At 48.5% G+C, this 69,791-nt stretch overlaps 4 protein-coding genes across 7 annotated transcripts in view; all 4 read right to left on the bottom strand.

Moving 5' to 3' along the window:
• Window positions 1-154, bottom strand: part of LOC109443758 (keratin, type II cytoskeletal 71) — a 9,440-nt gene extending 9,286 nt beyond the window's left edge. Inside the window, exon 1 of the mRNA XM_019724503.2 lies at window positions 1-154. This exon is cut by the window's left edge and continues 290 nt beyond it. Within this exon, the coding sequence (XP_019580062.1) occupies window positions 1-154 (154 nt within the window).
• Window positions 155-11,568: 11,414 nt separating this feature from the next.
• On the bottom strand, window positions 11,569-22,743 carry LOC109443666 (keratin, type II cytoskeletal 74). 3 transcript variants are annotated; one of them, XM_074319135.1, is made up of 10 exons: window positions 22,558-22,743; window positions 22,273-22,515; window positions 21,464-21,678; window positions 20,941-21,001; window positions 20,369-20,464; window positions 15,778-15,942; window positions 14,451-14,576; window positions 12,740-12,960; window positions 12,299-12,333; window positions 11,569-11,771 (listed from the first exon to the last, which is right to left on the bottom strand). In XM_074319135.1, exons 1-10 carry the CDS (start codon window positions 22,741-22,743, stop codon window positions 11,569-11,571), a joined length of 1,551 nt encoding a protein of 516 aa, XP_074175236.1. The 3 variants fall into 3 exon arrangements, with proteins under 3 accessions (XP_074175236.1, XP_074175233.1, XP_074175238.1); XM_074319132.1 differs by having other exon boundaries at window positions 22,273-22,743; XM_074319137.1 differs by lacking the exon at window positions 14,451-14,576.
• A 14,556-nt stretch (window positions 22,744-37,299) lies between these two features.
• On the bottom strand, window positions 37,300-50,008 carry KRT72 (keratin 72). Of its 2 annotated transcripts, XM_019724505.2 has the most exons (9): window positions 49,550-50,008; window positions 47,667-47,881; window positions 43,041-43,101; window positions 42,562-42,657; window positions 41,674-41,838; window positions 40,950-41,075; window positions 39,185-39,405; window positions 38,495-38,529; window positions 37,300-37,719 (listed from the first exon to the last, which is right to left on the bottom strand). In XM_019724505.2, the coding sequence occupies exons 1-9, from the start codon at window positions 50,006-50,008 to the stop codon at window positions 37,526-37,528; spliced, it is 1,572 nt and encodes a 523-aa protein (XP_019580064.2). In that variant the 3' UTR covers window positions 37,300-37,525. The 2 variants fall into 2 exon arrangements, with proteins under 2 accessions (XP_019580064.2, XP_074175225.1); XM_074319124.1 differs by lacking the exon at window positions 40,950-41,075.
• A 6,305-nt stretch (window positions 50,009-56,313) lies between these two features.
• On the bottom strand, window positions 56,314-66,594 carry LOC109443757 (keratin, type II cytoskeletal 73). Its single transcript, XM_019724502.2, has 9 exons — window positions 66,148-66,594; window positions 64,425-64,639; window positions 63,553-63,613; window positions 62,806-62,901; window positions 61,894-62,058; window positions 58,719-58,844; window positions 58,343-58,563; window positions 57,339-57,373; window positions 56,314-56,564 (listed from the first exon to the last, which is right to left on the bottom strand). The coding sequence occupies exons 1-9, from the start codon at window positions 66,592-66,594 to the stop codon at window positions 56,314-56,316; spliced, it is 1,617 nt and encodes a 538-aa protein (XP_019580061.2).
• Window positions 66,595-69,791: the final 3,197 nt, after the last annotated feature.

Genomic DNA, 69,791 nt, shown 5'->3' with positions numbered 1-69,791 from the left:
CCCCCAGGCTGTAGAGGCTCCGACTGCCGAAGCCCCCGCTGAGCCCTTTGCCTCCTGCCCGGAAGGAGGACGTGCTGCCCCCTGAGAGCACGGCGGAGCAGCCGCTGAAGCCCCCTTTGGGAGCTCCTGACTTGCAAGTAAATTGGCGGCTCATGCTGCTGGTGGAAGTGGAGCTCAAATGCAGGAGGGACAAAGGCAAAATCCCACAGAGGTTCCACAGGTTGCTGTGAGGACTGACAGGTGCCCTTCCTTATATGTGCTTGGCACTGGGGCTCGTGGATGGGCCATCAAGAGCTTAATTCGTGGGTTTGGCTTGCCTGGGAGCAAGAAGTCATTTTCTCTATGCTGAGCTAGAGATCAAGCCCTCCCCACCTCTGAAACAACATGAAACCTTCAAAGTGCTGGGCTTGCAAGCTTTGCTCATGTAATTTGGGTCTTATCTAATTAACCTGCTGTTATAAGGTAATTTGCCCCAGGCGCAGCCTCTCCAGGGGGATGTCACTGGCCCTTCACCTCCCTGTCCTGATTCATCTTCTCTGGCTTGTGGGCCTGCCCTTGGGAGTCAGGAGGCCAGAAGAGGATGGACGGCTGTGGACAGAGCAGCCCACTGGATAGAGCATCTGAGGGCTCCAACCAGACCTGTGTCCTCCTCTTTTCAGGAAACGGGCAGATCATTCATCCCTCCCCAGACCTCTTGGAGGCACACCTCACTGATGGCCTCTTCTCCTAACCCACAGAGGACAGCAGCTCTCTCTGCTGGACTATTAGGAATGGAGTGACCCTCTCCCCAGCATGGGACATGAGCAGCCCAGGCCAGAGCCAACCATGGACACAGGGGTCTGTGTGCTTCTGCAGGCTCCCCAGGGAAAGGAATCTCCACGCTTCACCTCTCTCAAGCTCCTACAATAAGGCAGGCTAGAGGATGAGCAAGGGACCATTGATGTCCAATCCTTCAAGCACTGGACAGAAAAAGAAAAAGAGGAAGATGGAGTTGGGGAGCATGGCTGAGAAGTTCAGGGAGTCCACTGGGAGGAGGGAGGAGACAACAGAGAGAGAGGCTCACCCAGGGCCTGGAGGTTTCAAGGAAAGACTCCTGGGGTGGGGGGTCTATTTCATCATTTCTGTTTTTCCTCTAATGTGTATCTGCTAAGAAGACTAAGGGCAACTTGAGGAAATGAGCCATCTGTTTAGAGTTCAAATAAAGAAGCACTGTCAAGCTGAGACTGAACTGTTGCATCTCTCCAGACCCAGGGGAGCCAAGAACGCGGGCTGGCTGGGGCCTCCCCAGGAGTGCCGGCCTCCCCACAAGGGTGGCTCCTGAACACAGTGCCATCCTGCTCCAAACCATCCTGTGGTTCCTGTGACCTGCTGCTCCAGATTCTACCTGCTGTCCCTCCATCCTGGATCCCTGGCTCTGGTGATGCATTCTGGTCCTCCCCCAAGACTATCACTGCTGCTGTGTCCACTGTTCCTCCCATGGCTGACACGGTCCCTGGAGAGTGCCCACCCATGGGCCATTGCCTGGGTGTGGCCGCAGGAAGGAGGAGAATTAGGAGCCAGGCTGGAGGGGGCTCATTCCCACTTAGTTTAGGGAGTGGATCTGGAATCTATTCCCTCTCCGTCCCCAACATCCCTCCCTACCCTTCTCCCTGCCATTTTGTCTTCATGGTTCTTATTGAAACCACCAGAATTTCTCTCTCCCTTCCTCTCTCCATGCATCCTCTCCATCTTTCATCCATCATTCCCTCTGTCTCTGGCCACCTCTTGTTCTATGGCTGCTCACCCTGCCCTCTTCTTGGGAGTCTCCCTGAGTCAGCATAGCCCAGCTCTGCGCTTACCTCGTCTCCCTCAGCTCTTATACATCCTTAGTGTGAGCTAGAAGGACAGTGACTGTGGGCAGCTGCCACGACGTTCCTCTGAAGGCTGTGTCACGTGTCATCTGGGTTTCACTTTGTAAGGAGAATAGAAAGTTCTCCAGATCAGAGACCACTGTATACTCCTCCCTCCCTCCCTCACGTTCTCCCTTCAGTAAACCTCTGTGCACCTACTGTGCAGCAGGCATTGTGCCCAGTGCTGGGGACACAGGAGCTTGTGGTATAATGCTAAAGGCCTTTCACAGCTCTTTGAACCCAGTCCCCACACGGTGATCCCCCTCTGCGGCTTTGCTGGCTGTATGTTTCTCTGACATGTGTGACAGCCCAGCCTTTAATGTCCCGCAGCTGCTGCCCTGCCCTTACCCCAGCCAAGGACATCTCACACACGTTACATCTTCAAATACCTCCAAAATTTTGCCAAACTATTTCTATCCAACCTGGAATAACTTCTCTCCCTATCTCTTCTGATCCAAATCCTTTTGCTCTTTCAACATCCTTCCTAAAACCCTGGATTTAGCTCCATCTCCTCTCCTCCGTGCCCTGGACTTTTCTGTCTGTTGACACCTGTGTGTAGGCTGCTGTGTTCCCTAGAGCCTGGGACCTGGGTGAGCGTTCCATGCCCCCCAGCTGATTGTTCCCTCTGTGCCTTTGCAAAGGGCCCGGGACAGCATCTGGACATCCCTTCCCAGGTGTGGGAACACCCGTGGTGGTTGGAGCAGCAAGCAAATGGCAGGGAAGGTGCATCTTCAGGGAGCTGCTGGGCCAGCACCCACCTACAATGGCACCAGGTAGGAGCCCAGGCTCCCGCAGCTGCCCCTGGGGTCTAAATTCTAGTCCACCATTCCACTCCAGCAGTGTCACTCTGTTTCACCTCTCTAAGCCTCAGCTCCCCGACTATACATGGGATAAGAAACTCCTCGTGGGGTACTTGTGGCAACTACATGTGTTAACCCATGTAAAGCATTTGGTAAGTGCCTGGTACATAGTCAGTGTTCGATGAATGTTAACAATTACTAGAAGAAGAGAGTAGAGTAGAATTTAGGAATCGCTCTGTCCTCTCCTCTTCTCCTCTCTCTTCTTCCTCTCCTCTGGGGGAGAATGTCTGGATCAGGACATTCCCATAAAGTGCCATCTGCTCATGGAGACAAGGAGGGGGTAGCATTCCCAGAGGTCCCAGGCTCAAGGAATCTCTCCCCTCAACCCATCTCTGATCATAGAAAATTCACCATTAGAAATAATAATAATAAAGCCCCTGTCTAACAAGTGCTTGCCAAGTATAAAACTCAGGAGGAAGCATTTTTCACACATCAAGTTCTTGGTTTGATCCATTCACCAAATATTTACAGAGCATTTGCCAAGGGCTGAGGGGGTCAACACAAAGTATTCTGCCCTCAAAGAACTTAGTTTCTGGATCCCTCCAAATGCAGGCGTCCTGGGAAAAAGCATCTCATCAAGCTATTAGCAAGTCATTAACACCTTAGCATGAATTAGTTAATCAGATACTGGCCATTAGGTATGAAACACCCAATGTTGTTGATGAGGATGATGATAGAACAGGAAGGAGGAGAGTTCTGGCCACCCACAGGAAGGGTGGGCCCAGGTGGGGCTCCTGGGTGCTTGCTTGTGGATTTTTTTTTTTTTCTTTTTTTTTTTTTTTTTTTTTGCTGGAGGGAAAAAGGGAGGTATTGAAGGAAACCAGGGCAGGGCCACAGTTCACCAGGGTTGCAAAGGCCCTTCGCCAGCCTTAATTGAGATTTGGGGAGACATGGGTCAAAAGGAGGAAGAGCCCCCTCCTTGGGGAGGCCTGTCATGCTTGCGGGGGGAGGCACAATGTGATCTACTGTATTCCAGCTTCATTTTCCCTTCATGCCCTTTGGTGGGATCTCCCAGCTTTCTAAGTGGGAATTAAATTCTGAGTGATGCTTGGCCAGCCGCGGACGTCTCTGAGCCACAATTTTACTCTTCTTTGAAAAGTGGAAGGAATTGTGTCAGATCAGAGAATCAAACCCCCAATCTACTGGGATCATGAAGCTCAGACATTGAAGGAAAATTTAAATTGTGTATTAAATAAATTACACTTGTGTGTCTCTTGGTTTTATAACCAAATGTTTTATGTGGTTCACACAAATATGTAGCTTTCTTTGTATGTGTTGTTCAATGTCTGTGATGAAGATCAGTTTGACATGTTTGCAGGGATCCCTTGGCCCCAGTTGGGACCCACTGGCTCCCTCCTCAGTGTTCTGAGGTCATGAAAGTGAAGAGTGACCGTGGGTGAAGGCACCCTAGGTCCCAAGCTGTGCATGGGATAGGGCGAGTGGTCGGGGGCCACTGAGGGCTCTTGAGCCAGGCAGAGCCTGAGCCATACATGTTCCAGGAAGCAGAATCCAGCTGCTGTGGAGGTAGGCATAGTGGAGGTAGGGAGAGGCTGGAGGCACTGAAAGAGGGGCAGGTAGTTCTCTAAGCAAATAATTGTCTCCAAAATTAGAGAATGAGCTGGGCTGTTTGAATGACATCAGCGCAGGCCCTGCCAACCCTCCTGAACAGATGGACCCAGGGAATGAGCACGTCGTCTGTGAACTCCTACAAGTCCCCCTCCTTGCACCCCCACATACTCCTGTCGTTTCAGGCAGGAAAGATGCTCAGCCCCAAGCCAGCTGGATGGAGCACAGTCCCTGGGGCACTTGGCCACAATCAAAGCCACTCATCTGGGGGCAGGACAGTTGTTCAACAGGTTTGCAGCTGGCAAGGGCAAAGGTGAGTTCACCCCAGAGGAGCTGGGATATAAAGGACAGAGGTGGACTGCCTTGCCAGGCCCTCTGCTTCGCACTATGGCTGCCAGAGAGATGCTTTTCGGGGCAGCGCTGCCTCTCCTCCCTCCTCACTCAGCTTCGTGGCTGGAAGCACCTCCTCTAAGCTTTGCTGGCCATCTCTTACCTTCAGCCCTACCCCAAACCTCTGGCAAAGTGTGTGCGCTTGGCGCTCTGAGGACGCAGGTCCTGGTCCTGCCGTGTAACCACGGGCTGATCACCCAACTTCCTAAACCTCTGTTTCCACATCTCTAAAAAGGAAGATGCGAATACCTGCTCCACCTACTCTCCAAGGTGGATTGCAGGAACCTTGTAAATAATAATAATAAAGATAATATTAACAAGAATAACAGTAATAATAGCTAACACACTGTGTGAGCTCTGCCAGGCTCTGAGCACGTCACATATATTAACTCATTTAATTTTCACAGCAGCCCTATGTGGCAGGTACTATTATTATCCCCATTTTACAGATGAAGATACTGAGGCACAGGAAGTTAAGTAACTTATTCAAGGTCACAGAGCTAGTGAGTAGCTGAGCCAGGATTTCCAGCAGGGTTCAACCCAGGCGGCTTTGCTGCAACCTGCGCTCTTAGCCGCTTCACTGTCTTGGCTTTCTCATGCACTAATGTCCAGCACAGGGCCCTGCCCTATTCCAGGGGCACATGCCCCACTCCAGCCTCCCACAAGCTCCGAGTTCTATTTCCTGCTGCCCCTCTTACACCTACAACACAGTGTGGAAAACTGAGCTCCAACTTCCTATCATAATGGGCTCCGCCACACGGGGACCCACAGCCCCATTCTCCCAGGTGCTCGCCTCCTTCGAGAAGTCACCTGCCTTCTCTTGCCATGGCTCCTCTGTCCCTATCACCCCTGCCATGGCCCAGGCTGCACCCCAGCCTCTCTCCCTTCAGAATTTTGGCAGGAGCCCCTTGGGCAGTCCTCCCCTGCTCCGCCCATCTGACCCCTTCCCCCCATCCTGCAAGTCCACTTCGGACTTCTCCCAGATTCTTTTCTCCCTGTCGCAGACCTTTCAGCCAGCAAGATCTAACCCCTTGCTCCTCTTCTCAGCCTTCTCTGCTCTTCTGAAGACAATTAACATAATTTCAGGACTTGGGTGAAGATGGGGTGGGGGTGCTTGTGAGACAATTACATGTTTCCCACACAAATCATGCTTTTCCTTGATGTCACGCTCTGGGCTGCTCTCCAGCCTCCTGCCCACTAAGGCAGGCTTGTCCTGTTCTTTAAGACAAACCAAGACACACCTCCTATAAGAAGCTTCCCCTCACCCTCCCTGATTTCTCCAGATTTCCGCACTCTCCCTGTCAGGGCCCACTACACCTTTCTGCACATAACTGTATTACTCCGGTGCTTTGTGCATCCCTCCAGCCTGCGATGAGCTAACAGGCCCCTCCAAGGCCGGGCAATACTCTCCGCTCCTGTGGCCCTAGGCTCCAGGCCTTGTGGCATGAATTGTGAGTGCTGCTTGGCAGCCGACAGACGTGTCCGAGGACACATGTGGGTGCACATCTGTATGAGCGTAGATATGAACCTGGATATGAGCAAAATGGGTGTTCAGTCAGTGGGAGGTGGCATGACTGTCCCAGTTGTCTGTGGCTGATGTCTACTGTGAAGGGTTAGTGCCTGATTATACCATTTGTTAAATAGTTTCAGTATCTTTCATAGACATGAGCTTGTGAGCCAATGAGCATGTGTCAGTGGGTGTGTACATAGGTTTCTGATGACCACCCACCTGACAATGGGCCCCATCTTGAATTAGCTTTTGCTTGCTGCCCTTGATATTTCCATTCATCTCCACTAGTGGAACACAAGTGAGAGGCGATCGTCTCATTTTCACTATATTCTTTTTCAATAATAGCCATAGGGGGATGTGGTGACTCATAGCTGGCGACCAAGTAAGGGAATCAAATTCATTAATTCATTCAACATCCCTGAGACCATGAAAGCAGGAGAGATTCCGACTAGATGGGCCTGAAAGAACTTTCCTTCCCAGGGGAAGGAGGATGGACGAGGTGACTTCTCAAGGTCACAGAGCAACCATTTCAATAAGACTTTCTCTACCAGTGAACATGTTTGAATCAGTTAAAGGCTTGCACTACATCGAGTTTGGAATCTATGGAGAACATTTGTAAAGATCAGGAAATGGGAAGGCAGGAGGCAGAGGGAAAGGCACAGAGAGGAGCGGCAGGGAAGATAAGGGTCCAGGAGACAGGGCACAGACATCATGATTGCTGTCTTTTGCTATCAGTGATTCATTCTCCAATTACTGAGCAACCTCTGTGTGCCAGACATTTGCCACATATCCCAAGTCCCCCAGGGTGGCCCTTGATTAATTAAATGGAGGGTAAGTTATCTCTGTCCTCCTACTGGCCCCAACTGCTTTCCCTGTCTTTAATCCAGGTTGCTATTTGCCATATGCTGGGAAAAACTGGGGGCAAAGTCTGGGAACACAATTTCTCTGGCCTCTTCTCTGCTACACCCCCCACCACCAAAAATATTTATTTTTCATTTGGGTGGTATTCACATAACATAAAATGAACCATTTTAAAGTGAACGATTCAGTAGTATTTAGTATATTCACAATGTTTTACAACCATCACCTCTATCTAGTTCCAAACATTTCCATCACCCCAAAAGGAAACACAGTACCCACTAGCAGGCACTTTTTATTCCTTCTATCATGAGCCCTACAACCACAAAATCTCTCTGGATTTATGTACTCTGGACATTTCAGATGAATGGAATAATACAGTATATGGTCTTTTGTGTCTGGTTTCTTCCACTTAGCATAATGTTTTCAAGGTTTATCCACACCGTAGCATGTACTTTATTCCTTTTCATGGATGAATAACATTTCATTGTAAAGTATATACCACAATTTTTTTTATCCATTTATTCGTTGATGGACATTTGGAATGTGTCTTCGTCCTTTCAGGATGCTATAACAAATACCACAGGCTGGGTAGCTTATAAAAAACAGAAATTTATTCCTCACAGCTCTAGAGGTTGGGAAGTTCAGGGTCAAAGCACCAGCACGGTCACATTCTGTAGAAGACCCTCTTCCTGGTTCACTGCCAGTGGCTTCTCGCTATGTCCTCACATGATGGAAAGTGCGCGGGAGCACTGTGGGGTCTCTCTTACTAGAACAGTAATTCCAATTCACAAGGTCTCCACCCTCATAACCTAAGCATCTCCCAAAGGGCCCACCTCCTAATGTCATCATCTTTGGGGATTAGGATTTCAACATGTGAATTTTGGGGAGACATAAACATTCAGACCATATTAGGCTGCTTCTACCTTTGGCTACTGTGAAAAGTGCTGCTATGAGCATACTTGTGCACGTACTTATTTAGCACCTATTTTCAATTCTTTTGGATAGATACACGTAGGCGTGGAATTGCTCAGTCATACGGCAATCTAATGTTTAATTTTATGAGGAACTGCCCAAGTGTTTTCCACAATGGCTGAACCATTTTACATTCCCACCAGCAATGTATGAAGGGTCCAATTTCTCCATATCCTGACCCACACTTTTTATTTGCCATTATTTTCTATTATAGTCATTGTAGTGGGTGTGAAATTGTACCTCATTGTTGTTTGGATTTGTATTTCCCTGATGACTAACCATGTTGAGTATCTTTTCATGTGCTTTTTGGCCATTTGCATATTTTCCTTGAAGAAAGGTCCATTAAAGTCCTTTGCTCATTTTTTAATTGGGTTGTTTGACTTGTGTTGTGTGGTAAGCGTTCTTTATGTATTTTGGATACTAGACCCTTGTCAGATATGTAATATACAAATATTTTCTCATTCTGAAGTTGTCTTTTCATGTTCTTAATAATGTCCTTTGATGTACAGGAGTTTTTAATTTTGACGAAGTCCAGTTTATCTATTTTCACTTTTGTTGCTTGTGCTTTTGGTGTCATATCTAAGAATCCTTTGCCAAATTCAAGGTCATGAAGCTTTATCCCTATATTTTATTCTGTGTTTATATTTAGGTTGTTGGTCCATTTTGAGTTAATTTTTGTATATGGTGTTAGGTAAGGGTCCAACTTCATTTTTTTGCATGTGGATATCCAGTTGTCCCAGCACCATTTGTTGAGGAGACTGTTCCTTTCTCTATTAAATGGTCTTGGCACCTTTGTAAAATGGCTATAGATGTATGGGTTTTACCCCGAAAAATCTTGTAAACATATTTGTGCTGGGTAGAAAGGTCCTAGAAGCCTCATCCTTCGGTATCTCTGTTAGATTCTCCCTTAAGTGGCTACTAATTGCTAAGCCCAGCAAAGAATAAGGCCAGTCCTTGCCCTTGGGGACCCAAGGTCTGGTGGCGATGGGCTCAGTCACACAGAAAGATCATCTCAGTCACAAGTGGAACTGTCACCGTGGAAAGGAGCTATGAGCACTGCAGATCCTAGATGACAGGTACTTAGCCCAGCCTGGGGGTTCAGGAAGGTTTCCAGGAGGAGTGGGTACCTGAGCAGAATCTCTAAAGAGCAATAAAAGTTGTCCCCTCTGCCCTCCTCAATACCCCAGCACACGAAACGTTCTCTCTGTCCCCCAAGATCACATCCACCTAGGCTCTGGGTCCTTCGCCGGGCTTCCAGGGCTGGGTGCAGCCCTCAGCCTCACAGGCCAGTAGTCAGAGGTTTGCCTACACCCTCACCCTGGAGGAGGTGATGCCACAGATAGTTCACAGATTCCTCTAAAGGCTATTTCAGGATGATGATCCCATCCACTCCCTCACCCCATCTCCTCTTACTCTGTCCCTTGGAATTTGGTCTTTTGAGAAAGGCAGAGCATCAGTGCTGGAAAGGGCCTTAGGGGGTATTTGGTCCTGGGATTCATGACCGAAGGAGTCCATGAATGAGCTCCAGGGGTGGGGACTTCTGAGCATGCAGGTGGAATTTTCTACACTTCCAAGGGGAACAGGCCCACAGCCTGCATCAGATCTCAGAGGGGTTCATGGCCCTCAAGGTTAAGAGCCATTGGTGTGATCTAAGTGTAACAGGTGACCCAGAGCATTACTTCCAGTCTCCACAGAGATGGCAGCAATGACATCAGAGGGAAGCACTGGGGTAGAAAGCCTCCCAGACTCCTGAGCTCTTGTACTTCCCAAGCCTTATTGTACCCTGACACACAGAAGAGGACCTCCTTAATACATGAAAGGACAGTGACATCGATGGAGGCGCCCCCTTAGGACCAGAGGCCCCGCCCTCACAAGGCCCGGTCCCTGTTGATCGAAGGGCTAGAGATGCAAGAGCTCTGTGGACACCTGTAACACAAGACGGATCAGATATCTAACTATCGGGCTGAATTCTGCTGACCAAAGCCAAGAGATTTGGAAACTCATCCAGCCCTACTACTGACCAGAAAATCTGAGTCCCTTCCACACACACACACACACACACACACACACACACACGCACACCAAAAAAGCACACAAAACCTGCACCTAATTCTACTGGAATGATTTGATTTAAATTTCTTTCTAGTAATCTATGCGCCCATCTTTCTGGTTATTTGATTCAACTTTCCTGCTCCTCCAGGAAGCCTTCTTTGCTTAGCCCCTCCATTTTGGTCACTTCTCAACATTGCTGCACTAGGCTGCCATTCCCTGATTTGTATGAGTGCTTTTCATGTGTGTCTGTCTCTCCCCTCAGCCTGAGATCACCCCCAGAGCAGCGTGCTCTGGTCAGCCTCCAGCCTCCCGAAAGGCTTGTGCCCATGTGTGAGGTGGGAAGATCATCATTAGGGATGGGCGATTTGGAGAGATTGGCACACTGGCAGGAGTGTACTGACATTACTCAGGGACAGTTTATTGAGTATACAGCAAAAATTCAGAGTCCTTGACTGAAGCAAAGGAGGGACTGGGTGTTAAGTATTCTTGGGAATATTTACATCAAGAACCACGACTTCTGGGCTGGGAGGTGCCACCAGAAAGAGATCAAGCTCCCCTTACTGAACACACCTGATAGTAACAGGAATTGAGAGTCAGAAACGACTGCAGAACACAGCTCAGAGAGAAGCCAAATCACACATGCCCACAGTCTTTGACAAAAAGGCAATGTAATGATGCTGCCCTCATCCAAAGAACCATGAATTGGCATTGCCTTTGTTAAAGAGGCAGTAACATGCCATGAAAGGAACACAGACCCTGGGGTCAGCCAGGTCTAGGCTCATCTCCTGACCCTGAAACTTAGTGGGTGACGGGAACAAGTTCTGCAGCCTCTCAGAGGATGGGACTTCTTGTCTGTCCCAAGGATGTTGATTGCATCTACCTTACAGGATGGGTAAGAATTAGAGACAATGCTTGTCGGGAGACTGGCACATAGTAGGTGCTTGACATACACTAGTAGCTATTACTGCTAATCAAGGTGGCAGTAGTGACATAAATGGCAGAAGATTCCCAGTTCTCTTTCATGTGGCTTTGTGAATATGGATATGGCAGGTTGTCTGAGAGCATACACATTTTCTCCTAAATAATGGAGTCATTCTGCAAAAACCTTTCCCTCTCCCCTCCCGTCTCTCCCTCCATTCTCTCTCCCTCTCCCCCCTCCCTTATTTCCCCCCCTCCCCTCTCCTCTCTCTCTAAGGATGATGATAACTTCCCAAGGCCAAGAAGATAATTATAGCTTGTGCCCCCTGCCAATTGAAGGCAACAGGGAGAAATGAGAGTCCACAAGGGACCTGAGGAAACAGGGAGGTGATGGCTCTGATCAGAACTTGACAGTAAGATAGGCCACGGTGCAAATGGCTGAGGGCACTCGACTGGGGGTGGAGATTTGGGGTGTGGCAGACATGTTCAGGCAGGGTGGCGGCAAGGCCATCTCTTCTCCCAGATGCTGAGGTGAGTGGGGCCCTGTGGCTTATCTGGTGGCTTTTCTGGCTGGGGCACTGACTGGAGCACTCTTGCCTTGAGAGTCCTTGGGGCCTCCCACTCGTGTCCCTTTGCTTGTGGTCTGCCCACTCTGGGTGCTGCTGGAACAGCCTGCCACACCACTGGCACCAAGAGCGACACTCGCAGAGGAGCCGGGCTGGTAGCTGCTTGCACTGCTGCTGATGATGACGGCTGAGGAGGAAGGGCCAGAGCAGGGAAGGAGGGCAGCTGGGTCAGTCAGCAAGGGAGATGGCCCCCTAGTTCCCACAGCAACCCTCAGTATTAAGAAATACCACACACACAAAAAGTCTAAAAAAGAAAAACAAAGAAATACCACAAGATGAATGGAGACCCTATTGTGCACCCAGCTTTAGGTGAGATGAGGACCACACAGAATGGACAGGCTCCTGACCCTCCTGGAGATTCTAGGACCATTTGGCTCCCAGGGCCATATTCTCAACTCTTTCTCTTGATGATGATGCCCCAGGGGAGAGCCAGAAATGACATGGGGTGGGCATGACGTCAGTCACTGTTTCCATGGGACAACAGAGGACTAGGACTAGGTTTCCTTTAAAGCCAGAGAACCTTCACCAGGCAGTAACAGCTTCCAGATGGGGGGAGCTGATGAGTGAAGATGGCATCGCCTTATCCTCAGGTATGTACTCAGCTTTCCCACCCAGCCAGAATTCCTACCTGACCCATCTCTCAGAGATACTCACAGATGCTCACAGAGGATGGATTTTCCCCAGACATCCTGAAAGATGGAAAGTTAGAGAAGAGAGAAGACCTCAGGGAAGTGTCCAGATTCAGCAAAGCCTTGATGGGCTCCTGCTTTTATATGTATAGTCTTTTAATTGATCCTTATAACAACTCACGAGATGGAATTTATAATCCCATTTTACAGGTAAGAAAATAGAGGCACAGAGACATTAAATGATTTACCAGGACCATACAGCTATTATGTGGCAAACCAGTAATTAATCCCAGGTCTGTCTGACCCCACTGGCTCTTTTCACAGTACCACACAACTACCTGAGCTTCGTGGCTCACATCTGCCCTCCTCTTGCAGGAAGCTCCCAAAAGGCCCCTCATCCCATCAGGGAGCTACCCATAGCCCCTTTCCCCTTGGCACTGTGGCATTCCCACGCCCAGCCCCTCACCTGTACTCCTCGCCCTCCAGCAGCTTGCGGTAGGTGGCGATCTCCACGTCCAGGGCCAGCTTCAGGCTCATGAGCTCCTGGTACTCGCGCAGCATCCGGGCCAGCTCCTCCTTGGCCTGGTGCAGGGCGGCCTCCAGCTCGTCCAGCTTGGCCCGGGCGTCCTTCAGGGCGTTGTCCCCCCGCTGCTCGGCATCGGCAATGGCCGTCTCCAGGTTGGAGCACTGAGAGGCAAAGAACAGAGAGACTATCAGAACACAAAATAGTTTTTAGATCTAAAAGGGTAGGTAGCACAACCCCTTCACTTTACAACCCCTTCACTTTACACCCAAGGTGACAGTGAGAAGTACCTGCAGAGCCAATGTCAGAACCTGGATCTCCTCTATTTTCTATTGCAGACAAATATTTATAGGAGTTGTGAAAAGCTGTTGGAGCTGTTGCATTTCAGAAATGTAAACAGAGACTTTGATGTTTGCAAAGTTGTCTAGTTCCTAGGCTTGGAGGTCACCAATGGCTGTAGGTTCCAAGTATGCCAGGTCCAGAAGAATCATGCTGAGACCCCAGCTAGGATGGCTCTGAGGGTCAGAGAGCGTGCCAAGTGCCACTTTGACCAGATTCCTGCCTGCAGGACCTCTCCGAGTGGGAGCCCTTCCTACCTGTCAGCACTAAGCATGAATGCTTCTGGACAGGGAGGGTCTGTCTAAATGCTCCCCGAGTCTGGCCAGAATGGATAAAGGAGCCTTTCCTTAGAGCAGGATAAGGGCCTGAATTTAGACCCGCAGCCTCAGAAACTGGGCTCTGACGAACATCTAGCAGCCCTGTGATGACAAGTCCTAATGGGGAAGAACGGTCCTCCTGGAGTCTGCAAATCAGCCTTACATACGGTCACAAAGCTGTCCTCGTGTTCCCCACATTGCCTGGCATGGAAAGTTGTGGGGCACAGGGAGAAGAGCAGATTCTGATCTTTCAGTTTGGCAATTCTGTCACTAGCAGAGTTGACTTGGATTGGGGGGGAGGACACGGGAAGGAATTTCACCCCCCCAAAATCATCTCCCCACTGACCTGATGTTTAAGGTTTTGCTGCCTCCAGGTAAGACAGAATACCCAGATGACATGGAAATGGCATCGTGGCCCAGGGCAAGGGACTCAGGAGGGCTTCCCCCCCTGTCATCCTCACTCTGTCACCAGGACCATGCCCCATCCTGAGGGCAGGAACTTAACACGGCCACAGACGCGTCCAGATTCACACCCCACACACCCCACATGTACGGAGCGTCCAGTGGGAGGAGGAGGAGGCGGGGAGCCTGCCCGCTGTAGGACACACCTGAAGGGGATGTAGGCAGATTTGGTGCACACAGGAGAGTCTGATAAAGAGGGGGGAAAAGAAAGAGGAAATCTGAATTCTAATGCTGACTCTGCTAAAAAAAACCTGCTGGGGGCCCTGGGTGAGTCACTTCCCCTCTCCAGCCCAGTTTCCTTATCTAAATTGTGGAGTCCGATGAAAGAAGCTCGAGGCCCCTCCCAGTTTTGAACAGGGCGCCTGCTCTGACTGCAGACGTTCCGAGGCAGGGTGGGAGAGAGGGACTGTGTATGGCCAAGGGGTTCCGAGCCCAGGTGGTGGCGATTTGCTTTTTACTGAAAGGCTCTGGTTTCGGTTTCTCCATCAGAGAGGGTGAAATTGACCTCTGGTGTTCTCTGCGGGGTTGCTGCCCACCTGCTTCCTCATGTCCCCAGTCTCACACCGCATCCTCTGAAGGAGCCGGGTCAGCTCTGACATCTCGTTCTTGGTCTGCTTGAGGTCCTCACTGTGCCGGCCGGCAGCCAGTTGTAACTCCTGGATCTGATTTCCCAGAGACAGGAAGTTGGTAATGAGATGACAGCCGAGCCCCTCAATCAAGGAAGGGGAAGGGTCCTGAGAAAACACTTCCACCACTGGAATGAGCCTGAGGAGACGGCTCTGGAGCAGGAGGTGATGGAGCCCGGACCTGGGTATCCTCCCAGCTGTTTGGTGATGGTCCTGACCAAGAAGTCCATCTGCTTCTTTCAGCAGACCCTATTTGCTGGGCCTATCCTCCTTCTCCTCACCCTGCCTACAGTCTTTCCTGAGCTGGATAAGGGAAAGAAGCACTTCACATTTATTAAGCACTTCCTAAAGGTAATAAGAGCACTGACCCTCTCCACTCATTTAGCATCTCTTTATAGAGGCATCTTTGAAAGGCCAGGTTCTGCTGAGGTACTGGCGATACAGCCATGAAGAGGGTAGGTAAGGTCCTTGCCCCCATGAAATCTATGTTCTCCTGCAGCCCTTTTGTAGGGACAGGCAGAGGGCCAGGGAAGCCAAGGGCAGCATGTACCTTTGGAGTGGTGGCATTTTTGACTCCGGACTTGTAGTTCAAAACTTCCCCTGTCCCCTTGGCCAGTCCTTCAAAGAAGAGCAGCTGACATGGCCATGGACAGGCCAAGGAAGGTGTGACCATGTTGTTGGTGGGATTTGACGAAGGTGAAAAGGGGTGTTAAAGACCCCCCGGTAAAGGGTCTTCTCAGTGACAGCTCTGAAGGGTTTTACTCCAAAGCATATGTCCCCTTACCCAGAAGCCTCCTAGAATTCTATTTTCTCCTCTTGGAAGTCTTCCCACACTAATCAGAAAAGAGCTCCTGGCTTCCTCTTCTCATATCTCCCCTGCCCCAGCTCACCCATAGCCACTCTCCTCCATGTCTGTTCCTCTCCTTCTGTCCCTTGGCGACATGCCCCAACTCCTGGAAATATATTTCCTTTATGACAAGAACACCTCGCTTTTTTCTTCACCAGCAGATTGCCTATCCTCTGTTGGATGTGCCCACCCATACGAGTTTTTTAATTTATTTTTCATAATGGTCTCTACCGAGAATTTTTTTGGTATAGAATGTCATTAAACCATTGGTTATAATCACTCTTTCATTCAGTATATCTATAAAGATACCTCTCGCATTCACTGGTGGAGGTGTCCCTTCCCAGGAAAGGAGAGGATGGTGGAGGAGGGACATTCCACGCTGGTGCACACCTTGCTCTGGTACAGGGCCTCGGCCTCGGCCTTGCTCTTCAGGGCGATGTCCTCGTACTGGGTCCGGACCTCGGCGATGATGTTGTCCAAGTCCAGGGAGCGGTTGTTGTCCATGGACAGGATGATGGAGGTTTCAGTGACATGAGTCTGAATCTGGGCCTTCTCCTGAGTTGAGAGGTGAGGTCAAAGTCAGGATCTCCCAGCCTCCTCCCCTGCCCATCAGTTGTCGGGTCCTGCAGCCCCCGGCAGAATAAGCCAAAGTGGAAGGAAGAAGTGCCTGCTGGAGATCTGTCAGTTGGAGCCAAGGGAGAAGGCTTACAGTAGCAGGACATGGAAGCATTTCCTTCCATTCACAGAATCAAGAACTTGTGCTTAATGGTACCCAGAGAAAATCAGGTGTAGCCATAAACATATCAGATGAAACAGACTTCAGGGTGAAAAAGATAACAAGAGACAAAGATGGACATTTCATAATGGTAAAGGGGACTATACAACAAGAAGACATAACAGTTATCAATATTTATGCCCCCAATCAGGGAGCATCAAAATATACCAAGCAAATACTAACAGAACTAAAGGGAGAAATTGACCAAAATACAATTATACTGGGGGACTTAAATACATCATTGACAGCTATGGATAGATCATCCAAACAGAAAATAAATAACGAAATAGCAGCCCTAAATGACACATTAGATGAAATGGACATAATTGACATATATAGAGCACTTCATCCTAAAACATCAGACTATACATTCTTTTCTAGTGTACATGGAACATTCTCAAGGATAGACCATATATTGGGACATAAAATCAGCCTCAGCAAATTTAAGAAGATTGAAATCATACCAAGCATATTCTCTGATCACAAGGCTTTGAAATTGGATATCAACTGCAAAAAGAAAGCAGGAAAAAACACAAATACATGGAGATTAAACAACATACTTTTAAAGAATGACCAGGTCAAAGAAGAAATTAGAGGAGAGATCAAAAGATACATAGAAACAAATGACAATGAAAATACATCCTACCAAAATTTTGGGGATGCAGCGAAAGCAGTTTTAAGAGGGAAATTTATATCATTACAGGCCTATCTCAAGAAACAAGAAAAATCCCAAATAAATAACCTCATGTTACACCTTAAAGAACTAGAAAAAGAAGAACAAGTGAAACCCAAGGTCAGCAGAAGAAAGGAAATAACAAAAGTCAGAGCAGAACTAAATGAAATAGAGAACAAAAAGACAAAAAAATTAATGTGACAAAGAGCTGGTTCTTTGAAAAGATTAACAAAATTGACAAACCCTTGGCTAGACTCACTAAGATAAAAAGAGAGAAGACACTAATTAACAAAATCAGAAATGAAAAGCGGAAGTTATCACGGACACCACAGAAATACAAAGGATCATCCAAGAATACTATGAAGGACTATATGCCACCAAATTCAATAACCTAGAAGAAATGGACAAGTTCTTAGAAACATATAGCCTTCCAAGGCTGAACCATGAAGAACTGGAAAATCTAAACAGACCGATCACCAGTAACTAAATTGAATCAGTCATCCAAAACCTTCCCAAAAGCAAAAGTCCGGGACCAGATGGCTTCACTAGTGAATTCTACCAAACCTTCAAAGAGGATCTAATACCAATCCTGCTCAAACTCTTCCAAAAATTGAAGAAGAGACAGTACTCCCTAACTCATTTTATGAGGCCAACATTACCCTGATACCAAAACCTGGTAAGGACAACAGAAGAAAAGAAAACTACAGACCAATATCTCTGATGAATACAGATGCAAAAATCCTAAACAAAATTTTAGCAAATCGAATACAACAATGCATTAAAAAGATTATTCATCACGACCAAGTGGGGTTCATCCCCGGGGCACAAGGATGGTTCAACATCCACAAATCCATCAATGTGATACATCACATAAACAAAATAAAGGACAAAAATCATATGATTATATCAATTGATGCAGAAAAAGCATTTGACAAGATACAACATCCATTTATGATTAAAACACTTAATAAATTAGGTATAGAAGGAAAATACCTTAACATAATAAAGGCCATATATGACAAGCCCTCAGCTAATCTCATAATTAATGGTGAAAAACTGAAGCCCTTTGCTCTATATTCAGGAACACGACAGGGCTGTCCCCTATCACCTCTGCTTTTCAACATAGTGTTGGAAGTCCTTGCCAGAGCAATCAGGCAAGAGAAAGAAATAAAAGGCATCCAAATTGGGAATGAAGAAGTTAAATTATCACTCTTTGCAGATGACATGATGCTATATATAGAAAACCCTAAAGACTCCACCAAAAAGCTATTAGAAACAATCAACGAATACAGTAAAGTTGCTGGCTACAAAATCAATGTACAAAAGTCCATTGCATTCCTATATACTAACAATGAAATCTCAGAAAAGGGAATACAAAAAATAATTCCTTTTGAATTGCAGCAAAAAGAATAAAATACCTAGGAATAAACTTAACCAAGGATGTGAAAGATGTATATGCTGAAAACTGTAAGACATTTTTAAAAGAAATTGAAGAAGACACAAAGAAATGGAAAGACATTCCATGCTCATGGATTGGAAGAATCAACATAGTTAAAATGGCCATATTACCCAAAGCAATATACAGATTTAATGCAATCCCCATCAAAATCCCAATGGCATTTTTTAAAGAAATAGAACAAAAATCATCAGATTTGTTTGGAACCACAAAAGACCCCGAATAGCCAAAGCAATCTTAAGAAAAAGAACAATACTGGAGGTATCACACTCCTGACTTTAGCTTGTACTACAGGGCTACAATAATCAAAACAGCATGGTATTGGCAGAAAAACAGACACATAGACCAATGGAATAGAATTGAGAACCCAGAAATAAAACCACATAAATATGGACAGATAATTTTTGACAAAGAAGCTAAAACATACAATGGAGGAAAGACAGCCTCTTCAATAAATGGTGCTGGGAGAATTGGATAGCCACGTGCAAAAGAATGAAACTGGACTGCTATCTGTCACCATGTACCAAAATTAATTCAAAATGGATCAAAGACTTAAGCATAAGACCTGACACAATAAACTGCATAGAAGAAAACATAGGTACTAAACTTATGGACCTTTGGTTCAAAGAGCATTTTATGAATTTGACTCCAAAGGCAATGGAAGTAAAAGCTAAAATAAACGAATGGGACTATATGAAACTTAAAAGCTTCTGCACAGCAAAAGAAACCATCGACAAAATAAAGAGGCAACCAACTGAATGGGAGAAGATTTTTGCAAACAGTGCCTCCGATAAGGGGCTAATATCCAAAATATACAAGGAACTCATGCAACTCAACAACAAAAAACAAACAACCCAATTGAAAAATGGGCAGAGGACCTGAAGAGACATTTCTCCAAAGAGGACATACAAATGGCAAATAGACATATGAAAAATGTCTCAACATCACTAATCATCAGAGAAATGCAAATCAAAACCACAATGAGATATCACCTCACCCCAGTCAGAATGGCTATCATCAACAAGACAAATAGTAACAAGTGTTGGAGAGGCTGTGGAGAAAAAGGAACCCTCATACACTGTTGGTGGGAATGCAGACTGGTGCAGCCGTTATGGAAGGCAGTGTGGAGGTTCCTGAAAAAATTACGAATAGAATTACCATATGACCCAGCAATCCCTCTCCTGGGTATCTACCCAAAAAATCTGAAAACATTTATACATAAAGACACGTGTGCTCCAATGTTCACTGCAGCTTTGTTTACGGTGGCCAAGACATGGAAACAACCAAAATGTCCTTCGATAGATGAATGGATAAAGAAGTTGTGGTATATATACACAATGGAATACTATTGGGTGGTAAGAAAAGATGATATAGGAACATTTGTGACAACATGGATGGATCTTGAGAGTATAATGCTAAGCGAAATAAGTCAGACAGAAAAAGCAGAGAACCATATGATTTCACTGATATGTGGTATATAAACCAAAAACAGCAAAAGAACAAGACAAACAAATGAGAAACAAAAACTCATAGACACAGACAATAGTTTAGTGGTTACCAGAGGGTAAGGGTGTGGGGTTGGGAGATGAGGGTAAGGGGGATCAAATATATGGTGATGGAAGGAGAACTGACTCTGGGTGAACACACAATGGGATTTATAGATGATGTAATACAGAATTGTACACCTGAAATCTATGTAATTTTACTAACAATTGTCACCCCAATAAATTAAAAAAGAAAGAAAGAAAGAAAGAAAGAAAGAAAGAAAGAAAGAAAGAAAGAAAGAAAGAAAGAAAGAAAGAAAGGACCTGTGCTTTAGGAGGACTTCATGGGATCACGTCTCCCTGCCTGCGGGCAAGAAGACTGTCTTGGTCAGATGGGATTGTCTCCTGTGTGTGGTCTCCGGGGACTAGGGTCGTACACTTCCATGGTCTCCCAGTGCAGGGTTTTGCACCTTCCTATCAAAACATTCTTCCTTCTGTTTATCCTAAATCCCTCCTAGTGGCATCTCCTTAGAAGAGCCAGATGAAGCCCTCGGTTGGGAAGAGGAAGGATGGGGAGGGGGAAATGTCCTCACCGCATCGTATAGACACTGGAGGAACTTGATGTCTTTGTCCACAGAGTCCACTTTGGCCTGGAGCTCCACCATGGCGGTGTAGGCTGCATCTGCATCCTGCCAAGAGGCACCCAGAGCCATCAGTCAATAAAACCCTCATCCCGTCAGCTATCCTGTCCCTGCCCCAAAGCCATTTGATTTTTTATATTTTGCCCACAAAGGGAAGCATATTGTATAAAATCACTTAATATTGCTTTTCTCTCAGACTCAGTGAATCTTTGAGACTAGGGAAAGGAGAATGAGGCCTACTCTTCCTGTTACACCTGGAGAAAACAAAGCCCAGAGAGGTGGAGTGAGTTTCCTGAAGTCACACAGGAAGGCTGAGCTGGACCAGAATTTCCCAATTCCCAGACCAGAATTCTTGCCTGTCTCTGTCCATTTCCTGGGTGTATGTCCTGCCTCTCCAACATCTGACTCCATCCCCATTCAGGCACCAGCCACCTCCCAGGAGGCGTGGGCTGAAGTCCTGAACAAAGTTGGTTAGTATGGGGGTACAAGAAAGACCAGAGTCCATAGGCTGTTCTCTCCCTTACCTTCTTGAGTACCACAAACGCATTCTCAGCTGCTGTGCGCCGATTAATCTCCGCCTCATACCTGTGGGCAAGGAGAGCAGATGGCAGAGGCCTCAGTCCCCTTGGCCAAGTCACCTCCTCTTCCCCCAGGTTGGGTACATGCTCAGAATAGAGAGTCCCCCCAGGATCTCCTGGAGGCGAGTACTGCAGAGGCTGGTGGGCATAGTACTATGTCCCTGAGTTACCTCACTTTCCTTCCACTTGCTGGATCTGGGAAAATAGCCAGGTGCCTATTAGGCTTCCCCAGCCAGCCGCCGAACCAGGCAGTGGATCAGTGAGCATAGAAACTCCTCCCTCCCCATCACCCAGGTAAGAAGTTCTCATCCAACAGGAGAGGTCCTTCCCCCACAACCAGGGAAAGGGTGTGAGCGCCTGACCCTGGTGCTGGCTCCCTCCCCTCCTAAGGTGGCACAAAGACTGGGTGAGCGCAGGAGCCTCTGGGAACGTGACCCATGACCCATGACCCTTGGTGGTCCCTGCTCACCTCTTCTTGTAGTCCTCCACCACGTCCCGCATGCTCCTCAGCTCCGAGTCCAGCCTCACCCTATCTCTGGACAGCATTCCGAGCTGCTTCCGCAGGGTGCTGATGTAGCCCTCGCACACAGGCTCTAGGTTCTTCTTGCAGCTGTTCAGGTCCAGCTGCTGCAGCAGCTCCCATTTGGTCACCAGCATCTGGTTCTGCTGCTCCAGGAACCGCACCTAGAACCACAAGAGATGCTATCATGTCCCTTGGACATACACCATTGACGCCCTAGGTTATGTAGATTTTCCTAAAGTTATTTAGCTCGAGTCCTTACTCTCCACTCATGGAATTCCAGGTAAACTAGACCCTTTACAAGGGTTCATTCTATAGCCTTCTGGACAAAACCAATCACTGAAAACTCACTGAAGGAGATTTCACAGCTTTCTTCTGTCACCTAACCCAGAACCCAGGTGATGTTCTTCCCTGAGTCTCAGTTAGGTGTTTCTTCTGTACCATGAGTCCTTCCCTCTGAACTGTGCTGCTTCTATTAGCCCTTTGTCTTCTTTAAAGTTCTTTCTCAAGTTTTCTAAACAGCTACACTTTACCCAATTTCCCATCCTTCCCTGTAAAATCCCCAAAGAAAGCAACACATTCATTTATTCTTTTGTGCTAATTAGCTTACAGGTCTGTTCTTCTCCCTCTAATGTTCAGGGAACCGTTCCTGAGGTCCAGGTGCAACCTGCCCACCTACAATGCCCTGTCCACTCCCAGGCAGCCAGGAATCGCTTGTATCTCACGGGACTGTTCTATCCTCCTCCTGTGAAATCTACCTTGTCAATGAAGGAGGCGAACTTGTTGTTCAGAGCTTTGATCTGCTCCCGTTCCTGGGCACGTAGTTTCTGGATCTTGGGGTTCAGCTCCACGTTGAGGGGAGCCAGGAGGCTCTTGTTGATGGTGACTTGATGGATGCCCCCAGGTGGGCACATGGATGGGCACAGAGGCCCCAGGGCCACACTGCCAAACATGCTGCCAGCAGAGCCAGTGGCCTGGCCCCCTCCATACCCAGAGGCAGGCTGGAAGCTGTAACCTCCATTCCAAACTCCACCAGCAGCCACATTGAGGGAAATACACTGATCCCCTCTGAGGCTGTAGAGGCTCTGACTGCTGAAGCCAGCCCCAGCTCCTTTGCCAGCCGCACGGTAAGAAGCTGCTCTGCCCATAGCCTTCCTCAGCACCACGGCTGAGCGCCCACTGAAGCCACCCTTGTCACCACCAGACTTGACATTCAGTTGTCGACTCATGGTGGAAAAGAGGGAGTGGACAGAGATGGAGAAAAGGTCACCCACAGACAGAGAACACTGATCGGGCACCCGGAGCGCGGGCTCCTTATATCCTGTGGAGCTCTGGACACCGGAAAAGGGCGTCTCTCTGCTGCTATCGTCTTTCCTCCTGCTAAAGGCCTGGGGGCCCTGAGCAATTTGTGGAACAGAGATTTCCAAGCCCTTTGCAGCAACAAAGCACCTCTGATAGCGAGTGGGATATGCTGCCCTTGCAGACTGCAGGGGTCTAATCGTGCATTTATCTGTGCTTCTAATTAAGGACCTGGAGAGTTATCCCCACAAGAGATCTCCTAGCTTTATTTTTCCAGGGTTGCCTCCTTCTAGCTTATCTATCAGCCAGGAGAAGGAGAAATGCCTGGCTTTATCCAAGAGGGCTCATCTGAGAAACCCCAGGTTTCTCCCCAGAGGTCCCATCTCCCTACTATCTGGTCTTGTTGAGGAGCTGGGGTGTTCATGCCTGAGAAGAAGAAACTCGGAAAGGACACAATGGGTGTCTTCAAAGATATGGATCCAAGAAAGGAGTTCCAGGGGCCGCTCTCGGGGTCACTCTAAGAACCACAGCTGTCCAGCAATAGCACAGACCCCAGGAAAATAGCAGAAATGGCTGCATGGCTCCCTATTAGGGGCAACGTCTGAGGCTTTCTGTACTGGGCAGGGCCTGGACGGTGCTGACCTTGATGTTGCCTCCTCCATAGTGAGAACTTTTTCAGGCAGCTGGCAGTTCCAGGGGCTGAAGTTTTTGTCCTGGAGAAGATGATCTCTTCCATCCATCCTAGGAGGTCAGGCTTAGGAGCTGGGACATTAGCTCTTCTCTCCCTGGGGAGAATGTCTGCCCCCACACTCCCTGGGGAAACACTCCATGCCCAGTGACTAAGGTACAGGAGACCCTAGTGCTCAGTCTTGGGTTCAGGGTGGGCTGTTCTGCCAGTTTCCTGATTCATGTCAGAAGCTATTCAATCTTGGAACAGAAGAGACCAGCCCTTTATACCTCAAGTAGTCCTGGGTTGGGGTTGGGGGTGAAATGTTAAATTATTTCAGAAACAAGCACCAGTAGCTGCCCTAATGCAGGACTCTGACCACTTCTGGAACTAAGTTGGGAGCCTTGACCTATTGGCATCATCCACAGAGTAGTAGCCAACTGCTTTGACTGCTGGAGAGGGTAAGGGGGAGACAGTAAGCTGGGCAGCGGAATGGGTCTAGGCCTGGAATGCAGCCTCACAGGGTTTTTCCCTTCAGTGTTCTCCTCTCAGCCCCTGAAGCAGTGGTGGAAGCTCCGTTTCCAGGGACCTTGTCTCCCAGCCTTCCTGGCAGGGCCCAGCCCTAAGGCATGAGAAGGCCTAACTGAAGTGGGTTCTTATGCTCTTCCCCACCCAACTGTGAGTGCTGATGTTCCAAACGCCAACAAATGGTGCAAGTCCTTTGACCAGGGTGACCAACATGTGGCCCCAGCCCCCCAGGCGCCTGCAGAGCAATGAGAGGAATCTACGCAAAGAACTTAATCTGGGGCCAAAGCTTGAGAACAGCAAAAGAGCATTGTGAACAGGGATTAGAGGTGCACTGGGGAGGGGGGCTAATTTTGATTAGGGGTTTTAGGCACCTCCCAAAGGCCAGGCGTATACCCACAATGGTGCTCACTGCAGGGGCTGCCTGAGTAGGTGCTCCCAGGCACAGGGGATTGAAGGATTGAGTTGCTGTACCAGGGACAATGGTGGCTGCAGTAGGCTCAGCGGTGGTCACAGGGAGAGCAGTAACAACAAGAGTTCACGCTGATTGTTCCTTTTGCGTGTACCAGACGTTGTGCCAAACACTGTAAAAATTTCTCAGTTAACCCTTAGGTTACTTTAATAGGTTCACTTAATAGTTGGAGAAACTAAGGCTTAGAGATGTTGAGGAACTTGCCCAAGGTCAGTCAGCTAGGAAGCCAGGGCTAGGACTGGAATCAGGTGTGTCTGGTTTCCAAGTCCGTGTTCCTAACCATCGCCATCACGTATTGCCATAGAGATGAGAGTCAGGGCCAACAATACAGAGGCAGGCACAGCCGCCACGGGCTCGGAGTCCCTCGTGGTGGTGTTCCTCTTACGTTGTTGAGATGAGTTGATGACACGAGGAGAAGGGGAGGTTGCCCCTGAACTGGGGGCTCATCGAAGGTAGTTGCTCTAGATTAGACGTCTCTCTAGTGTTCAGAGAGAAAGTCAGCCGAAACAGGGATGGGCAGAAAATGGAAAAGACTCAGTTTCATGAAGAACTATTTTATTCTAGACACCTCTGCCTTGAACCGCCCAGGAGCTGAACCTTCTCTGAGGGGCTCCCAATGGGAAATACACATGAGCTGAGCCTCCTGGACCAAGTTTGCATCTCTACTGTCTGGCTGAGTATGAACCCCAATCTACTAGGGAAGCTAGACCTCTTACCGGGACCTTAACAAAAGAACATTTATGAAGTAGGAAAGGTCCAAGCCTGGATCCTCAAGGCTGGAGAACACTTATGGTAAATAAAAAGCAGAGTTTCAGGTGCCCAGGAAAAATGCTGCCGAATGAACTCAGCCCATCCACACTCTGAAGCAATAGGCTGGGAGAGCCAGGACTAGGGCTGGGGTCCCAGCACCTTTTATGTTTATTCCACACACTTGCAATGAGTGCCTTCCTGGGCCAGGTCACGTGCTAGGGGCTGGTCAACAAGGGTCTAGTGATGGTAATGACGGTGATGATGGCAGTGGCGGTGGTGGTAGTGATGCAGAGGAAAGGGGAGGAGGCAGAGAGTGATTTTCTGACAACAGTGTTGTGACCGTGACCATACACAGGTGCCCCTCCCAGCTGATTCCTAGGGATTTTAATTGCAGAGACTTTCCTTTGACCTACACAGTAGGGTCTCTGACAGTTCCAATTTTCACCGTGTTAGCCACCCTTTAATTAAATGTCACACTCCACACCCCAGTCTTTGAGTTCACTGGACTAATGCGTGTCCCAGGGCTTGAAGAGATTGCGTTATTTAACAATTGTAAAACTGAGTGCCTAGTGTGTGTACTACTCAATGCTAGACACTGAAAGATGGAGACATCTAAGACACTCTCCTCCCCCTCTAAGAAACTGAAATTGAACTGGAGGAGACAAAATATAAGCCCGTGAAAGTTGTTCTGCTCTTGTTATTGCTGTAGTTTAACGCCACATGTCGTATTCAATAATGTACTTAAGTGAGTGACTCAGATAAGCGGTTATTGAAATTCTGATTTTTAAAAAAAATCAGAATAAAATACACTGGGCTCTGTGAGGTGGAGGTTGAGAACTGGAAGGTGGGCCAGACTGGACAGGTGCATAGTGCATTTAAGAAACAGTGAGCAGCCCAAGTGGATTGTAGGGGAAGGTTTGACTTGGGGAGCAGAGGTTAATGGGAGAAAGATGGTGGCCAAGACAATTCCCTTCTCCCTACAGATAGTGTGGAATCATGTGAGGTCCTGAGGGGAAGAAACATCGCAGAGCCAGTGCTTTAGATTAAAGAACAGGCTCTTTGTTACAAGAAGAGAACTCTGCAAGAGACAGGACCCCAGAGAGCCCCAAAGGAGCTGAGTCCATTTGCACCATAACCTACTGCCATCTTGCTTAAGGATATTGCTGGAAGGTAAAAGTCCTGCTTCGCAGAGCACACCACACTGGAGGTAAATAGAAAGCAGTGCCATGAATAACCCCAAATGGACATATACAAAATCATTTCTGCTTCGTTGGGAAATGGATGCTAAAGGTCATTTTACTCTAGTTCATTGCCTTTTGACTGCTGGGTACATTTGAGGAAACCAACATTCTGTAGATCAAGGTCATTAATAGAAAGAGGAAGAAACTTAAAAGATTCTTGAGCTAACTTTGCGGTGACAAGACTTGGAGACAAACCATAGCACCTTAGAAATGGAAAGGACTTGAAACTGAGCTCTCTGATTATTTGAAAATGAGCTCAGCGAAGAAACCTAATGCTCTCTGCCTGTCTGAACCAGTTTGAAAGGAGCCTGTTTTTCCATCCACATCCAAAGTTAGCTAGCTCAAACAATGAGGTTCATCTGCTTTTCCCTATTCCCTCCACACCCCTCTCAACACCTGTCACCTTTCTGACATGAAATTCTCTGGGTCCTGGCGTTATGATTTCCCTGGCAGGTAGAATATGCACCCAGAGAAGGGGCAGAGCCTATGGCTGCGGTCTGGGACCCTAGAAATGGGGATGGGGGCAGGGTGGGAGAGGATGTGGAGAGAGTGAGGCAGAAAGTTCTGTGTTAGTAACAAGAGGAAGGGGCAACACGGGGCACAGAAGATGAGAAAAGCACCCCAGACAAGACAATTGGGAGCAGCTAGCTGATGACCGTTTTATGGTCGTTTCCCGGGACTGAAGGGTTTTCCAAGACAAAGGGCTTCCAGTGCTGCAACCTGGACAGTTCTGGAAAACCTGGACGGTGGATTACCTTAACATCACCCACTATACCGCAGAGTTCAGAGTATGAGATACTCCAGTAGTTTGTAGGGGTCACTGAAATTACATCTCTCCAAGTCTGTGAAACTTAAATACCAAGCGATTCACTACTATCCCTACTATCCCTCTTCCCCTCACCCCGCCCCCCCACACGCACACGTGTTAATGTGAATTCTCCAGATTATTAAGAAAACAGGTAGCTGGACGAGATCAATTTAAATTCAATTCCACTCTCATTTATTAAATAAATTCCTGCTGTTACAGGCATGGCGCTGAGTGAAATCCCAGACAGGCAATCAACATGGCCCAAATCCCCGTCTGTTGGTGCCACGTTAGTTTAGTGTTGGCCAGTAAGCCTCTATTTATTAAAACTTAGCAGAGGATGTTTAGTAACCTGACACCTGGTGGTGGTTTCCTTAACACTGTTCGTCTTAGAACTTTCTAGCGGTACTCCTAGTCATGGCTCCACAAACACCCTTCTCTGAGTCTAGGGCCTTCCCCGTCCTCTCCTCTGCATTAGCATTTCCTTCCCTCTGCAGCAGCCCAGATCAGGAGGAGCAGTCCCGCCCTTCCCACCTCAAGAGAGTAACCTCACAGCAGCTTAATCAAGTGGCTGAAGAGCCCTTAGGGTGCTTTAGTGCTAATTAGAAGAGGTGCCCCTTCCTCTGGGCAGATGCAGCCCTTTGCCTGGGTGCATAGCTGAATTCCAGCCCCCACTCACCCCTCACCGGGCCCTAGTGCCAGGCACGACCCAGAGGGCCCTCAGGGCTGGGTGGCTTGCTTAAATCTCAAGGAGAGGCTCATGTTATACTGGTGAGCTGGAGCCTCTGGCCTGAATTCTCCTCCTCCCAAGGGGAGGGTCATCAGTGTCACCTGGCTTCTCCACTGCTCCAAGGCTGGCTACTCTCTGTCTTCCAGTCCCGGGTCTTTTCCTCTCTGAGCCCTCGGGGAAAGTGATGGTCCCCCAACTCCCACTTCTGTCCTCTCTGGGAACTGCCCTGCCCTACTTCCCTCTGGCTTAGGGACCTGAAAACTCATTTTGATTTTTCCCAGCCTGAGTGTCCTGTTGCCCATAGCACATCCTGCGTGTGTCTCACTAAGTTCCTCCAGTCTTATTTCCCTCTCCTCCTACTCCGGATTTTCAGGCTTTATGACAGGACGAAGCCCTAGCCCTTTAGTGTCAATCAAGCACTCTAAAGTTCTCTTTCTTTCCTCTTTTTTTTAAAAATCAAGCTCTCTGGACTCTTTACAATTCCCCCACCCCCCACCCCACCCCCTGCCCTGTCTTCACAGGGAACTTTCCTTTAAGCTCAAATGCACAGAGGTATGTCAGACAAGCGCGGTCTTGTTCTGGGAAGGACACGTTTTCTTCCATTTACTCATTTCAAAAATACTACCAGGCCCCCATTCCTGTATTATTTCATCCATCTTCTTACCTCCTCCCCCCCCCCAACCCCAGCCACTTCTGGAGGAAGTTTGTAAGGTTTTTTTCTGACCCGACCTCCTTTGTTGCATGATTCTTTTTGTGAAAGAGAATAGAGGCTGGAGGAAGTACCTTAATCTTTTGATCCTGACTGAAGTTTGAATCTTGATCCGCCTCTTCCTTTGCCCATTTCCAAAGCAAACAAGCTGGGCTTCATGGCTGGCGGTAATTAAGCCAGTCAGCAGTAATGACATGGTCTCTATCTCCCATCGGAGCACCACACAGCGCTCTCCAAACAGGAGGAAGGAGGCCATCCCTACCCCCACCTGATCCCCTAAGGAGCAGCCCCTGGAGAGGGGGCACCTGCCTCAGGGGTGGGAGAAATGGCTCTCACCCTTCCCTGTGCCCACATTATAACCGAGTCTGTTGGGCCCTGGGATGGGAAGAAGCTAGGAGGGGGACAGGAGAAGAGATTAAACACCCAGGCAAGGTAGGAACTGGGAGGAAAAATGTAAAAGTAGGATGTCAAGAAAGAAATACGAAAACTGAGTGCTTTAGGAAAAGGGAACTAGAAAAAACTGGGTCAGTGGGGAGGGATGGGTTGGTCCTGGGGGGAGGAGCTAAAAATGCAGAGAGGGTGGAGGATGAGCCCAGAGGCTGGAGGCAGGGACTTGAACTGAGTCCTTTACAATCCCAGCCCAGCCTGGGTGGGAGGAACCTCCTCACTGCTGTGCCCAGGGGCCCTAAGCACCACCCTCTAGGATGCAAACCGGCGAGGATGTAGAGGCTCGGACAGGTGGGGCTTAAGTGATGCTCAGTGCTGGCACCTGAGGCTGGGGCCAGAGTGTAAACTCCTCCATCCAGCGCTGAGACCACCACCCAGCCCCTTTGAAACGTTCTGTCCACCTTCTCTTGTAGAGAAGGAGGCCTGCAGACAAAGTCCCCTTCTCCCCAGCGTCATAGACCTCCCCACTGAGGCAAGTGGGTCTTTATGGCCAGGTTACAAGGTGTGAGAGAAGGCTGTGGGTTCAGGAGGCCAGGCGTGAAATGAGCGTACATACCAGAGAGTGGAGAAGAGGGGTGCACCCCAGGACACAGCAGTCGGTAGGTGTGAGCCAGTGAACACAGGGGACTGGGGCGTACTGGCTCCCAGGTAGGGAAAAGGTACAGCTAGGCAATGTGGGACAAGGCTGGGCACTCCATGGCATAACAGAGAACCAAAGGAGAGGACTGAGAGGGACTAGCAGACATGGGGGAGAACCTTCTGGAAATGGATGTAGGTTGCACGGGCTGAGGAGAATGTGACGGGGAAGAGTTGCTGGCCTGGGATTGGAACTGAGTGGGAAACTAGCCTGGCACTAGAGCCTCAGCTGTAGACACGGAGTAATCATTTGTTGAGAGCTTGCTTGGTACATTTCAACTCATTTCATCCTCATACCAATCCTACAATGAAAGTACTCTTATTATTCCCACTTTACAAATGAGGAAACATAGGAGCAGGGAGGCTGAGTTGCCCAAGTCACAGTTATAAGTGGCAAAAGAAACCGACTAACAATGGGATTCACTCTCGACAGGCCAAGTGCAAAGTGTATGTCCTTGTGCACTGGGTGACTTCCTACATGGAGGTCCCTCCAGCCCTGGATCCACCATGCTATGGCTCAGGTCATGAGGTGGGAGCAGCTTTAATATGGAGTTTGGGGCTGCATCTGGAGTTCCAGCAGGAAAGATCTGGAATCCTGAGAGCCTTCCTGGGGATAGATGGATTAGAAGCAAGAAGGAGGGTGTGGGGACAGAGCCAGGAGCGCAGTTTCCAGGCTCTCGGCCTCACGTGGAAACGTGCTGGCTCAGGTAGTAAATGGCCATCAACTGCGATTAATTGGATGGCCGTCAGCTGGGGCTAGTTGGCCGTCAGCTGTAACCAGTGAGCCATTGGCCACTAATATAACTGCTGTGGCTACGCTAGCAGCAGATGATGGTTGGCAAGCGCGGAGTGCAGTTAGCAAGGGGTTGGTTGGTTGTTAGTTGGCAGAGAAGTGGCTGGCGGATTGCAGATCGTGTGGCTCCTGCTTCCTGTGTCTCCAAGCCAGCTGCCAGCGAGACTTTAGTGGTATGACTCCCCTACCCAAGGCTCTGTTGGGGTTCCTTTTTGGCCTCACCATGTCCTGCGTTCTTGTGCGAGGAGCGGGAGCAGAGACCCTGCACGACACTTGGCGCAGCGAGCAGCCAAAGCTCCGGTGCCGGCGAAAGCTCTCCAAAGGGCGGTGGAGCAGTTTGTGCCTATGAACTCAGTCTCAGGAAGACCAGGAGGAGCAGTTGCCAGACAGCTGGATCCCCGTGGCGGGGTGGGAGGACGTGGACGGTTCTCCAACCAGCCCAGGCCGGAGAAAGCAAAGATCATTGCAGCCCTGTGGGCTGGGAAGTGCTTGCTGAGGCAGCTCGGATGTGGGACTTGTATTCCCAGGAGGAAATGCTTGCTGAGTCCTCTGTGGGAGATGTGGGTGAGGTCAAGGTCGTCCCTCATCCCCAGGTTGGTGAGGACTTGGAGCCCTCACCCCATGGAGAGGACATACATTGTGGGGCCAGTGCACAGCCCTGGTGAATGACTGGACTATGGGGAATTGCCTTCCATCCCTGATTTGATGGACTGCTTGACTGTTTGGGAATGTACCACCGTGTAGTGGAACTGGTGGGTGTTTGCTTCCTGTGTCTCGCCCGGCTGCCAGCGAGACTGGTGCAGGAAGAGCCCTTGTTGAGGTACAGGTGGACGTTTGCTTCCTGTGTTTCAACCGGCCGCCATTGAAAATATGTAAGCACCTTGGCTGTGAGACATTATTGTTCCAACACGGTACCCTGGGAAACCCTGGCTGTGTCCAGGAGGTCTAGCTGTTGGCCAAAAAGACTGGCGGTGCCCTGAGAACCCTGGCTGTGCCCAGGAAGTCTAGCTGTTGGCCAAAAAGACTGGCAGTGCCCTGAGAACCCTGGCTGTGCCCAGGAAGTCTGGCATTGCTCAGAAAGAGTGGCAGTGCCCTGAGAGCCCTGGCTGTGCCCGGGGAGACTGGTGGTACTCTATGAAGCCTAGGAAATCTGGCTGTGCCCAGAGGATTGGTTGTGCCCTGAGAAACCCTGGCTGTGTCCACCTGTATTCACCTCCAGGCTCCTCGCACAGGGCCCCTCGCGGAAGACGCTTGTCGCGTAGATTGTGAGGCGAGACCTGGAGTGTTGGAGTGGGGACAGAGCCAGGAGTGCAGTTTCCAGTCTCTTGGCTTCACATGGAAAGGTGCTGGCTCGGGTAGTAGATGGCCATCAACTGTGATTGGATGGCCATCAGCTGTGGCTAGTTGGCCATCAGCTGTAACCGGTGAGCCATTGGCCACTAATATAACTGCCGTGGCTATGCTAGCAGCAGATGGTGGCTGGCAAGAGCAGATTGCAGTTAGCACAGCGGATTGCAATTAGCAAGGGGTGGGTGGGTTGGTTGGTTGGTTGGTTGGTTGGTTGGTTGGCAGGCAGAGAAGCGGCCAGTGGATTGCAGATCATGTGGCTCCTGCTTCCTGTGTCTCAACCTGCTGCCAGCGAGACTGGTTCAGGGAGACCCCTTGTTGGGGGGGGGGAGGCAGATGTTTACTCTGTGTCTCCACCAGCCGCGGTCGAGAATATGTAAGCACCTTGGCTGTGAGCCATTATTGTTCCAGCATGGTACCCTGAGGAGGCCTGGCTGTGTCCAGGAAGACTGGCTGTGCCCAGAAAGACTAGTGGTACCCTGAAAAACTCTGGCTGTGCCCAGAAAAACTGGCGGTACCCTGAGAAACCCTGGCTGGGCCCAGGAAGTCTGGCTGTGCCCAGAAAGACTGGTGTTACCCTGAGAAACTGGCTGTGCCCAGAAAGACTGGCAGTACCCTGAGAAACTCTGGCTCTGCCCAGAAAGACTGGCGGTACCCTGAGAAACCCTGGCTGGGCCCAGGAAGTCTGGCTGTGCCCAGAAAGACTAGTGGTGCCCTAAGAAACCCTGGCTGTGCTCAGGAAGACTGGCTGTGCCCAGAGAGAGTGGCAGTGCCCTGAGAGGCCCTGGCTGTGCCCGGGGAGACTGGTGGTACCCTAAGAAGCCCAAGAAATCTGGCTGTGCCCAGAAGGACTGGTTGTGCCCTGAGAAACCTTGGCTGTGTCCACCTACATTCACCTCCAGGCTCCTCGCACAGGACCCCTGGCGGAAGACTCTTGTCGCGTAGATTGTGAGGCGAGACCTGGAGTGTTGGAGTGTGGCGACAGAGCCAGGAGTGCAGTTTCCAGTCTCTTGGCCTCACATGTAAAGGTGCTGGCTCGGTTAGTAGATGGCCATCAGCTGTAACCAGTGAGCCATTGGCCACTAATATAACTGCCATGCCTACGCTAGCAGCGGATGATGGCTGGCAAGTGGGGATTGCAATTAGCACGGTGGATTGCAATTAGCAAGGGGTGGGTTGGTTGGTTGTTGGTTGGCACAGAAGCAGCTGGAGGATTGCAGATCATGTGGCTCCTTGCTTCCTGTGTCTCCAACCCAGCTGCCAATGAGAGTATAGTGGTGTGACTCCCCCATCCATGGCTCTGTTGGGGTTCCTCTTTGGCCTCGCCATATCCTGCGTTCTTGTGGGGGGAGTGGTAGCAGAGACCCTGCATGACAGGTTGGTTTCAATAATAAGTCTCTAACGGGGAACTTGCCATCTACTGGGGGATGTTGTATTGACAGAGCACAGGGATCGAGGGTGATGGAAAGTGGTTTGCAGGAGAGGAGAAACCCTCAGTGTCTCTGGCGATCCTGGCAGCATTTGCCAAATATGAATGTAAGAGTCAAGGGATGGTGCCACAAGCAAAGTGATTGTCCTACAAGAAGTTGTCAGTCCTAGAGGTGGCAGAAGTGGTGGAAGCCCTGGAAGAGAGGTTAGAGGCAGCTGGCAAAGGGCAGCTCAAACCTCAGAAGCTGCCAAATGTGATCTAAAAAGTCTTTAAGATGCTCCCTCTCCCCAATAATTCATGTCCCTTTCACCTCCTTCAGGAAGCCTTCCTAGATTGTGTTCAGCTCTGCTCCCTTCCTTCCTCTGTATCCTCTGGCTGTGCCTTTCAAGTGCCTCCATGCCTGGATTATCAACTACATTAGAGAGAGGAGAGAGAGAGAGAGATCTCAGAGCACCTCTCTCGCCCTCCCACCCCTAACCCCATACAGCCAGGGCAGGGGTTTATACACAGAGCAGGTGGGGCTGGGGAGGGTATTGCTGAGGGATGAGGGCTCTCACTCCAGATCAGCACCAAGAGTCTCAGGCATCCATTGAGAGAGAGCTGTCTGAGGCCCCAGGTGCTCTGGCTAGAGGTGAGAAGGTTCAGGCAGCGGCAGCCCCCATCCACCTCCTGTGAGAGGACAGAGAGGGGAGACAGGAGCCAGGGCCTGGCCAGTATGGAGGCTGGGACCAGCCTGGGCATGCCGGGGAATGAAACAGCATCTCCTCCAGCTGGCAGGTCTGCGGTGGGCCTGTCCAAGATCATCCCATACCCTTTGTGTTATAGTGAGGTCTCTCCACGGCCACACAGACGGAAGGTGCAGTACCTGGGTCTGATGGCAGAGGGCAGTGTATGCACAAAATACAGGCACAGAGGAGTTATTTTTCTTGCTTGGAAATTAGCAGTTGGTGACTAAATGGGAATGTGTGTCAATGAATAGACTCAGTTCCTCCGCCCTGCACTCAGCCCATCTCAGCCAGGCCTCTGGGTACAGTCCTGCCCTAGATCGACTGTCATGACCCCCTACACAGCCAACAAACACAGAAGGCTTTACAAACACATTAATAACAATTATTATAATAACATTTATTGGCTGTCACTGTATTTCTTCCATTATCCCTTTTCACATTCTCAGCTCTCCTCTAAGGTGAGAACTTTGACAGATAATGAAGTAGCTTGGCTGGTAGATGGTCTGTGGAATGGGATCGGGGTTCAAATCCCAGCTCTGCCATTTCCTCACCGTGTGACGTTGGGTGGGTTATTTAGCCCTTTGAGCCTCAGTATCCTTGGTTCTGAGACGCACATCATTATACTCGCGCCTCAGGACAAGAATCCCTGTCAGGTTGTTGGGAGAGTTAACTGAGTTGTGCGATGGTGCTGAGAACAGTACCTAACATATAGGGAGCCCTCACTAAGGGCCAACTTATGTCACTGTTATTTTACAAGGACAGGAGCCTGGTTAGGCCACCCCTAACTGTCCATTAGAAGAGCCAGGATTTGAAGCCAGCCAGGCCTGTGACTGCTCAGCCAATATCCTGAACCTGGTGCGGGGTTGGGGGGAGCATTTCCCTGGCATGGTGCTGGCTTCTGCCTATTGCCTGAGGGTCTAGTTCAGCATGTGTCCAGTTTGGTTGGTAAATGATATAAACCGCATCCACATGGATGCCTAGAAAACACACATTTTTTAACCCAAACGTGTTTCACTTGTATGCCAAATCATCAGGACCTGTATGTACCCTGAGCTCTTTCTCTTTGGTGGAGGTAAGCTAGACGAAAGCCACACGTTCCTGTGGCAAACGTACGTTGAGTGCTGGGTGTGAACCAGACTTGAGGACCCAGGAACAAGGGGCTGTGAGGGGCAGATGTGTGTACAGCTAAGATGACACCAGGAAAATAAAGCACTGACCGTAATATAGTCAGAAACAGCGCTGCAGGTGTGGGGGGCTGTGAACTGGAGCAGAGCACTTAGCCATCCAGGCCTCCATTTGTTCCCTTATAAAAGGAAGGGATAGGAGACAGCTGTTGAGCCAGTAGCTCTAATGTTCCTTCTCATTTAATGCTTGACGACTTAATGGAGTCCACCTGGAGGGACCAGCTAAGCATGAACAAGGGAGACAGCATTTTAGCTGGGCCACAAAGGATGAGCAGGCTTTCAATAAAGGAATGGGGCATGGGTTCCCATGATTAAAAATCATATTTACCCTCTTTGAGCCTCTTGAGCCTTGCCTTTGCTCGGGGCCCTCTCCCAACCCTTTGGAGTGGACTTTCTCTCCTAATAATGGCCCTTGCGCCATTGTCTGTTGCTCAGCTCAGCTCCTATTTCTTTGGAGTGTACTATCTCTCCTAATCTACTTTCACCACTTTAAAAAATCATATTTACAAAGGTCTGTGGGTGTGAAAAGTCCTGGCCTGCTTGAAGAAAGACTGGAGTGTCGGGACAGGGAATGATGTGGGAGGGGAAGGGGGCCTGGGCACCCTGAATTGCCACTCAAATGAGGCTCATCCTTGAGGATTCTGCTCCTTAGCACCTGGCTCAAGTCTATTGTGCTGGTTCTGAGAAAACACTCTTGCGGAAACACACATGCACTCTTAAAGAGCACCCTTCTAATGCAATCAGTAATGTTGTAAAGACTTTGTAGGGTATTCGATGGACACTTGTCCCATTTGGGAGACCACCTCAGGGATGATGTAGATGCCTGATCACTGCACTGTACACCTGAAGCTGAACAATAATGAATGTCAACAGTAATTTATATATATACACACACACACACACACACACACACACACACACACACACACACACACACATATATATATACAAGAAGCGGAGTACAGCATTAGGAGTAGAGACAGTGGAAATGTAATGGCTCCGTGCAATGTCAGAGGGGTAGTAGATGGGGGAGGGGGTTATCCCTGTGTGAGGGATATAAATGATAAATGTTTAACTATTACATTGTTTTGTGCACCTGAAATTTAAAAAAAATAAGAAAAATAAATAAAAATAAAAATATGCACTTAAACGGGAAAAAAAAAAGAGCACCCTTCTTACTCCACAGTTGTCACTACTGACATCGTGTTATATATTCCTTTGTTGGTTGCTTATTCTCACTCTTCCCACCAGTCTATAACCTCTCTGAGGACAGGGCCTGCGCCTGTTGGTTTACTTCAGTATTCCCAGTGCCCGAGCAATGCCTGGCTCACTAAGGAGTTTTCAATGAGCCACTACTTTCTATACACAATAGATACAGAGACATCCATAAACATATACATATGCAGGCCTCAAACTTTAGGGTGGAAAAGAGTTGGCTGGAAGAAGAGGAAAGCAGGGCCATTGTGAGGGAGCAGGATTGGGGAGGGGAAACTGGCAGGGGAGTGAGGAGGTAAAGAAAGAGGACTGACCACTCTAGCACTGAGAGGCAATTCGTGTGGGACACTGGGTACCTTTGAGAACCAGATCGAGAATGGTATGGGCCTCTCTGCACGGTGACGCTGTCTGCCTCCCAGGGCCAGTGTGTGGAACAGGGACCCTAACACACAGGAAGCCCTGAGCCTGTCCAGAGGCTCATAGTAACAAATCTCAGCCGTCTGCTAGGATTGGCTCTCACCCAATGCCTACCTGGCCAGAACCAGAAAGCAAAAATCCATGTCAGGCCAGAGACTCAGAGGAAAGCAAGAGTTAGACCAAGAAAAGTGAGATGGGATAATGCAGACATCAACATCTTGGGCAACAGATTGACACTGAGAATCACATGGCATTGAGCGTTTATTGCGGGTGAAGCAGAGAACTGGGCACAACCCCAACCAGAGGACAAAAAGAGCCCGTTGGTGAAGGCCCAAGAAGGGCACATGGGGTCAGAGGGGCTGCCACCTGCCTACAAGGAAGCATCCTGGCTATGCGTGTTATCTCTGCCTTGGGGGCAGTGACCCAGTGAAAGGTGGTGAAGGAGGAGGTCACTGAGCACCCAGGATTGGACTTCCCTGCACAGAAGCAGCGCCCCCCTGAGGACAATAGGGAGAGGGGAGGGGACTGGGATTGTGGTTACAGGGACAGCATCTCCTGACTTGGGAAGGGGCCCAGGGGAGGACAGGAGGTGGATGGCTTCTGCAGCTTTCTGCCCTTCATCTGGAGGCCTTCTTTTTGGTTGCACAGCTGCTGCCGGAGGTTTTGGTAAGCGGGTCCTTGAACTCGCTGCCACAGATACCTTTGGTTTTCACATCTGCTGCCCCAGGTTTGTAGCTGTAACTGCTCGAGGAGCCAAAGCCCACGCTGAAGCCAGCCCCTCCTGCCCCAGCTCCCGTGTTGCTGATGACAGCTGGAAGGGGCGAGAGAAGACCCCAGCCCTGTCGGTCCTTTTGGGGTATCCTGGCCACTCCCCTAGCTCCCTCCCCTGTGGTGGCGTCACATGGGGACAGATTCTCTCTGTTGTGTATTTTCAGTTTACTTGGCGATTTTAATCAGCGCTGGTCATTTTTCACGTACTGGGCCCCCTGTATTGGACCTTTTCCTATTAGTCTGTGTCAATCTACTACTATCAGACTTTAAGCGTCTCAGGCTCTAGCAGTGAATTTCCCCACTGGTGGGGCCACATGAAGAAGGGCCTCCCCGGAGGCCTTCAGGTGATGCTGCTGAAGAAAAACACTGCCAGCTTGTCCCTGCCTCTCCTACAACAGCACCTTCACAGAACTCAATAGCTTTTAAATCCGGGGGAGGTGATTTCAGCTCTTTTTCATCATTTCCCTTTCAGGCTCCCCTCAATAACCTCTCACTGAAATTCAGGGCCTTTATTTTGTCTAGCCTCAGTAGAAATAGAATGTAGCCAGTAAGCATTATTCTTATAATGGACTCTTGGATTATACACTGTTGAGTATCATTTGATCTTTCTACAGGTTATACATTTGTATTTCATGACATTATTTTCCTCCATCCATTGCTTCTCCTTGATGACTAAAGCCAGCTTCCTCTCTGTGCCCCTAAGTCTCCCCTGAACCCACTCTGGTAGTCTGGCTTCTCTTTGGTGTCACGGAATTAGAGGACCTTAGACTTGTAGTAAGTGACCAAGGGCAGAAAGGGGTCCTGCAGGTACTTACAGATGCTCACGGAATTTGGATATTCGCCAGACATCCTGAAGAGGTAGAAGGAAAACAGATAAACCCTCTGTCAACCATCACCCCATCTATCCAGGGAGTCTCCTCTGTGCATTAGCCTCTCCTTTTAGAACGTCCCACCTTCCACCCTATCTCAGCTTGCTTTCGTCCCATACTCCCCAGTGGGAGCTCTCAAGAAATGGAGAACCAAGGTGAAAAATCTGCTACAAGGAGTCAGCTCTCCATCAAAGTGGCTTGGGGATTAGCTGATGTGTGGGATAATTGCGCCTCCGCTTCCCTCTAGTAATGCCCTTGGTCTTAGGCAATTAAGAGGAATGAGTTCACATCCTCACTGGGCCCCAGCATTGCCAGAGCAACCTTGAACTTACGTGACCCTTGGAGGCCCTCTGCCCCTCCCTCCACCCACCCTGAAGGAAACATGAAGGGTCCAGGATGCACTGTTTCTGAAATGTTGCTGACATTAATACTTCCTCTCCTACCACCGCTTTGGGCTTTTTTATAACTTAGATCTTCTTGCTGTCTAACTGGTCTTTTCTATGGCACCATGTCAAGCCCGCTTTCTATAAGGCTTTACTTCATAAGGACCTGAACAGACCCAAACTGCTTGCTTTCAGTCTTCCTACTAAGGTGGAGAGATAACTGCTCCAGACAAAAGCTATCTGGTCCTCTCACCGGCTCTCCTCGCCCTCCAGCAGCTTGCGGTAGGTGGCGATCTCCACGTCCAGGGCCAGCTTCGTGCTCATCAGCTCCTGGTACTCGCGCAGCATCCGGGCCAGCTCCTCCTTGGCCTGGTGCAGGGCGGCCTCCAGCTCGTCCAGCTTGGCCCGGGCGTCCTTCAGGGCACAGTCGCCCCGCTGCTCGGCATCGGCAATGGCCGTCTCCAGGTTGGAGCACTGAGAGGCAAACAGATTGAGCGCTTTGAGTCAGAGCACAGTTCTGAGGTCCTTCTCTCCTCATTTGGTCTTGACTGATACTAAATGTTCTGGGGTCCTCCTGGTTTCTCCATCTTCAGGCATCACTAGAGGGGAACTCGCCCTCAGTTCACCCTAAGTCGTGCTGTGATATGTGAAGGTAGAGCATCCTTGTCATGGGAAAGAGGAGGGAAGGGCACTGAGAAGGTAGGCTACCTGGGCCCACGGAGCGTACCCTGTCCCTCCCGGCTGTAATGTCAGCTATAAGATTCTAATGCCCACCCTAAAAAGGCTCTGGGGAGCTGACCTTAATTCTGCCCCACAGTGTAAAAGTGGTCTTGGGAGATCCTGTAAATCATGAAAAAATGGGGAATAATAAAGTTCCTAGTAATAACATGTCTGCCCAATAAACCTGCCACACTGAGAATCTGGCCTCCAAAATTCTGCAGAGAATCATGTTACGTGGCAATAGCCTTAAAAAAATAACTGGCAGGTTTTACAAACATCACTTGCAGGAGGAAACTGCAGGTAGGGCTCTGTGGCATCCATGTGAAGGTTCTGGGGGGTGAGACAGGAGAGCTTCCTTGAGTGTGTATTCCTGTCACGTGGCTAAGGTATCTGGCTTCTCTTTCTAGTGTGTCCCCTTCCTCTGGAATTACATTTGCTTCATCCCAAAGAGAGCTGATCCTGAGGCCAGATGGAATTCTAGACTGTTATCCAACTGGCGACACCATGCCCTGCCAGGCAGGGTCCCAGCCATGCAAACATTTGCAGCTTTTGTTTTTGTTTTTTTAATTAAAGTTTATTGGGGTGACAATTGTTAGTAAAGTTACATAACATTTGCAGCTTTTTGGGTGAATGGCTTACAGCCTCAGCAGAAACACCTAGGACCAAGCCGCCCGACCAGAGAAAACCATGTCCCATCCTCGGAACAGGGAAGGGCAAACACAGAGCAGAGCGCTGGGCCAACGCTAGGGTGAGAGGCTCTTCCTTCCTCACTCTTCTCTAAAACCCACTGCCTAGCCTCCTCCCTCCAGCACAGGTTCATCATGTGAAACCTCCCAATGCCTCCCTTTTACCTATTGCATTAGGTCTAAAACCCACTGCCGGGCTTTGAAGGCACCCATAACCCACCCCTTCCTACCCAGGGGTGTCCTTTCTGTCACCCCACCCATGTGGACCTTCTGCTCATCGTCCACACCTCTCCTCCCTACACACATGCCACTCACACACCCACCTCGGGTCCACTGCTCCTGCTGGCTCCCTTACCAGGCCCCTACCCCTCTCTTTTCTGCCTCCATCCCAGTGTAATCCCGCCTCCTACAGGCAGCTCCAGCCCCTCAGAACTCCTCCAGCACTTAGGGGGCATGCCACACAGAGGGTGGATGCTTCATCCTGCCATACAGGCTCAGACGGTTCTCTCCTGATGAATTATAAATGCCCGAAGGAGGGACCCTTTTCCACATTTGGTCCTGGACAGATTGGTGCTCAATAAAACCTGTTAGCTGACATTGTGTACAACCCACCTGCTTCTTCACACTCCCTATCTCTGAGCGGAGCCTCTGGATGAGCCGGTTGAGCTCTGAGATCTCGGCCTTGGTGAGTTTGAGGTCGTCCCCATGCTGGCCCGCTGTGATCTGCAGCTCCTGGATCTGAGGTTGGGGGATGAGAGAAAAGGAGCACAGGACAGCTGAGCATTCCCTCTTATAGGTGTTCAGCATGAGGGGGGGCCACATGCTGCTCTCATTATCCAAGCAGTGTAGACAAGGGAGGAGGGAGAGAGAAGCAGGGAGAGAGGGGGAGAAAGACAACACCTTCCTTCTGGGTAGGAAGGCCCTGCCCCGGTTCAGCAGAATCCTTGCATTCTTAAATGTGAGCACTTTGGTGGCGTTTGAATTTCCTGTCCTTATTTTAACAAAGTTGGAAACCAGAAGAAAAGCCAAGATATCTGGATTACCCACAGAAATGGTGTCAGAGTCTTAGGGCTGTGGCTGGTGTGGCTTCTGTTCTTAGCAAGGGCCGTGGCTGGGAAAGAGCTAAGGCTTATACGTGTCCCCAGCACCTGCCAAGAGTGTGGTTGACCTTCCTCGACCACGGGGAGGCATTTCCACAGGCCCAACTCCAAGATGCAAGAGGTCTTCACCCAGCCTAAATATACATGCATGCACACACATAAGCACATACATGCATTCATGCATGCCTGATGAGAGGGCAGCGGCTGTGGTCACTGGCCTTTGGCACACAGCTCACCTTGCTCTGGTACAGGGCCTCGGCCTCGGCCTTGCTCTTCAGGGCGATCTCCTCATACTGGGCCCGGACCTCATCGATGATACTGTCCAGGTCCAGGTCCCGGTTGTTGTCCATGGACAGGACCACGGATGTGTCACTGATGTGGGACTGGATCTGAGCGATCTCCTGGGGGAAAGTTAGGGGAGTGGAGCCAGTTAGAGGGTCCTCACGAGGGGAGCACCTCTCCTGATCGTTCCTAGAAAACCCCTCACTGCCCTTTCTGCCCTCCTTCAGCAGAGCCCACCAGGGCCAGTGCCTGCTGGATGTGAGATGCACACGTTGACCTTTCAGCCCATGTGGGACCACCCTCTCCACCATGCACTCGGGACTGTTCCCACCCCTATTCCTTACTCTGCAGCAATGGCCACCCTTCACCCATAGAATCAAGTCTGAGCTCCTTACATGGCACTCAGAGCCCTCTAGGGAGTCACCGATGATCTTCCCTTCTCCAGGCCCCTCATGATTCAGCACAGCTCAGGTCTCTGAATCTTCACTTGTTCTGCTCCTTCAGACAGGAGCATCATGCCCTTCCCAGCACCCATGGAGAATTCCCCTATCTTTTTCCAGGAGCCTTCCCTGACAGCTCAGACAGAACACACCATTCACTCTGTCCTCCGACAGCTCATCTGCACGCTGTGTTTCCTACCAGACTGGGAATTCCTGAAGGACAGGAATCATTGCTTCTCCAGCATGGTCTCCTCAAAGCCCACCTCATCACTCAGCTCATAGTAGGGCTTTAGTGACTGTCAGCTGCACTGAATTGAAAGGCTTCTCTGCCAGCATTTGGTCCATACAACCATCTGACCCCAGGGCCAGAAGCCCTTTGTAAGAGGTCAGCAAGGTCCTTACCCCTTCATAGAGGCACTTGAAGAACTTGATCTCATCTGTCAAGGAGTCCACCTTGGCCTGCAGCTCCACCTTGTTCATATAGGCCGCGTCCACGTCCTGGGGGGCACAGAGAGCAGCCAGCTCCCCTCCCTCACTCCCTCCCTTCTCCCTACGCTGCCACAAGGAGCCTCAGCTTCCCTACTCTCTTCCCTCCCCTTATCCTATGCTTCACAGGGAGGCCCCATCCCTGAGAGCAAACCAACTAATGTGTAGTGCAGTGCTGCACCAGAAGTGTGGCAAATGCCTAGATTTTAAGCTGGCAGATTCTGGGAGCAGTGTGCATCCCAGGCAAGGGACTTGGAGAGAGAGAACCTGGGAAATTAGAATCCCAAGGGACTGAGGGACCCACAGGGTCCCTTGTTCCTCAGCCTACAAACATCACTGTGCCAGGTGCTCGGGGAGCTCTCTAGGCTTCCACCAGCACTGGCTGCTCTCCTCACCTTCTTAAGCACCACAAACTCATTCTCAGCAGCTGTGCGTCTGTTAATCTCCATCTCATACCTGCATGGGCAAGACAAAGGGGAGAGAAAGCGTGGCCATTGGGATAATTCAGTCCTGCAAATGGTCACGAAGCAGTAAGTGTTCAGCTCTGTGTCAAGAGCTGCAGGGCAGTGGTCTACAAACTGAGGTTCATGCATTGCCCTCCTCAAGGGGATGTGACAAGCACAGGTGTAAAGAAATCAGTTTCCTGAGTTCACATGCAGTCTGGGAATGCACGTGTGAGAAGACGTCACGCAGGCCCCACTGCCCCACCTCCCTTTCACAACTACTCCCTCCCTGAGACGGCAGAAAGACACACCCCTCCGCCATCTGGCAGCTCATTACAGTGCATTAGCCCAGTGTGCAAAATCTCCCGGGCACCAAACAAAATGCTATCCCAACTTCGAGCTGTACGTTATACCTGTTTCTTCTACATATTTCTGTTCCATGTGAAGCAAGATCTTGGAAATAGGTGTTTAGATAGTACTGGGATGTTCTTAATACAGATATATTGTGGACTGGGGAGGTAAGAGGATTGATCATTTCACTTAGACGCTTCACTATACCACCCCTTACTATTGCCAAAGATTGTATTACAGGACATTTGGGAGAGCAAACAGAATAGAGCATTGGAAAAAAATAATTAAAGCTAGAAAATGGCTTTGTAAATATACTTTAACATGAGCAAATCTTTTCAGCTTTTTACTCCTTCCTAAAGCATGTCACTGACTACCAAGATGGGGGGGGGGGGGGAAGCCTTGTCGAACGGCTGAAGTATTACAGGTTAGTAAAGTGGGTTATTTAAAATGGACTAGAACATTTTCTAAGACTGCCAGATTTTTCTAGCTATACTGGATAAAACATACAGAAAACCATTTATATGATTTGTCTCAGATTCCATGTATATTATTCAAAAGGTGATTGAAAACTTCTTTGTATACAATTATATTATGAAATTGTTGTTTCTTTTACAATCAATCTTTATCTCATATTATCTTAGTAAATATTCAATCTTATCTTCCTCCTATTAACAGAAATAAAAGCATATGCTAGTTGCAAAGCAATTAGTTTTTAGCAGTTTACATCTGTTTCATAAAACACATAGAAAAAGTTTGATCATGATGGCTATCAAAGTTAATGACATTCACTTATAATAAATAATTTTTCATTATTTACTTCTAGAAACCAAAACCCAGAGTTCAGTGCAAACATACACACATTTACAAAGAGAAAATACATTTTATGGTACTATTGATTTTATAAATAACTTATTTTAAAAATACATAACAATGCATAATTGAAAGTTGAACAGTGACAAAGTACATATTGATTTACTTGTTTTTGAACATAGATGTATTAATTATATTAAATCTATATCTCTTTAATCTTAAGTTTACCATAACCTACTGTACAAGATGTAGTCCTTAGTTTATTGCTGAGTGGATTTTATAATAGTCCCCAAAGTGCATATTCATATTTTCACTTGAATTTAGAAATGAAGCCAGACTTTTTCTGACAAAAAGCAACTCTTAGTTCTGTGGTTTGACAATAACGGCTCGCTTTCCAATTAAACTAGATGGCAGATAGATATTTTCTATAAAGTAAATAAGCTAAATCTGCTGTTCTAAAGTTTTGGAAATGTGTATGAGTATATACATATGTAAAAATGGAATTAAAACATTTTTTTAATTAAAGAACTGGCAAAGGTGTACTGAAGACTAACAATGATTTTATGTTCCTAGTCCTTTCTGGTCTGTTGGATCAGACATGTTGTCCTTAGGGACAGAGTATGTTGTATAAACAGTAGTTATCAGGTTGGTCTTGATAAAATTGTTTTTGAAAACTTCCCATAAATTTGGAAGATAAATGACTTTGTTGACTAGGAAACAAATCCTTTTTGCAATTCACTTGTTTTCAATTTTTGCTTTCAACAAAAAGAGGGAACTAAGTTGTCAGCTGACAGATTCTTAAAAATGATCTTTAGTAATGAGTCATATTGTGATTTTGATACACAATCATTCATCTAAGAAATATATATATCAAATGTGGGATATTTTGTAGGCACTGAGAATAAATCAATGAACAAAACAAACAAATATCACTGCTTTGGTGGAGCAGAGAGAAACAATAAGCATAACAAATAAATTATATAGTATGTTAGAAAATGAGTACTATGAGAGAAATAAGCAGAAAAATTGGAAAGGCTTTCAAAGAACTGAGTAACACTGCTTTTGCAAAATTCCCTCCATGAAAATCTATTTGAATGTACAAAGTTTCCCATTACTTAGGTAAGAATGGAAAAGACTCCGGTCTCATTCTAGCAAGAATCAATATGCATACTCCACTTCTTGTAAAAATGTATATGTATATAATTGTAGTTAACCTTCATTATTGTTCAGCTTCAGCTTCAGGTGTACAGTGCAGTGATCAGGCATCTACATCATCCCTGAGGTGGTCTCCCTAAGGGACAAGTGTCCATCGGACACCCTACAAAATCTTTACAACATTATTGATTACATTCCCCAAATTGACTTTCGTATCCCTGTGGCCATCTTGTGGTTACTGACTGTGCTTTCTAATCCCCTCACCTTCCCCCTTATCCCCACCCAACCCATCTAGCAACCCTCAGTGTTTGAAATGATAAATGTTTAACTAGTACATTGTTTTGTACACCTAAAACTAAAAAAAAAAAAAAAAAATCAATATGCATGCATGAATGATTAAGCCACTTGGGGCGGAAAAAAAAAAAATTTTCCCCATTCAACTCATTAAAAAATGTATTTCCAGAGTAAATCTTTAGACACCTAAAAACTTACACAAGAAGAAAATTTTCTGAACTTTTCAAGTTACAGATTTTGTGGCAGCTAGGGTGATCAACAAAAGACTGTAAGGCATAAAATATATTACATTGGAGCAAAATCCTGTGACGAAAGTGACGTAAAAATGGGAGTTCAAATGAAGAAAGGATCAAGGTAAAGTTTATGATTTTTAAAGCAGAGCTTCTTCATTACCTTTTTAGATGAATGATAGTGGGTATTAAACTATTGTGGCAGCTGGATACACTTAAACTAGCTAATGTAACCTTTATCATTTTAAATGGCAAAGTACACAATACGCTTGAAATTATGTCCTTTGCAACTACTTAAATTTGATAAAAAATTTATGTCAACTTTTTTTAAATTGTGAGATTTTTTAAGTTGTGAGTAATTAAAAATTATAGTCTATGAGAAAAATCTTGACCACTGCCAGAGTATACCAGTGGTGCTTAAGACACACATACTGACTATCCTCTAGAATCTCATAGTTTTACAGAAAGGTAAATGCACTCAAAATGCTAACACGAGGATGATTAGGAGCTCATGATATATCATAAGAGGTACGAAAAAGTGACTGAGGAACCACAGGTGGGAGAAATTAGTGATCAAAGCAATATTAAAAAATAAGTGCAGCTAATATTTCTTTGACCCTTTACTACAGGCCTAAACATTGTGTTAATGTCTTCACATACATTATTTTATCTAATCCCCACAACAACCCTGTGAAGTAGGTTCTGTTATTATCTCCCCATTTTATTAATGAGGCAAAGACTTGCCCGAGGTCATAAAGCTAGTTAATAGTGATGGTAGGATCCAAATCCAAGACTTCTGACATCAGGGACATAATGCCTAATATTTGTCTAGCCCTTTGGTTCTTTTGAGACCTGTCGACAGATTGCTATCTGGCTTTACCCTCTCAACGGCTCTTGCAGGTGGTAAGACAGGTATCAGTATTTGATTTTCATAAGGATTAAAACTGAAGCTCACAGAGGATCAAGAGTGACCCATGGTCACTCAACTAGTGAGTGCTAATTCTGTAACACCTGGCCTTTCCATTCAGAAAGGCCCAGAGCCAGCACAGCCCCTGGATGCCTCTGACCTGAACATCTGGGCTATGCTGGCAGCCCTTTCTTCCCAGAATCCTGCTCAAATCTCAGCAGGTTCCATATGCCCATCATAATTTCTCTCAGTTCACACTGGATTCATGGCCATTGACTAGGAGCTCTCTGAAAGTGTTCTTTAAGCCTGTCTCCACAACCTGTGTGCTTTCAGAGGTCAGAGACCATGTCACCTCTTTCCTCAGGATCTCCATGAAGGGCTTAAGCCAGAGTTCTGCCTTGGGGGGACTTCAGAATAGGGATGGACCGGCAGATCAAACATGGAACAAAGACATTACCTAGCTCTGACCGTCTCCACCCCATGAATTGTGGCAGAAGTTACCAATCCCAAGAACTCCTGGCACCTGGAAGCAAACTGCCCAAATCTCAGATCACACTGAGTGCAGGTGTATCACTTCCTCCTCTTGGGCTCAAACTAGAGGGAGAAATGTTCTCTGGCTCCACGTACATCCTCAATTATCCTCTTTAATGGTTACATTCACCGGGAGGCACAGATATGCCTCCCGGATCTCTCTCCCTCCCTCCCTCCACTATGGGAAAGGAAAATGCAAAGGGATCAGCAAAGGATCTAAGGCAAAAATGCTGGCTCCAAATCAAAACCTCACCTGTAATCAAGACCCTCCAAGGGCATATTCTCTGCCTCTCCACTCACCTCTTCTTGTAGTCCTCCACCACGTCCCGCATGTTCCTCAGCTCCGAGTCCAGCCTCACCCTGTCCCCGGACAGCGTCTCCAGCTGCTTCCGCAGGGTGCTGATGTAGCCCTCGTACACAGGCTCCAGGTTCTTTCTGCAGTTGTTCACGTCCAGCTGCTGCAGCAGCTCCCACTTGGTCTCCAGCACCTGGTTCTGCTGCTCCAGGAACCGCACCTGGAACCGAGAGGTGGTCACAGCCCAGAATCCCCATGCTTTGCCTCTCATGAGTGGGAAGAAGGCCCCAGAAATCAGATGCAGTCATCCTGGGATGGGGGTGGAGGGCAGGAAAGATCAAGGCTCATTAGAGAATGGGTTCAGCCAGGGGGACATGCCCATCTGGGTCTCCAAGACAAGAAATAAGATCCAGTCCAAAAGAAATTGGGGAGAAAAAGAAAAAAGAAAAAAAATAGCATAAAATAAAAATAAAATTATTCCTTAATCTGGAAAAAAAAGAAATTGGGAAGTGGGCTTAAGCAATGCTGTAACTGTTTCTATGGGTTATCATGTGATTGAGGAAGCTTCTTTTGCTATAAATGCTGGCATTTTCAGAGTGAAGGGAAATGGGAAGCAGGGGAGATGGCACTGGAAAGTCATCGTGGTGGTTTGCACGTTCTTTCTTATGTGCAGCCTAAGTTGCTCTTGGTTGGTTTGTTTCTTTGGTTTTCAAAGTGGGTTACCACATCTTTCTAAGGTTCCTTCCTACTTGACCAAAGGTTTCATGTTTTTGGGCTAAATAAACTCAAGCACTCTGTGACTCACTGGCGTTCCTCTTCTCACCCATCTTTTCAGCTTGAGGAAGAGAAGGAAATATGCTTTGGAAGAACACTTAGAGGAAGAAAACGATGCTTGTCCTCTGGAATAGCAGCTGTTTCTTCCACTCCTGTCCTCTCCCCTCCAACCACTTCCCTCCCTCTTCCCGAGCACAGTGGTGAGGGACACAGTCTACAGCTGCCTGTTCTGTCAGTGGGGGCACATTTCTTAGCCTCCCTCTGCCTTAATTTCCTCATCTGCAAGGCAGAAGGAGAACAGAATCATGGGTGTGAGTTGATAAACAAGAACCACTTGGGACAGTACCAAGCACTGAGAACATCAGCTATTGTTAGTATTATGTCCCCTGTCACTCATGGTCTAGACCTTCTGCCCAAGGTGGAGACAAGAGAAGCCCATTCCTTGTGTCCTCCCCATTTGTTGAGGTCACTGCCTCTGAAGCACCAGAGACATCTTCCCTGTTACCCCAATTTCTGGGCACCCCCCACACACATACATAACACACACATGTAACTTGACATGTCCTCCTCTATATCTTCTCCCTTCGTGTCCACCCTTCAATTTTCTGGTCCTTTTCTCTCATTTCTAGAAACCTTCCCAGCTTACACCTTTGTCCCACTTCCTACCTTCCAAGTCCTTCCCCACTCACCAAGCATCAAGTCCTGTGACACTTGCTGGCCTGTGTTCCTCTAGGGCCCCTGTCCTGAATGTGTGTCCCCAGATCCTTGTCTGACATTGAGAGCCTTCAAAGGGCCCGTTCCATGCGTCTCCTGTCCCTGATGCAGCCCGTCTCCCACCCCTTCCCCAGATCTTCTCCCAGAAAGAAGGAATGAAGCTCTGATTTATCCCGCATGTGTGCCTAGCACTGTTCTAAGCACCTTATAAACATCTAACTTGCCCTCATTGCAAACCTACTGGGTAAAAGCCACTCTTGTGCCCATTTTACAGATGAAGAAAAGGAGGCTCAGAGGGATAACTAACTCATCCAAGTTCCCACGCAGCTGTCACGTGGCAGAGCGAGCACCCTTGTGAACAGTGGTCATCAGTGCAGGGACAGATGCTCCAAGGACCCACCTTGTCGATGAAAGAGGCGAACTTGTTGTTCAGCGCCTTGATCTGTTCCCGCTCTTGTGCGCGCACTTTCTGGATCTTGGGGTCCAGCTCCACGTTGAGGGGGGCCAGGAGGTTCTTGTTGACGGTGACCTGAGGGATGCCACCTGGTGGACACACAGATGGACACACGGGCCCCAGGCCGGCGGTGCCAAAGACGGTGCCCACGAAGCCCCCCAAGCGGCCGCCGGTTCCTGCGCAGTGGCCCAGCGCGAAGGCAGCGCCCCGCCCGGCCGAGGCGCTCAGGGCCAGGCGCCGGCCGCCCCCCAGGCTGAAGAGGCTCTTGCTGCCAAAGGCAGCTGAGCTCTTGACACCAGCCCTGAATGAGGCGGAGCTGCTGCTGACCCGGCCAGAGATGACAGCAGAGCAGCCACTGAAGCCAAGGCGCTCCCCGCCAGGGTAGGGGTGCAGCTGGCGGCTCATGGTTTCAAGGATGTGATGCCGGGTGGTGCGAAAAGCAGGAGAAGGATCAGAGGGCAGCTGGACCTTCCTTCGCCCTGGCTCACCCCTTAAATAGCCGAGCAAAGGCGGGACGGGCTGGAGTCAGCCTAATTTGTAGGTCAGGAAAATCATTTAGGCCACATGGGGCCTTTTGGGTTCTTCATTTAGGAAATTACCGTCCCTCTCTAAGATTTTTGTCTCTTCCTCCTGAACTCCCCATCAATGCCCTATAAAGTAGCCCAGAACCTTGCATTTGCTTAGCTTGCCTCCTGCAATATAGTAATTTGGCTGCCTTATCTCCACTTGCTGCCCTCCAATTACTGGGGTTTTCACTGACAAGATCTCCAGTGGAAGCTTCCAGTGGGTCTGGCCTCTCTGGGTGTGTGGGGGGAAGAGGGAGGTACAGGCAAGCAGACGTCCAGGCTGGTGCTGCATCAGATGGACATGACCAGGGCCAAGAATATTCCAGAGAATTGTCCTTAGCCTGTCCCCTGATTGCTTCCTCGGGCTTCTGGATGAGGATGGCTCTGTGCTGAGTACTGGACGGAGCTTGGGAGAGGGGAGGCTTGTGGCCTATCTGCAAGGAACTGTCAGTATGCGGGGGAGGCAGGACACAGTGACAGACTTAAGGTCACTGAGAGCTCTCGTCACAAGTGCTGGGAGGGGGGGTGACTTTGGACCAGAGCTGACTTTGGACCAGGTTTCTCCAGAAAAGTATTTCTGGAATAACAGCAGGGAGATACTAGCTGGGATGGCAGGAAGAAGGCCTGGGGAGATGGCATGAGAAAGCCTTAGGAAGAGGGTCTTTCCTGAGGTTTGGGGTTTTTTGTTTTGTTTTGTTTTTTCCTTTCATAGCAGAAGAGGATCATTCATCTAATCCAATAAACCTGTGATCAGAGCACTTGCTGCCCTGGCATCACTGATTCTGGATCAATATGTGACCGACTATTAGGAACAGGTCAAGAAGAGCTGAGGAAGATACCTGTGATCTGAAATTAAGAACCAAGTTCTAGAACATTCTGTATAAGCTCGGGAGTATCTTTCTTCACTCTAACCCAATTTCCTTTCCTCCAACTTAAGTTGCCTCCAATTTACCTCTTAGAACCCCTTCCCATACTGCTCCCCTGGCGCCCAGGTGAGGTTCCACTCTGCATTTCAGTCTGAGTCCTGAGTATGTGTTCCATTTCCCCCAACAGATTGACAGGTCCCCCTGGATTAACTCTTCCCTCCTTTACTCCCCCCATGTTCAACCAGGCCTTGGCACCAAGAACATTTAGAACAAATTTGAAACAGATCGGTGCTTAGGACAAGGCCCATTGCTGTGTCCTCAGTTATACCCTAGAGCCGGGACTCCCCTTGGGGCCTTCATGGTGAGGCCAGATGGTACCTGGGGTAATTGGCTGACACAGCCTCCAAGAAACCAATCACAGAGCATAATAACAACCAAGGTGTTTACCCCACAGGGAACAAGGCTCTGGGGACACTGGTGAGTGATAGAGATGGCGCCAGCCACAAATGAGCTGGTAGACGAGTCTGGGGTGCCCTGCCTGCATGGAGAAGAGGGTGGGCTCTCTGTGCTGCCTGAAATGTTATAGTCCATTCCCTCTGAAGAGGAGAAGGGCAGTGTCAGGATGGCTGGGTGGCCAGCAGGCCCTTCAAGAAACTTGTTTCAAAAAGGTTGTTTCCATTATTTCATGAGATTTCTCCCCTCACTGTATCATTTGACAGTTTTTTGTTTTTGTTTTTGTTTCTTTTTCTGCAAACACAAGAAAGAGTTGATTAATTCTGGTCATTGATAATAGAAAAGTAAGCTAAGGATTTAAATTGGAGAAACTTACATAGGATTGGCTGTCAAAGTGAGCCTCTGAAATCTTTTTTCTGGAAACTTTCTAAGCTGAGATACCCATGCCTCGGGAACCACGCCACGTCTGCCCAGGGTTAGGAAACAGATAAGGTGACCTTTCCTTATCTTCCCATGAGGAGTTGACTGGCTGGATGAATCAGGAATTCCTCAACCCCTGGGCACACCTTTCTCACAGATTATTCAGAGACAGAAGTGACACATCCAGGTTTCAGAAGCATCAGATGTGTGGGCATGTGGGCAGATCAAAAGGTGGCAAGACCCGGGAGGAGGGGTTCTCATTGCATGTGCCTCTGACAGCAGCTTACTGTGTCACCCCGGGCGCTGGTGGCCACCTTTGCCATTAGTTCTGGGTGAAAACAACTCCTAGATTTGTAGACAAGGGCAGAAACATCGTCCTCTGACACCAGAACTCAAGGATTTGCAAATGTGTCGCCGATTACACTGGGTCTCTTTGGCCCTGGAACACTAGTTCTTAAGAAATTATTATGTATCGTGTAGGAAAAATGTGTGGGGATGGACTTCATGATAGATTAAAAAAAAAAATAAGGTTAAGCAGCCAACTTCTTCCCAGACTTTAGATCCATTAATATGCTTAATGCTTTCTGCTGCCCCGAAGGGTGATGCCCAACTCAGTGTTTTCCACACAGAGTGACTGGGAAGTGGGATTCTGAATAAGGTTTATTTTTTTCTACTTTTTAATATTTTTAAATTTTCTAATATGAGCATATATTTATAAATGACTTATTTAAAAAACATCTAGAGAAAATGGAGGAAGGCTGATTTAGTATCAGAAATAAAGTGTTTTTTATGTCAAAAAACCTCAGTGTTTTCCAAACCTTTTTTTGACCATAGAGCCCTCTCTTTGGCCAAATAATATCTTATAGGAACCAGGATTTTAGGGAATATACTTTAAGAAGCACTGAACAAGTTATCTCCATTCACAATTAAATCAATTTTAAATTCCCCAAATTCGAACATACTTACATCTCCTAAAAACATGAAGGAAATTTAAGTATAATAAGTGCAGCCTGATCTGGTTTATGGCAATATGCCCAGGGTTACATTGTCAAAACCAAAGAGAGCGTATTTGTCTGGGCTAGAGAGCATCATCCCAGTACAGCTCAAAGGAGGAAGATTTCTCAGGCTGGGACCAGTGTCAGTATCTACCCTGAGGAAGGTTATGCCAGAGACTGCTGGTGCTCACCAAGTGTCCTCATGCTCCTCATTTCTCAGCCACCTTTGGGATTCCGTGGGGCCTTGGGGCCGTGTTGGCCAGTTAAATGCGAGTGGCATTCAAGTGTGTCGCTTCTAGGGTGCAGCAGTTAATAGTCCATGTGTCTCCTCCGTCTCTTTTCCCCTGTCCCAGTAACCTTGCAGGTCACGTTTGCCATGTGGCAGGGCTTTAAGACAGAAGAGCCTAGGTCCCTGAGATACCCACTGGGAGAACCATGTAGGAGAGCTGCCCAAACCTGCCTCAGACTGTGAATGAGAAATAAACCTCTTTTGTGTTAGATTAAGCCACTGAGATTTCAGTGTTTGTCCATTGAGGCAGTCAGTGTTAATGACCTGAATCCAAGCATAAAGAGTTGGATGGTAGCAATACCTCTTAATAGCCAATTCTCTTGATCTTTAATTCCTGTTTATCAAATAATCTTCTGATCACTATTAAACCTTCCCTACTTCCCTTCTCACTTAAGCCTCTTACAAGACTAGTCTAGGGGCCAGCCAGGTGGCTCAGGGGGCTCAGGCGGTAGCTCCATGCTCCTAACTCCGAAGGCTGCCAGTTCGATTCCCACATGGGCCAGTGGGCTCTCAACCACAAGGCTGCTGGTTCAACTCCTCGAGTCCCGAAAGGGATGGTGGGCTGTGCCCCCTGCAACTAGCAATGGCAACTGGACCTGGAGCTGAGCTGCGCCCTCCACAACTAAGATTGAAAGGACAACAACTTGACTTGGAAAAAAGTCCTGGAAGTACACACTGTTCCCCAATAAAGTCCTGTTCCCCTTCCCAATAAAATCTTTAAAAAAAAGATTGGTCTATCCTAGTAATACTGAGAGTGATAATAGTAACGATGGTTTAATAGCATATGATGTGCCAGTCACTGAATTAAATAAGTTTTATACATTCTTTCACTCCATTTAATTCTCATGACAGCTATATGAGGAACTACTGTTATTAACCCCTTTTTACAGGTGAGGGAACTGAAGCTCATGGAGCAGAAGTATCTTGCCTAAGTCACATAGTAAGTGGCCAAGGAGAACTCAAACCTGGGTCCATCTGGTGCCCAAGGTACTAGCTTCTCTCACAAGCTCTACAGCATTAAATCCCAGCTCCTTAGCAGATTTGAAAGGTCCTCTCTGATGTGGCTGCTGCCTGCCTCCCCTGCTCCAGGTTCCATTGCACCCTCTGTCTCCACTCACTGTACTTCCTCAGCTTGCCACCTCTCACCCCAGCAATAACTCCTATTGTCACCATGCTAGTGCCTCTGGCTACAAAGCTCCTTCCCTACTCTCGTCTACCTAGAAAACGCCATCCTCTGGAAGCTCTGCACGTTGCCTCCCCTGTCAGGCTTCTGGAACCTCCCTGATGTTCCCTCACTCTCCTGTCTGTTGTCTCAATATCTTCTTTTGTTGCCAACATCTCATGTTTCAGCAGTTTTGTATTTTATGGTTATGTCTCCATTAAGGGCATAGACGAGGTTTATATATCACTGTAGCCTCTGCATGTCAGGTATGTGATAGATAATAATAGCATTCATTGAACTGACTGCAATTTCTTCACTGGCCCCAGTAATGTGTGCCCTGAGAGTAATTATTCTGCCAGCCAGTTCTCCTGTGGGCAATGAATAAACGAATATAATTTATAAGATGGTTTCTTTAATGTTTGGATTTTGTGACTTGCTCTGCCAGCAGCTAAACACCTCTTTCGGTGAGCTGATGAAGTCCAATTTTGAACCAAAAAGACGGAAGACAAGATTATATTTCCATGAACCTTTATTAAGCATGAATTTTGTACCAGGCATTGCACAAGACATCCTCACGTTGTCTCACTTTAGCCTAGCAACAATCTGGGGGTATTATTCTGCCTGTTTTATAGCTAAAGGAATGAAGATCAAAAGATTTGAGAGCTGTGCTCATGATCCCCCAAGTTGCAGGGTCTGAATCTAAATTCAAAGCTATTGATTTGAACTCTAGGACTCTCTCTGGACTCCCAGTGACCCTGTTCAGGTGTTCCTATGAGCCCCGGCCTGAATGTGTGCCAGCCTCTCACTTGCTCTTGGTAGCTTGTTGCATCCTGACAGCATCGTCATAACCTGGGGACCTAAGAGAAATCTCTGAGTGCAGAATGTTTTGGAAGCTGTGTGTGTAACAGAGGTGGCCCCATATTTAAACACAACTCATACCCATATACCTTCACATCCAGACTCAAACCAGCAAAACTTCCCCAAGGACCAAGAGAACATGAGTCTTTACTTTAAAGAGAATCTACCTTTGGCTTTTCCCCAGAGAACTGGGAACAGCCTCACTCGAGTCCCAGGCTTTCTGGAATGGCCTTCTGCCTCTTGACCAATTTTAAATCTTGCCATGAGACAAGTGTTGGCTCCCTCTCCATGCTGATAATCTGAATATTCTTAAAGATTGACCATTCACTGGAGCGTTGGCCTGAGAAAAGCATGATTTAGAAGGTGAATCTGCTGGGGATGGGGGGACAGAGCTCAATCCTGAACAAAACCCACTGGAGGTGATGGTGGGATCCTACGGGTGTGCAAGGATCTTTTTCACTCAGATCTAAGGCTACTTGGGGGCTCTCTGGAACACACTGGACCTCCGATATCCCAGGTTCCAGCTCAGTGCCCTCCACATGTAGAAGAGAGAACCAGCCTGATCCTGCATGAGTTTTATCGGTTTATTGGTGGCACACAAGAAGCAGGGAAGTGAGGCCTGAACGAAGACAAGAACATAAACAGAACATTGAGAGCATAAATTCCATCATCGATAGGACCAGCCTGTAGGGGAACTCCAGCTATATAACCTGCAGGGACCATGCAAGGCACAACCTATAACCAGGTGTTTCTCCCGAGCTGATGTTGCTCTCACAGGAGAACTTCTTACAGACCTATCAGTGGGCCTGTAATCTCATGTATCCATGAACACATGGCCAATAACTCCCTACACCAGGGCCTGAAAGGGCAGCAGGAGGACTGGCGTTACCCTTGAGAGAAAACCTTCTCCTATAAGGCAGAAGGATGGGCTAGAATCCTGATTCTACATTAAGACAGAGTAAGTCAGAGAGGTGGAAGAAAGGGGCTGTCAGTAGCAAAGCAAACCAAGAAGGAGACAGTGACAAATGTGACAAAAGGAATTTCCTGGAGAAGGGAATCCAAAGGAAACCAGTGTAAGGCAGACAGCTGTCTTTCACTTTATTATCTTATGGTTTTCTTGGTGGGTGAGCTCAGAGCTGAGGTCTTCCCTGGAGCGTCCTTAAATTCACTTCCGCTCCCCAGCTTGGTTTTGGCCTCCCCGCGAGGGCTGCAGTTCCCACTGCCAGTGACACAGCCCCCAGACAGCATGCCGTAGCCAACAGAGCTGGGCCGGTAGCCATAGGTGCCAGCACCACTGAACCCAAAGCCGGCCCCTGTGCCCGCATTCCCAGCCGTGGAGCTGCTGATGACAGCTGTGGAGGATGGAGAGAGGAATGATAAGCGTGTGTCCCAGGACAGGGGTGACCCTAAGTCCCCTCCAACCTCCCAGGCCCAACTAACTTAAATGTCTCTTCCTTTAGCAAATACTTCACATCAACTGTAGACTTCAGTTGAATGACACATGTTCAATTTCTGAGCAGCTCAAGCACAGGGAGAAATAGCCCAGATCCCACAGAACCCCCCAATCAGGCACTTTCTCATTCTTTCAACAAATAGAAGTAGTGGGACTCCCCCTGAAGAACGGGGTGCCCACACATCATATAAGCCAACAAGTCTTGCATTTAACTTTAGAACACATTCTTAGTTTTCCAAATGATTTCTTGATTGGTTGATTTAGGGGAGTTTTGCTCGCCTATCTTAGACGGAGACCAAGCTGAGCCCTGTGGGGCCAGCATTAAAACTGGCTGTGCAGGCGTGTCTGTGCTGGTCTCTACTCTCAGTAGGTACAATTCTTCCTGCTCATGGCTTGCAGGCATCCATCTTGTAGGAAAGCCAGGTGGGGGTGACAGAAGAGGGTGGGGCTGAGAATTTCATCCCAGCATGGGAGAGAGATCAGGGAAGGGCCGGAATGTGATGGGGAGCTGACTCCAGGAGGGAAGGGGCAGCAGGTCTCAGCAAGGGAGGCAATTACGACAATGGAACTCTACCAGGCAGAGCCCAAGCTGCCGCGTCGGGGTCCAGCGGCAGGCATCCACTTACTTTGTGTTTGTTAACAGACTAAAAGTATTACAGTGTGAAATACTCACAAATGCTGACAGAGTTGGTGTACTCTCCAGACATCCTGTACGGAGAGAAAAGCACAGGTGAAGCTCCATCACATGGAATTCGAGTTACCCCCAGCACAGGCTGAAATTTTCAGCCAGACCAGCTCATGTCCGGGTGGCATAAACTGCACTTGTGTGTCTCTAAGCACATCCGTTTCTCCTCAGTCTACTCTCCCCACTTCAGAGATGTGTAAACTTGCAACCTTGCCCCCCCAGCTACACCACATCCGAGTCTCTCCTGCTGAGTTCCTCCTTAACCCACTTCTTCATTCCTGAGAGGCTACCATCTGAATGAGCCCACATGCGGAAATATGAGCATCAGAACTTGCCACTAGTGTGATTAACTGTATGATTGTAAGTGCGGTAACTTCTCTCCGGTCTCATGTATAAATCTGTGCTAGATTAAAATGGAGTTTTTTCAAATGGCAGTGCTTCGGGTACCACCCTCCCAAGTGTTGCTATGACCATGAACAACTCATACTGTTACAGAGTTAGTATTTTTCATCGACTCTCCCTTTTATGACAAAAAAAAAAAATGTATTTCTCTTAAAAGGAAGTTTTATATGCCAGGGCAAATAGAAAACCAGTACCATGTGACCAAAATGGAACAAAACAGAGGCAGTAAAAAGAAATATAAGGAAAATAATTTCTTTTTTTAATTTTTTGATTCGATATTATTGTCTGCCCAGAGACTCCAACCTGGGATCTGTATCTCTTTATTAATAGGATTATTTGCAAGTGTCAGGGCAGTGTTAAAGGCATAATAACACCACGCTGAGACTTACTCTCTGCCTTAGTCTGAGGACTGGAAGGAGAACTGTAAAGGAAACTGTTTCATTACCTGACCAGATGCTATTTAAGGCTATGTTCGTGAGTGACCTGCAAAGCACCTCCAGCAGCCTGCCCTCCACACTCTGGGAAACTGAATCAGAGGATTGCAGATGTTCTTCCAGCGCTAGCATTCTAAGACCCCTCCCATCACCCACCTGCACTCCTCGCCCTCCAGCAGCTTGCGGTAGGTGGCGATCTCGATGTCCAGGGCCAGCTTTGTGCTCATCAGCTCCTGGTACTCGCGCAGCATCCGGGCCAGCTCCTCCTTGGCCTGGTGCAGGGCGGCCTCCAGCTCGTCCAGCTTGGCCCGGGCGTCCTTCAGGGCGTTGTCCCCCCGCTGCTCGGCATCGGCAATGGCCGTCTCCAGGTTGGAGCACTGAGGGCCAGGAGGTAGCATCCCCCTGAGTTCTAAGGCACCCTGAGCCTCACTTCACCCGCCATGCACTCACTGTAGTTCAACCCTCTTCTGTCCTGCCCCACTTCCTAGAGCAAAGCATGGGAGTGAAGCAGGACCCCCCAAAGCCACCTCACCTGCTTCTTCACACTCTCGATCTCTGAGCGCAGCCTTTGGATGAGCCGGGTCAGCTCTGAGATCTCATTCTTGGTGTGTTTGAGGTCATCCCCATGCCGACCGGCAGCCAGTTGGAGCTCCTGGAACTGGGAGAAGAGGGTCCAAAGCAGAGGCCTTGACTTAGGGCCTGGCTGACCTCACCTTGGTAGACTGTGCCTTTGGCTGGGGAGTATGGTAGAGGTGGGTAATGGGTTCCCAACTTTACCAGGTCTACTAATCGCCTCCCACTCAACCATCGGTTCATTGGATTTCTTTATTTGCCTTAAGCACAGTTGATCTCACTGATGGTTAGATTTGACCATAAGAATTGTTGAAAGTCCCATGCTCTCGACACTGCAACTTTATAACACACAACTCCAGTTATGGTTCTCCTCTTCTTATAGCCCTTCAAAGTCAAGGTCAAAATCAAACTCAAGGTGCTTTGAGATCTGGCATCCACCAGCCTCTCCAGACTCATTTCTCACTGCCCCTGCCCATCACCTACCTGGCTCTCCACCTGTGCCAAACAGTTCCACATTCCCTAAATGTCCCACATGCTCTCAGTTCTCTGAATCTTTGCATGAGCCTCTCCCTCCACCTGGAAAACCCTACCCCATTCATCCTCCCTTGTTCCATAGCTGGCTCCAACTCAGCCAGTGCAGAGTCACTTCTTCCAGGGAGCTTTCCCTGATACCCTAATGGGGTGCACTTCTGTTCCCATAATTCCCGGCACAACAGTCCGTAGGTCTCACCACACTGTGCTGTGATCACACGTTTCTATGTCTTTCCAATCAGATTCAGAATGACTGGATGGCAGGGACCCTTTCTTTTATTTTTGAATTCCCAGTACTTAGCACAGTGCCTGCCCGATACTCAAAAGAGGTCTGATGAGACGGAGAAGGCCAAGAACCATAGGATTTCACTTATATGTGGGACATAAAACAGAAAGTAACAAAGGAACAAACAAACTCATAGACATAGACAATAGTATGGTGTTTATCAGAGGGGAACAGGGATGGGAAGATGTTGTAGAGGGTAAAGGGGGACAGATATAGGTGATAGAAGGAGACTAGACTTTCGGTGGTGAGCACACAATGCGATATACAAATGATGTATTATAGAATGTACACTGGAAACTTATATAATTTTACTAATATTATCCCAATAAATTTAATTTAAATAGAGAAAGAAAAAAAAGAGATCTGCTGAAGGAATGAACCAAAAATGGAACTGATGAGTTGCCCCTGTATTTCTGTGACTTCCTTCCTTTCACAGCTCAGCTTGGCCCCAGGCTATTGGCAGTCTTATTAAACATGGAGGGGGTGGTGAACACAAAATGGGATTTATAGATGATGTAATACAGAATTGTACACCTGAAATGTATGTAATTTTACTAACAATTGTTACCCCAATAAATATAAAAAATAAATTAAAAAAATAAAAACATGGAGGAACATTTTGTGTTTGTGGTGGGGATAAAGTTAGCTATACCGCTAGTCATAGATTTTGGGTCATGTATTAGTTTGGGATTATTTCTGCCTTTGATGTCATCCATCAAATAGTCAACAGAGAATATTCCATTTCTACCCCAGAATTTGACTTAAGGGAAACACAAACACATGTGACATTCAGAACTCTGATGGCTGTGCCCTGCTATCTGGATGGTTGGCTTTGCCAGTTGTCTCATATCTGGCCCCAGCCTGGCCCTAGGTTCAGGATTCCTTTTAGAGATGCCAGGTCCCTCAAAAGCATGGGGGGCTTCTTTCTATGCTCCGGTGTTTTTCCTTTGATATTAACCTTGGGACAATGAATGGGGGCAGGGCAGGTGGCCTTCTCTGGCTTCTCTGCAAGGCTGTGTGAGCCTGGTAAGCCTCCCCACACACTGACTGGGACAGAGGCACGAGCTCCCCCTTTTCTAACACCAGGCAATCTTCTTCTGCGGCAAATGGGGAAGCAAATTCCTGTCGTTCAGCTCTCCACCCACCCCACGCCCTTCTCATAAATGCTTCTGAACCAGAGTCCTATCCTGACTTTCTGTCTAAACACCACGGAATTAGCAGTCAGTCCCATAGATTCAGATCCAGCTCCATCACTTACTGGCTGACTGATCTTGGCAAGTTAATTAAACTCCCTGAGCCTGGGCTTCTTCACCTTCAAAAGGGAAGTGATAAGAGTAGGCCCTCATAATAGTGTTGCTACACTAATAAAATTCTGTCTAATGAGTGCTTACCCCTCACTGGGAAAGTGCAGGTGTAGATAACACCAAATAGCAAATGATCTACAGTGTCTGTACGGACCTGCTTAATTCTTCTGGAAGGAGCCTGAGGTTACGCACTGGCCACTGACAATCTAGAGTAGTTAGGCCACACATCCATCCCTGTCCCTGGCTGGCAGCAGTAATGCGGAGGGATTTGGGACTGGGAACTGGAGTTGGAATATTTATCAAGAAGCCCTGGCCTCTGTTGTCTCCTAGGCTTTGAAAGCCTTTCTTCCTCCCATCCCTGGAGGCCAAATCTTTCTGTCTCTAGGGTAGCAAGGAGGCAGAGGGATGGACAAGATAAGGTCTCAAGAGTGTGGATTTCCCTTGAGAAGGAGCCTGGTAAACAGCAAGGAACAATTAGGAAGTTGCCATCTAGATCTGAGAAACCACATTATCTAAAGAATCATTTCCCCACCCACAACCCATTAGGAGGAGTTAAGATCTAAGGGACTCAAACTCCCCCTTTATTCTTGGATTTGGACTTGAATGAAAAGGTAGGAGTTACCTGATCTCAGATCATACTAAAGAGACCCCCTAATTTATTGTAATTAACGAGGGAGTTGAGATGCTGACTCCCCATGCTTCCCACCCTTCCAGGCTCAGTTCAAAACTCTGCCTCCAGAAGTCGTTCCTGATCTGCCCCCTGAGCCTAGTTCCCTCACCTGTCTCCCAGAATTCTGTTTGTGCCACATCCATTTGCACTCAGCTGTGTGTGTCCTCCCATGGCTGCCATAGTCTAAGTGGACCCTAAAGACAGAGCTGCATCTTCTCTTCCCTTCAGGGTTCCCCTAGAGCCCGGGACAGTGCCGAGCTCCCTGGCAACGTGGGGGCCATGGTGGGTCATGGGACTGAACCAGAGGCCCTGGACCATGTGACTAGGGAGATACACAGCTCACCTTGCTCTGGTACAGGGCCTCGGCCTCGGCCTTGCTCTTCAGGGCGATGTCCTCGTACTGGGCCTTGACCTCGGCGATGATACTGTCCAGGTCCAGGTCCCGGTTGTTGTCCATGGACAGGACCACAGACGTGTCACTGATGTGGGACTGGATCTGAGCGATCTCCTGCAGGGGAACAAGGAAGCATGAAATGCCTTTTGTGAACAGAGGAAGGTGCCAAGGTGATGGCCCTGTTCCAGCAGGGGAGCCCCAAAATCCTCCCACACATACACAAGCTATATTCCCCAAAGTTTATAAGAATAGAGCGCACCACACCAGAGGGTGTCAACAACACATCTAAAACTGCCAAGAGGGTTGGATGCAGCCCAGGCAGAGAACAGCCCTTACGTCTGTCACCCGAGATGCATCAGGAGTGGAGAAAGTGGAAGGGAAACACCTCAGCCACCACATGAGAGACACTAAGGACACAGGAGCCCACAGGTGCTTGGCAAACAGGCTGGGGCTTGAACCAGATGGTCACCAAGGCAGTAGAAAGGGTTTGAGGACTCACTATGTCCATCCCTGGGGATTCCTGCCAATGACCTGAGGAAATATTCCAAGCGGCAGAGAGAAAATAGGCAGAAATGAGAATGTGCGCCACTAAAGGTCACTGGGAACCCCCTAAGTACCCATGGCTTCCTGAAAGAAGTGGAAGCAGGGCATCTGGAGGCTACGCTGGGACTGATGGCATATGTCATTTGAAGGCATCAGGATAGATGTCACTCTCACCTTTGATTTACAAACCTCCCAAGCATCCAAATGCTAGAGATCTCTGGGCTCTTAAAGTTACTGATAAGTAAGTAACTGCTCATTCTCCTGTCTTTCCTTCCAGAGACAGGGCTGGGGCTGGGGCTGGGGCTGGGGGAGGCTTACCCCCTCGTACAGACACTTGAAGAACTTGATTTCTCTGTCCATGGCGTCCACCTTGGCTTGCAGCTCCACCTTGCTCATGTAAGCCGCATCCACATCCTAAGGAAATCCAGGGACCCCATGACATTCCCCTTCTGCAACCCCAGGCAGTGTTCTCCTGGGAACTGGCACCCCAGTGCCAACTCTGTGGCTAGCTGCCTCAGGGAACGGACTCAAGACCAGGGGCCCAGAAACCTGACCTCTACCCAGGACTCACTGAGACCCTGCACAAATTCCTCATGCCTCTGGAACTCCTTCTGTCCCATCCAAAGACAGGATCTTTTTACTGCCTCTGTTTCTCAAATAGAAGGTATGGGAGAGAGCCCTGTCCTCCCCACCACGTCGCTCATTCAGCAGTCAGAGCCGAGGGCAGCCCCAGCGATTTGCCAGCGACAGGCAGAATTGGAAGGGAAACCTGTACTCCTCTGAGCATGTCCTGTTTCCCAAGCCAAAGTGGGCATGACCTGGGGATTGACTGTCCACGTCTGGGCTCCTGCCCATTTACACAAAACATGGGGACTGACAACGTGGTATGTTCTAGATAATCATCAAGGTGTCCCAAGATGTCCCAAGCAGCAAAGCCCTCCATCTTCTTTGCAGTTTAGCTCCAGGCCCTTCCATGGAAACCTCAGTCTCCTCTTTGATGTTACTTCCTCCCACCTTCTACATTCCACTCCCTGGGTGACCCAGGGATATGCAACCCCTCCTCACCTTCTTAAGCACCACAAATTCATTCTCAGCAGTTGTTCGCTTGTTTATTTCCTCCTCATACCTGCAGGAAAGGCATCACAGTGAGCTCCGTATGGGTGTGTGTGTGTGCGCTCATTATGAAAAGAGATGCCTATGTTACTTATCTTATAATAAGTATTATTCTACATCTTTGCAAATTGTCTAATTCACTAGGCCTATTTGTTCAGCATTGTGAGCAGGGTTTGAAGCAGCCGCCTCCCGGGCCAGGTGACAGGATGGTTTGGGGTCAGGATTTCCTCTGCTGCCTGAAGTGAATAGGTTCTTCTTCCTCCCACTCAGTGTCCAAATCACAGGAACAGGTTGCTGCCCCTTTCAGCCATGATTCTCGTGTCACCCAGCTGCCTGGCACCCCTGTCAATAACTACCCTATCCCTAAGCATGAGTCCCAAGGAAGCCAGAACTGTCCCCTGGGAAAGGAAGAAGAAGAAGCATGGCCCAAATGTCCAGGGCCTGAGGGAAATGAGAGAGGAAGCCCAACAGAAATGCTAACTCCCTGCCCTATTGGGGGGTTTCCTTGGAACTCAGGGGCACAGTGAGCTAGCTTAGGAGCTGAGAGACTGTGGAGTGGGCACATTGCGCTCTCTCAGGTGGGGAGCAGGAGGAAGGTGGCCACCTGCCCGGACAACGCTGCCACTGCCCAGAGGCTGGTTGTCCTTGGTCTAGCCCACCTGGCTGCCCGGAGAAGGCCCTCATCTTGCCCAGGCAGAGGAGCTCAGGATGGGTCACCCCCACCTGAGCTCAGTGGTCCTGAGGCCAGAAGCAAATGTCCCAGTGCCTGCTGGGAAAGGCCAGCCACAGGAGGTGACTCCGCCTGGGCATAAGGTCCCGCTCACCTCTTCTTGTAGTCCTCCACCACGTCCCGCATGTTCCTCAGCTCCGAGTCCAGCCTCACCCTGTCCCCGGACAGCGTCTCCAGCTGCTTCCGCAGGGTGCTGATGTAGCCCTCGTACACAGGCTCCAGGTTGTTCTTGCAGTTGTTCAGGTCCAGCTGCTGCAGCAGCTCCCACTTGGTCTCCAGCACCTGGTTCTGCTGCTCCAGGAACCGCACCTGGAACCCAGATCAGCAGGCACTCAGTCATGGAAAGAGGCTGTGGGGTTTCCTTTCCTGGATGGTTTCCTTTCCTTTCCTATGTTCTCTTATGCTGCATTAGCTTAAAGGGTAAACCCCAGCCCTTAGGAAATGTCACTTATGCCCCTCCCTGTCCCGGTCCTTTGTCTGACTGAGGTTCTCTTTCTGGGAGCAGCCCCTAGGAGCAGGAGAGGGCTCAACATTTTCATTTCTCTCTAGTCCACATCTGTCTCCTCTGCACCTGTCGAAATCTGCCTGGATCAGTGTCAGTGGTCAGCCCGGACCGGCTCTCTAAGGCAAGTCCTTAGACATGCAAACTGGCTTGTGCTGGCTTTCATGCTCATGGGCGTCTCTGCTCAGAGCCCGGTGGCCTGGCCTATGCTCTGCCTGCTCTCTGTCGCCTTGGTCATGGCCTCTCCCAGCCCAGCCAGAGGCTGGCACTCAGCTGCTCTGGGGTCTCAGGCCCTCCTATGTTGTCTTCACGTCCAACTCTAGGTTCTCAGAGCATTACCCCAGGGGAAGAACCAGCATTCCCAAGTGTCAGCCTATAAATATCATACCATTCCCTTGCTTAAACCCCTCTCGTGGTCCCACATCACTGACAAGGTCAAATCCAAATTCCTTCTTGTACTCTTCCCAAGGTGCGCAGCCCAACACCCACACAAACCCAAGGTGTCCCCACTCTCCAGACAAGTCCTTCATGCTGCGGGTAAATTCTCCTTCTCCCTAGGTTGACTTTCCCCACCTCCGCCTGGCAGACTCCTACTCAGCCTTTACCACTCGACCTCACTGTCATGCCTGATGAGCTTTCCCTGCCCCCGAAGCTCAGGAAGTCTGCTTCCCAAGACATTCTTACCCCTTCATGCCTCAGTGGTTCTCAAACTCAAGTGTGCCTGAGCATCACTCTGGGGGCTTGTTATAAATGCACCTTCTCAGGCCCCACCCCCAGAGTTCAGCGGGCATGAGGTGGGGCCTGAGAACATGCATTTCTAATGAGGGCCCAGGTGATACTGAGGCTGCCAGTTCAGGGACCGCTTTCGAGAACCACTGCACCAGTGCCCCACTGATCCCCAGGCACCTCACCTTATATTTGGGGTGTATTCTAGGCTATGAGTCTGTCTTCTGACCAGAGTTTGAGTTGGTCTGGGTCCCATGACAGGAGAAGAGGGGTCTCATAGCATTCCAGACATCCTAGGCTGCCACGGCCCTCTCTTTTGTCTGGCTTCTAAGTTTCATGCACTGCCACTTTCCCTGCCCCCTGGAAACCCTCGCAGACTAAGCTCTCTAGTTCCTCCCCTTCTCTATCCACCCAGACCCTTCAGCACTGATGTCCAAGGTTTGTCCAGTTCATCCCTGCTCTGTCCTCGGCTGTGTCCGTATCCTAGGGAAATGTCCTGCTTTCCTCTTCCCCGGGCAGGGAGCCCTCAGGGTCATGAAGGTGGAAGAAGGAAGGGGCTCTATGCTCCGATTTCTCCAGAAAGTCTCACCTTGTCGATGAAGGAGGCGAACTTGTTGTTGAGGGTCTTGATCTGCTCCCGCTCCTGGGTGCGCACTTTCTGGATCTCAGGGTCCAGCTCCACATTGAGGGGGGCCAGGAGGCTCTTGTTGATGGTGACCTCGTGGATACCCCCTGGAGGACACACAGACGGACACACGGGACCCAGAGCCACACTGCCAAACATGCTGCCAGCAAAACCGCTGGCCCGGCCCCGGCCAAACCCATAGCCCCCTGCCCGCCCACTGGCACTGGCCACATTGAAGGAGATGGTCCGGGCGCCCCCCAGGCTGTAGAGGCTCCGACTGCCGAAGCCCCCACTGAGTCCTTTGCCTCCTGCCCGGTAGGAGGATGAACTGCCCCCTGAGAGCACGGCGGAGCAGCCACTGAAGCCCCCTTTGGCAGCAACCCCTGACTTGTAGGTGAATTGGCGGCTCATGCTGAGAAGGCCAGAAAGCTGAAATAAGAGGTTAAGCCTTAGCTGAGATGCAACTCACCAGCCTGTGATCTTAGGCTCCCCCTTTATAGGGCTCAGGAGGGAGCCACTGCCATAATTTGTGTGTTTAGTTTGCCTGGGAGCAAGAAATCATTTTCTCCCAGCAAAATCAGAGATATCAGATAAATAACTTGAAAACTCCAAAACAACAAAAAAAAAAATGATGGGCTTGCAAGCCTTCTCATGCAATTTGAGTCTTATCTAATAAACATGGGATAATTAGGCTGGCCAAATTATCCCTAGAATGATCTTGTCTGGGAGGTTTGTCACAGCCTCAATTGCTCTTTCCCAAGGAGTAGGTTTGCAGGGGTGCAGAGGAGAGACCTTTAACTGATAGCATCATCTGTGAGAGATCTCACAACTGTACCTGTTTTAGGGACCCAGGCTGAGCTGCTTGTATGTGGTGAGGAGGGGAGAGTCTGTGGCCCAGCTTCCCAGGGTTACTGGAGACAGTTCTTGTGTGGCCAGGGCCATGGGAACCCAGCCCAACCCTCTGGTTGCCAGCCTCTGCTGCAGCCTCCCGGGCAGGTCTCCTATTCCTCTGTGCTGGCTAGGCTGCCCTGCACACACTGATGTTGTTCTTGCCCCTTCCCACCACTCCCACCCTTGACCTGGAAATAATGGTATTGCTGCCTTTCACAATGGCTGACATAGTACAGTACAGCATTAAAAGAGCTCCCGGCGCATAGAAGCTCCTTTAGTCCACTTGGCCAGGGGAGGGGCTATGATGATCTACAATTTACTGATAGGGAAAACCGAAGCTCAGGTAGCTAAATATAGTAAACATTTCATGAGTCCTTTCTTTATATGAATCATAGAAGATGCAAACACCCAACCAAACCTAGGCCCGAACCGTGAGGACTCTACTGGCTGGTCTTCTGACTTCACATTCAGAGCTACGCGGGCTTTATTTTCTGTCCAGCCAAACAGCCAGTCATTCACCTGCTCATTCATTCATCTACCCAGTCATTGAACTAACTTCTGTTGAGGGCTGACTCTGTCCTGGGTTCTATGCTAGGCTCCGAGGTCATAAATTAATAAGACAGAAGCATAGTTCACAATTCTAGGAGGGCAAACACTTGAATTTCATTGAACCTTTGACATTACCAAAGTATCCACAATTCCCAAATCCCAAGTATAGTCACAGTATATAATTTCCTCCATAAAAATGCAATTATTTCACTAGCCAGTGTGCTTGAGTGAACAGCTTGCCAATCCTCTTTTCTATTTCTGTACAGAGATTATGGCCCTATTCTGTATTATAATACAACAGTTTTATGCCTCTAATACTGTTGTACCAAACAATTGCCAAACTTAACCTTCCCTTCTTTTTTTATACAAAACAGCTATTTTCCAGTTAAGAATAATCATTTTCTTTGATGATCTCAATTTCACTACCAGCAATAGCATTTGACAATCTTTTCAGTCTTTTTTTCACCAGACGCAAAGGATGTATCCCTTTGCAATTTCTTGGTGAAGTACGAGTGAGGACCAACAAAGCTGTGCTGTGAAGGGAATGCGGAGTGTCCCAGCCAGGATCACTCCTCCTTTGACTCCTTTCAGCACACCAGAGTCAAGGCGGACGCGATTCAGATCTGTGTCTCTGCAAAATTACAAACTGCTGGCACTGGCCTTGAAATCACTCCCTAAGGGCTGAGAGCAAGTGTCCGTGCTGTGATTACCAACTCGCAGGGCAGTGTGGCGTGTGAGTGTAAACATCCATCTAGCCACTCACCCCACATGGCCTCTCTTCCCCTCTCCCATCCTGGCCTTTTCTGCTTGTGACCTTGCCGCAGGGCACCCTGGGAAAACCTCTCTGGTCACATCTCAATCCAGCCATTCCTATTTGGCCAGCCTCCCCAATGGTAACTTCTCTGACCTAATTCGGTGTTTCTACCTATATTCTAGATGTGTGTCAGTCTTCCCCAACAGCCCAAAAGTTTTCCGAGGACAAGTCCCATCCTCCCTCTAGTCCTCTTTACTCACTGCCCAGAACCACAGGGGCAAGGGATTCTCAGGGAGTCATGAAGAGGACAGAAGGACTTGTAGGGGAGCCCTGAAGTCATTCCCCCATGGACAGGGTCCTTAACACCTGTCCTTAAAACTCTCTTACATGGATTTTCAAATAGTGGGCCCCTTACATTTTACATCCTGCCACTGCTCTCTCCAGGGGAAACTCAATGCCCGCTGAACCCTTATTAATCTTCATACAGTTACTAAGTCACCCCCACTTCCCACAGAAGGGCAGTGCTGTCATAAGCCTTCATCCAGGCCCCCGTCATCCCCAGGAGCAATAAAATCGTGTTGTGAAAGAATATTTAGTATTTCTCATCCTGAAAGATGATGCTACACTAGCTAGGGAAATGGTACGAACATCATTCTTCCATTTATTACAACTAAAAACCTGGCTATTATATATAAAACAAATGCAAAAAGACTGAAAGGTGGAGAAAAGAAGGCATACCAGCCAGGGACTTCAGGAGCCAAAGAGCGATATAGTGGTGAGCCCCCTGGTTTTCTATTTGTTTCATATATTCCAGAAAGCAGCAATCTGGAAGGGCACAGATTTTTTTTTTTAAAGCCCTAACGAAAGTCTGATCTCTCTAGCCAAACTAGAGGAATGGGGCAGCCCAGCAAGGCAGAAAACGTTTAGATAGTAACCACTCTACACCAGCCAAACTACTCCAAATATTGTTACATTTATATAATATAAAATATGTGAAGCAAAAACTGAGAAAACTAAAAGGAAAAATAGACCTTCATCAAAATAAAAAAAATAAAAAAAACGTTGCTCTACAAAAGACCCTGCTAACAGGATAAAAAGACAATCCACAGACTGGGAGAAATTATTTGCAAACCACATGTCCAACAAAGGACTTACATCTCAAATATATAATGAACACTCAAAACTCAACAATAAAAGAGCAAGCAATCTCTTTAGAAAATGGGCAAAACATATGAAGAGACGTTTCATTAAAGCGTATATACAGATGGCAACTGAGCACATGAAAAGATTTCAACATCATTAGCCATTAAGGAAATGCAAGTTTAAGCCACAATGAGAATCACTACACATTCATCAGGATGGCTAAAATAAAACTTAGTGACAACACCAAACACTGGTGAGGATTCAGAGAAAC

The sequence above is a fragment of the Rhinolophus sinicus genome, linkage group LG02 (assembly GCF_036562045.2).
Source record: "Rhinolophus sinicus isolate RSC01 linkage group LG02, ASM3656204v1, whole genome shotgun sequence".
NCBI lineage: Eukaryota > Metazoa > Chordata > Mammalia > Chiroptera > Rhinolophidae > Rhinolophus > Rhinolophus sinicus.
The sequence above is the reverse complement of the archived record's forward strand: the minus strand, read 5'-3'. Positions and strand labels throughout refer to the sequence as shown.

Bases quoted from the DNA above. Each gene is read 5' to 3' on its own strand.
- LOC109443666 (XM_074319132.1), bottom strand. From the start codon at position 22,743: ATGAGTCGACAACTGAATGTCAAGTCTGGTGGTGACAAGGGTGGCTTC. The intron at 20,465-20,940 runs GTAAGGGAGAGA...GCCTCTTGGCAG, and splicing joins CGTTTGTGGTACTCAAGAAG to GATGCAGATGCAGCCTACAC. The intron at 15,943-20,368 runs GTGAGGACATTT...CTCTCAACTCAG, and splicing joins TCCAGTGTCTATACGATGCG to GAGAAGGCCCAGATTCAGAC.
- KRT72 (XM_019724505.2), bottom strand. From the start codon at position 50,008: ATGAGCCGCCAGCTGCACCCCTACCCTGGCGGGGAGCGCCTTGGCTTC. The intron at 41,076-41,673 runs GTGAGCTGTGTG...CCCCAACCTCAG, and splicing joins AGGCCCTGTACCAGAGCAAG to ATCCAGGAGCTGCAGATCAC. The intron at 37,720-38,494 runs GTAAGTACCTGC...CGCCCCTTCCAG, and splicing joins TCCAAATTCCGTGAGCATCT to CTGTCATCAGCAACACGGGA.
- LOC109443757 (XM_019724502.2), bottom strand. From the start codon at position 66,594: ATGAGCCGCCAATTCACCTACAAGTCAGGGGTTGCTGCCAAAGGGGGC. The intron at 58,564-58,718 runs GTGAGGTGGCTT...CCTGGCCCTCAG, and splicing joins TCGAGAGTGTGAAGAAGCAG to TGCTCCAACCTGGAGACGGC. The intron at 56,565-57,338 runs GTGAGTATTTCA...CATCCTCCACAG, and splicing joins CACCAACTCTGTCAGCATTT to CTGTCATCAGCAGCTCCACG.